Source organism: Zophobas morio, unplaced genomic scaffold, assembly GCF_036711695.1.
Source record: "Zophobas morio isolate AGI-343-1 ecotype UQ-CSIRO unplaced genomic scaffold, CSIRO_AGI_Zmor_V1 ptg000014l, whole genome shotgun sequence".
NCBI lineage: Eukaryota > Metazoa > Arthropoda > Insecta > Coleoptera > Tenebrionidae > Zophobas > Zophobas morio.
In genome coordinates, this window is record NW_026972119.1 from 20,510,382 (window position 1) to 20,579,890 (window position 69,509).

Below are 69,509 nucleotides of genomic sequence, written 5' to 3' on the forward strand. Positions count from 1 at the left end.
GCAGTACGATCAGACAAATCTAATTTTTGAAATAAATTCTAAAATTTGATTTTGCGAATTTTATTTTATTTTTTTGCGATAAGTCCCGTAAGTTAATACATAAAAGGATATTTGTAGATTGTTAAATTAGAGCAAAAAAGAGCAAAAAAATTAAGTGAAGAAACTCGACAAAAAAAGTCCACAAAAAAACGGCATCATTAAAGCTACCAAAAAAAAGAGAAGAAAAAGCAAAAAAAGAAAGGTTACAAAGAAAGGCGTCAAAAAGAAGACAATAAAAAAAGGCAGCAAAAAAGACGACGAAAAAGGAGTAATGAAAAAGTTATAAAAACGGAACAAAAATAGGAACAAAAAAACGCGAAAACAGAAAGAGAAAAAAGTGAAAAAAGGCGTTACAAAAATACAAAAATAAACACAAAAAAGTCCTCAAGAAAAAAGGCGAAAATAAAAAAAAAAGCGAAAAAACGAGGTAAATAGACAACAAAGAAAATACCAAGACAAGCGCGGCCAAAGAAGCCGACAAAAAAGATGAAGAAAGACGACAAGAAACGTGAAAAAAAGGCAACAAAAAAGAGGAACTAAAAAAGGCCATAATAAAAGCGACAAAGTAAGACACAGAAAAAGCTATAAAAACAGAAAAGAGGCAACAGAAAATATAAAAATCTGGATAAAAAACGCGAAAATAAAAATAAACAAAAAATGTGACAAAAAAGAGACAACAAAAAATACAGGAGAAAAAAACGGCACAAAAAGAGACAAAAAAACTCAAAAAAAAAAGACAAGTAGAGAGGCGACCAAAAAAAGCACAAAAACAATGTAAACGAGCGACAAAAATAGATGAAAAAAAAATTGACAAAAAGAGGTCCAAAACAAAGTGACTGAAGAAAGAAGACAAAAAATGGAGCAAAGAAAACGCGATAAAAAAAAACAAAAAAACGCAATAAATAAAAACGAAGAAAGGCGACAAAGAAAACTGAAAAAAGACGACAAAAAATGTGAACAAAAAACTATTCAAAAAAGGTGGGGAAAAAGGGAGCAAAGAAAAGCGATAAAAATGGAACATAAAAAGGCGAACAAATAAACAAAAAAACGACAAAAAAAGGCAACAAAGAAGACGAAGATGGGCGACAAAGAGACATGAAAAAAATGCGACTTAAAACGGGGATAAAAAAGGGCGACAAAAAAACGGAACAAAAAAAGACAAGCAAAAAAAAGAAACAAAAAAAGCGCCACAAAAAGACGATAAAAAAGTGAAAACAAGGCGAAAAGAAGGTTTACAAAAAAAACGGCAAAAAAGAGTCCTCAAAAAATGTGAAAAGATGTAAAAAAACGAATAAAAAAAGCGACAAAGAAAATGCGAACGAAACGATCAAAAAAAAGAAAAAAATGTGATGAAAAGAAAGGCTGCAAAAAAGTATATGACAACAAAAAGTAAAAAAAAAGATGACAAAAAATGCAGGGAAAGAGACGGCAAACAAGTATACCAAAAAGTGACAAAAAAGGCGATAAAGAACGACAAAAAAAGAAAAAGTCCCCAAAAAAAGGTGTCAGAAAAATTACAAAAAAAGGCGAGAGAAAAAAAGATAAAAATTAGAAAAAAATCGTAAAAAGAAAGGTTACAAAAAAGCGAACAACAAAAAAGTACGGGAATAACGGCAACAAAAAAAAACTCAAAAAAGTAATAAAAAACGTGGAAAAATACAACAAAAAAGGCAGCCAAAAAATTGACAAAAAAGGTCACAAAAAAGCCGACAAAAAAAAACGTTACTTGAAAAAAGGGTACCAAAAAAAGGCAAAATGATACCAAATTCACAGTATCCAATTTCAACTAAAACCCAAGATTGCCAACTGATGCAGTCAGAAAATAAAGAAACTCGACAAAAAGCAACAAAAAATTTTTATAAAAAAGTGTACAAAAAAGCGACATGAGTAAAGCTACCAAAAAATGCAAAAAAGGAAGAAAAAACAGAAAAAAAGGGAAAAACCGTCACTAAAAGACAAAAAGCACCAAAAAATCAATAAAAAGAGAAACAAAAAATACGAAAAAAAATAGTTGAAAAATATCACCAAAAAGACTAAAAAACCAGAAAAAAGGCAACAAAAAATATAAAAATGAGGACAAAAAAAACTCGAAAATAAAAATAGGAAAAACTTTTACAAAAAAAAGGCAAAAAAAATGCAGGAAAAAAGGCGGCAAAAAAGTAGACAAAAACACAAGGAAAAAAATAAAAAAGACAACAAGTAGAGAGGCGACCAAAAAAGCACAAAAAGATGAAGAACAGCGACAAAGATAAGTGAAAAAAAAAGGATAAGAAAAAGAGGTTCAAAACAGTTACAAAAAGTGGAGCAAAGAAAACGAGATAAAAAAAACAAAAAAACAACTCAATAAATAAAAACGCAGAAAGGTAAAAAAAGCGATCAATCAATCAATAATAAATGTGGCCAAAAAAAGTATTCAAAAAAAGGGAGCAAAGAAAAGCGACAGAAACAGAACAAAAAAGGGCTAAAAAACAAACAAAAAGCTGAAGAAAAGAGCACAAAAAAAATGCAAAAAAAAAGACAAAGAGTAGAGGCGACCAAAAAAAAACAAAAAAAAAAACAAGGGACAAAGATAGATGAAAAAAAGATTGACAAAAAGAGGTCCAAAACAAAATGACTGAAAAAAGAGGACAAAAAATGGAGCGAAAAAACGCGATAAAAAAAAACAAAAAAACGCAATAAATAAAAACAAAGAAAGGCGACAAAGAAAGCTGAAAAAAGACCACAAAAAATGTGAACAAAAAATCATTCAAAAAAAAGGTGGGAAAAAAAGGGAGGAAAGAAAAGCGATAAAAATGGAACATAAAAAGACGAACAAATAAACAAAAAAAAACGACAAAAAAAAGACGACCAAAAAAAGGCAACAAAGAAGACGAAGAAGGGCGACAAAGAGACGTGAAAAAAAATGCGACTTAAAACAGGGACAAAAAAGGGCGACAAAAAAACGGAACAAAAATAGACAAGCAAAAAAGAGTCCTCAAAAAAAAAGGCAACAATAAAAAAATAGCTTTTAAAAAATGTGGAAAGAGGCAAAAAAAAAGCGACAAAGAAAATGCGAACGAAACGATCAAAAAAGAGAAAAAAATGTGAGGAATGACGCCAAGAAAACGATAAAAACGAAAAAAAAGTACATCAACAAAGGCGACAACAAAAAGTCAAAAAAAAGATGACAAAAAAATGCAGGGAAAAATACGGCAAAAAAGTACACCAAAAAGCTACAAAAAAGGCGATTAAAAAACGACAAAAAAAGAAAAAGTCCCCAAAAAAAATATCACAAAAATCTACAAAAAAAAGCGAGAGAAACAAAGTTAAAAAATTAGAAAAAAATCGTAAGCGAACAACAAAAAAGTACGGCGATAACGGCAACCACAAAAATCCACAAAAAAGTGATAAAAAACGTTGAAAAAATACGACAAAAAAGGCAGCCAAAAATTGACAAAACAGGTCACAAAAAAAAGAGCAAACAAAGCCGACAAAAAAAACCGTTACTTGAAAAAAGGATACCAAAAAAGGCAAAATGATACCAAATTCACAGTATCCAATTTAAACTAAAAACCCAGGATTGCCAACTGACTCGGTCAGAAAATAAAGAAACTCGACAAAAAAGTAACAAAAAAAATATACAAAAAGTGCACAAAAAAGCGACGTCAGTAAAGCTACCAAAAAAGGCAAAAAAGTAAGAAAACGCAGAAAAAAAGTGAAAAACCCGTCACTAAAACACAAAAAACACAAAAAATCAATTAAAAAAGGGTACAAAAAAATGCGAAAAAAAAGAGTTAAAAAATATTACCAAAAAGACTAAAAAACAGGAAAAAAGGGCCTTAATAAAAGGCGACAATAAAAAAGCGGAAAAAAGAGGCAAATAGACGACAAAGAAAACACCAACAAGATCGCGAGCAAAGAATGCGACAAAAAAGGGTAACGCAAAAGGCCACCAAAAAACGACACAAACACATGAAGAAACGTGAAAAAAAGGGCGTGAAAAAGGAGAGCACAGAAAAAGCGGTAAAAACAGAAAAATAGAAAAAATTTTTACAAAAAAAAGGTAACAAAAAATGCAGGAAAAAAACGGCAAAAAAGTAGACAAAAACACGAGGAAAAAAAAGAAAAAAGACAACAAATAGAGAGGCGACCAAAAAGAGCACAAAAAGATGAAGACCAGCGACAAAGATAAGTGAAAAAGGGGATAAGAAAAAAAGGTTCAAAACAGTTACAAAAAGTGGAGCAAAGAAAACGCGATAAAAAAAAAACAAAAAAAAACACAATAAATAAAAACGCAGAAAGATGAAAAAAGGCGATCAGTTATTCAATCAATAATAAATGGCCAAAAAAAAATTATTCAAAAAAGGAATCAAAGAAAAACGATAAAAACAGAACAAAAAAAGGATTAAAAAAACACCAAAAAGCTGAAGAAAAGAGCACAAAAAAAATCGCAAAAAACAACCAAAAAATACACCAGAGAAGACGAAAAAGGGCGACAAAGAAACATGAAGAACAGGCGACTTAAAACGAGAACAAAAAAGGCGACAAAAAGGGAAAGAAAAAAGCGACAAAAAAAACGAGCAAAAAAAAAAGCAAACAAAAAAGCGAAACAAAATTTCTACCAAAAAAGACGAAAAAAAAAGTGAAAAAAAAACAAAGAGAGTAACAATAAAACAATATACAATTTACAATCACAAAAATGTAAAAGACGACAACAAAAAAAGTAAAAAAAGTGACAAAAATACAGAGAAAAAAAGGCGACTAAAAAACCAGAAAAAAAAATAAAAAAGTTTCCTAAAAAGGTGTCACAAAATCTACCAAAAAAATTGGTCGAAAGCTGTTTCGACAGAAGTTCCCTCGCACCTAAAATACAGTGAAACATATCCAGAATTTTTTAGTTGAGTTTTTACTTTACAGAATTTTGTGATGACGTCAACAACATTTTTGCAAGGACACGTAGATCAACTTGGATTGATTGATACACAGGAATACTAAAAATAACAGTTTGGTATTTCCCAAATTTTCTGGGAAAATGGAGTGAGCCGTTCCTGATTAAATCAATAAAATAAACTGATAAACTGATACATTCATCTTTTTTTTTTGAATCACCTGTATAAGCAAATGTAAAAAATATGAATGCAATGATAAGTCACAAGTAAAAACTCAAGATATTTTGTACATTTTAGTCTTGTCTTACCAATTACTAGCCCCGCCCACCCGCCCCCTATTTCCTCAGAGGATGTCATTTGCCAAAATAAGACTTATGTTAGCAAGCACTACTTGCTAAGATAAGTCTTATTTTGGCAGATGACATATCCTCTGAGAAAATAGGGGGCGGGTGGGCGGGGCTAGCACTTGCTAAGATAAAACTGATTTTGCCCCTATTAAACTTGTAAATTAAACTTGTTAAATTTAAAAAGTGTGAAATTGCAAATTTCCCTAGTAACGAGTTAAATTCGTAAATCTGATTGAATGTATTTTTTTAACAGCTTATTATTCAGTCATTAATTTTTTTGAGTCATCCTGTTTAAACAAATCTAAAAAATATGAACGCAGTGATCACAAGTGTAGACTTATCATATATATTTTGTATATTTTAGATAGTATTTATCCGGCAAAATTTTGAGATGACGTCATCAATTTTTTGGAGGGGATAATTGAATATATTTTGATTGAAAAATTATTATGCTTATCATAAATTTAAAACATCTCCAAGATTTTAAAGCATTCAGTTTGGCAGATTGTCAAAATGTTGTAAAAATTCAACACAGAGTCATTAACTACATGTGTAGGACTATGTTATTTTATACAATTTAAAACCCAAAAAAAAATGCGAACAAAGGGCAATAAAAAAATACACTCATAAAAAGAACGTTACAAAAAAAGAGGCTACCAAAAAAATGGTAACACAAAAAGACGAAAAAAGGTGAATAAAAAGACTGCAAAAGGGAATACAGAAAAGGCAATAAGAAATGCCAAAAAACCGCAACAAGTAAAGGCAAAATAGGAACAAAAGAGCAAAACCACAAAAACCGACAGAAAATACGGCAAAACGCAACACCGAAAGACCAAAAAAGATGAATAAAAGGGGAACAAACAAAAAGAAGACGACAAAAAACGGATTAAAAAAATATGAAGGAAAGATGACAAAACAGAAGTAAAAAAAAAACTATATAAAAAAAGGACGACAAACTACGTCACAAAAAATTTTACAAAATGTGCAAACAAAAAAGCGACAAAAAAAAATAAAAAAGGCAACAAAAATAATTATATTAAACAAATTTTGAGATAATGTCATCCAGTTTTAAGGGAAATAAATGGGTCTCCGCGGGTTAGCAGTTTCTAAGTTAAATTGTAAAATGTTCTTTTATAACTTTTTCCCAGAAATTTAAACCTTAAAGGTACAAAAATATGTGCGGAGTAAAAAGTAAAAAACCACATGTGCACGATCATCCTAAAACATATTTAATTTTTTTTTTAATAATCATAGAGACCAGAAAACCCATGCAAACGCGACACCTACTTTTTCATACTCTAGGGAGGGGTTAAACGTCGAGAAAACCTGAAATAACCCATGTCGCGCAAAAACAATCTGGCAGCACCCAGCACGTGCAACTCCCCCTTAAGCCAGATTTCCAAACAAATCACAACACACATGCAATCCACAAAACCCACCAATCACATCACATAGCATGCGCACCACCAATCAAATCCGTCGTGCGAGGTCGCACAAGCGTTGTTTATCAGCTGTTTTTGACAGTTTGACACAATGCTCTAAGCCCCCATTTCTTCAAATTGTGCACAAAAGTAGAATGAACAAACCAACAATCATCAGTGGAGAGGCTTCCGAAACCGACAGCGAAGATGACACCCCCAGAAAGGAGGTAAAACACCCATAACCTCCAAACACCCTGACAACATGTTTTGCAGCCCCTGAAAATAACCGCCCCGATTCAGGGGGCGGCCATCACTGGAGAGGACTCGGAATCGGAAAACGGTAACTGTGATCACGTTTAGGTAAAAGTTGTGACGAGTTTTGTCGTAGAGAACGACGCAAGCATTTGCAGTGCTGTTTCGGCGCTCCATGAAGCCAGTTCAAGGAAGGAAAACTGCGACAAAAGTGACTCGCTTCTCCACCAGAAATTACGTAAGGGTTCGATTGTTTGATGATTTGTTCTAATAGTGTGTTGTAGGAGAGTGTAACGGAAAGTTGCACCAAGATGTGGAAGGTTTTTGCCAGAACGTAATAGGAGAGGCTGGGAAGAACCTAACCTCCATTGACCAACAACTCATAAAGTCGCAACTGACGCTGCAAAACGCTGTCACATCGTTGAAGTCGCTCGGTGCCAACTCCCTCGCCATTAAAAATAAGCTCCAGTCCCTACTGTCGTCACAATTTATTCCCAACATTAAAATAAACAAGTAACTGTCCCCACGATTCTAGACACTACAAGTTTTGTTGCCAACTGACCAACTTTGTATTTGTTTTCATAAACACTTCTTCCAAATCACTTGTGTGTTTGATTTTTTTTTAAAGTTGAAAATTCGAAAAATTGATACACTGAAACATTGAGAAATTGAAACATCAAAAGATAAGAAGTCAAAAAATCGGAAAATTGAGAAATCGAAATGGTCCAAAATCGAAAAAAATTTAAATTAAACAAAATTGAAATATTTAAAATCACAACAAAAATTGATAAAACGAGAAATCGAAAAACTGAAAAATTGAAATACAGAAAAATCTAAAATTTGAAATTCGAAGAATTAAAAAATTAAAATATCGAAAAATTGAAGAACCAAAAAATTGAAAAACTGAAAAATCAAAAAATCAAAAATCGAGAAGTCCAAAAGCCGAAAAACCGAAAAATTGAAGAACCCTTCAACTGATATATCGAAAAATTAAAAAATTCCAAATTTGACACATCGAAAAATTGACAAATCAAAAAACTGAAGAATCGAGAAATCGAAAAACCGAAAAATCAAAAAATCAAAAATCGAGAAGTCCAAAAGTCGAAAGACCGAAGAATTGAAGAACCCTTTAACTGAAATATCGAAAAATTGAAAAATTCCAAATTTGACACATCGAAAAATTGACAAATCAAAAAACTGAAGAATCGAGAAATCGAAAAACCGAAGAACTGAAAAATTGTGGTACTGAAAAATCGAAAAAACGAAACAGTGAAAATCGTAAAATGGGAAAATCAGAAAATCAAAAAGTGGTAACGTCGAAAAATTGAGCAATCGAAAAGTCGAAAATTGAATTGAATTGAAATTGAAAAATTGAAAAAATCAGAAAGTGGGAAAATCAAAAATTTTAAAATTCAAAGAAGTAAAAAATAGAGAAATATCGAAGAACTGAAAAATCGATAAAGCGAGAAATCTATAAAAAACTAAAAAATTTGAATAGTGAAAAACTGAAGAATAGAAAAATCGAAAAATTGAGAAACCGAAACATCAAAAAATCGAATAGCCGAAAAATCGAATAATGGAGAAATCGAATAATTCAACATTTAAAAAGTCGAAAAATTGAAAAATCGGAAAACTGAACAATCGAAAGACTGAAAAATCAAGAAATTCAAAAATTCCAAAACAGAAATTTCGAAAAATTGAAAAACTGAAACATCGAGAAATTGAAATGTCAAGAAGTCGAAACATCGAAAAATTGAGATATATACATAAAAAATTTAAAATTAAATAAGACTGGAAAAAATTAAATTCACAAAAAATTGATAAAACGAAAATCGAAAAACTGAAAAATCGGAAAATCTAAAATCGAGAAATCGAAACATCAAAAAAAATTTAAAATTTAAAAATAAGAAAAATTCAAAAATTAAAATATTGAAAAATTGGAGGCGAAAAATTGAGCCATCGAAAATCTGAAAAACCTAAAATTTAGAATTCGAAAAATAAAAAATCGAGAAGTCCAAAAGTCGAAAAACTGCAAAATTGAAAAATCCTTCTCCTGGAATTTCGAAAAATTGAAAAATTAAAGAATCCATAAATTGAAAAATTTCGATGTTTCAGGTTTGACATTTTTCATTTTATGGATTTCATTTCATTTCTCAATTTTGAGAAATCAAACAGTGGACAAATCGTAAAATTGAAAAATTGAGATAACGAAAAATCGAGAATACGAAACACTGAAAATCGGGAAATGGGAAAGTCAGAAAGTCAAAAAATCGTAACGTTGAAAAATCGAGAAATCGAAAAGTCAAAAAATCAAAAAATCGATTAAACGAGAAATTGAGAAATCAAAAAATCGTAAAATCGAAAATTCGAAGAACGTGAAGTTTAAAAACTCCAAAAATTGAAAAATCGGAAAGCAGGAAAATCGAAAATTCTCAACTTCAAAAAAAGTACAAAATAGGTACATATCGAAGAACTGAAAAATCGAATAATTAGAAACAGAAACATCAAAAAATTGAAAAGCCGAAAAGTGGAAAAACTGAAAAATCAAGAAATTGAAGAATTCCAAAACAGAAATGACGAAAAATTGATACACTGACACATTGAAAAATTGAAAAATCAAAATATCAAGAAGTCAAAAAATCGGAAAATTGAGAATCGAAATAGCCCAAAACCGAAAAAAATTAAAATTAAATAAAATTGAAATATTTAAAATCACAAAAAAAATTGATAAAACGAGATATCGAAAAACTGAAAAATCTAAAATTTGAAAATTCGAAGAGTAAAAAAATTAAAATATCGAAAAACTGAAGAACGGAGAAATTGAAAAACTGAAAAATCTAAAAATCAAAAATCGAAAAAGTAAAGAATCGAGAAGTCCAAAAGTTGAAAAATCGAAGAATTGAAAAATCCTTAAACCGAAATATCGAAAAATTGAGAGATCGAAAATTTTGAGAAAACGAACCACTGAAAATGAAGAAATTGGAAAGTCAAAAAATCAAAAAGTCGTAACGAAAAATCAAGAAATCGAAAAGTCGAAAAATCAAGAAATCGATTAAACGAGAAATTGAGAAACTGAAAAATCGAGAAAACCAAACACTGAAAATGGAGAAATGGGAAAGTCAAAAAATCAAAAAATCGCAACGTCGAAAACTTTGTATTTGTTTTCATAAACACTTCTTCCAAATCACTGAAATTGAAAAACTGAAAAATCTAAAAATCAAAAATCGAAAAAGTAAAGAATCGAGAAGAAGATCAAAAGTTGAAAAATCGAAGAATTGAAAAATGAAATGAAAATGTAGGAATTGGAAAGTCAAAAAATCAAAAAGTTGTAACGAAAAATCAAGAAATCGAAAAGTCGAAAAATCAAGAAATCGATTAAACGAGAAATTGAGAAATCAAAAAATCGTAAAATTGAAAAATCAGAAAGCAGGAAAATCGAAAACTTTGAACTTCAAAAAAGTAAAAAATAGAGATATCCAAGCACTGAAAAATCGAGAAAACGAAAAACCTGTAATAAATTAAAATAGTGAAAAAGTGAAGAATAGAAAAATCGAAAAATTAAGAAACCGAAATATCAACAAATCGAACAGCCGGAAATTGAAAAATCAGAAAATGAAGAATCGAAAAACTGAAAAATTAAAAAATGAAAAAATTCCAATATATAAATGAAGAAAAATCGAGAAATTGAAAAATTGATAAACTGAAATATCGAGAAATCAAAACATCAAAAAATCGTAAAATGGGAAAATCAGAAAATCAAAAAGTCGTAACGTCGAAAAATTGAGCAATCGAAAAGTCGAAAAATGAAAAAATTGACTATGTAATCGAGAAATTGGGAAATCAAAAAAATCGTAAAATCGAAAAATTGAAAAAATCAGAAAGTCGGAAAATCAAAAATTTTAAAATTCCAAAACATAAATTTCGAAAAATTGAAAAACTGAAACATCGAGAAACGAAACATCAAAAGATCAAGAAATTGAAAAGTCACGAAGTCGAAAAATTGAGATACATAGGTATAGATAAAAAATTTAAAATTAAATAAAACTGGAAAAAATTACATTCACAAAAAATTGATAAAACGAAAATCGAAAAACTGAAAATTTGGAAAATCTAAAGCCGAGAAATCGAAACATCAAAAAAAAATCTAAAATTTAAAAACAAGAAAAATTCAAAAATTAAAATATTGAAAAATTATAGGCGAAAAATTGAACCCTCGAAAATTTGAAAAAGCTAAAATTTAATTTCGAAAAATTGAGAAATCGAAAAGTCGACAAATCGTAAAATTGAAAAATTGAGATAAAGAAAAATCGAGAATACGAAAGACTGAAAATCGGGAAATGGGAAAGTCAGAAAGTCAAAAAGTCGTAACGTCGAAAAATCGAGAAATCGAAAAGTCAAAAAATCGAAGAACGTGAAGTTTAAAAAAAAACAAAAATTGAAAAATCGGAAAGCAGGAAAATCGAAAATTTTCAACTTCAAAAAAGTACAAAATAGGGATTTATCGAAGAACTGAAAAATCGAATAATGAGGAACCGAAACATCAAAAAATCGAAAAGCCGAGAAGTTGAAAATTCGGAAAATGAAAAGTGGAAAAACTGAAAAATCAAGAAACTGAAGAATTCCAAAACAGAATTGACGAAAAATTGAAAAATCGAAAAATTGATACACTGAAACATTGAGAAATTGAAACATTAAAAGATAAGAAGTCAAAAAATCGGAAAATTAAAATATTTTAAATCACAACAAAAATTGATAAAACGAGAAATCGAAAAACTGAAAAATTGAAATACTGAAAAATCTAAAATTTGAAAATTCGAAGAATCAAAAAATTAAAATATCGAAAAATTGAAGAACCGAGAAATTGAAAAACTGAAAAATCAAAAAATCAAAAATCGAGAAGTCCAAAAGTCGAAAAACCGAAGGATTGAAGAACTCTTTAACTGAAATATCGAAAAATTGAAAAATTCCAAATTTGACACATCGAAAAATTGACAAATCAAAAAACTGAAGAATCGAGAAATCGAAAAACCGAAGAACTGAAAAATTGTGGAACTGAAAAATCGAAAAAACGAAACAGTGAAAATCGTAAAATGGGAAAATCAGAAAATCAAAAAGTGGTAACGTCGAAAAATTGAGCAATCGAAAAGTCCAAAAATGAAAAAATTGACTATGCAATCGAGAAATTGGGAAATCAAAAAATCGTAAAATTGAAAAATTGAAAAAATCAGAAAGTGGGAAAATCAAAAATTTTAAAATTCCAAAACAGAAATTTCGAAAAATTGAAAAACTGAAACATCGAGAAACGAAACATCAAAAGATCGAGAAATTGAAAAGTCAAGAAGTCGAAAAATTGAGCTACATAGGTATAGATAAAAAATTTAAAATTAAATAAAACTGGAAAAAATTACATTCACAAAAAATTGATAAAACGAAAATCGAAAAACTGAAAAATTGGAAAATCTAAAGCCGAGAAATCGAAACATCAAAAAAAATCTAAAATTTAAAAACAAGAGAAATTCAAAAATTAAAATATTGAAAAATTATAGGCGAAAAATTGAACCCTCGAAAATTTGAAAAAGCTAGAATTTAGATTTCGAAAAATTGAGAAATCGGAAAGTCGACAAATCGTAAAATTGAAAAATTGAGATAACGAAAAATCGAGAATACGAAAGACTGAAAATCGGGAAATGGGAAAGTCAGAAAGTCAAAAAGTCGTAACGTCGAAAAATCGAGAAATCGAAAAGTCAAAAAGTTTAAAATCGAAGAACGTGAAGTTTAAAAAAAAATAAAAATTGAAAAATCGGAAAGCAGGAAAATCGAAAATTTTCAACTTCAAAAAAGTACAAAATAGGGATTTATCGAAGAACTGAAAAATCGAATAATGAGGAACCGAAACATCATAAAATCGAAAAGCCGAAAAGTTGAAAATTCGGAAAATGAAAAGTGGAAAAACTGAAAAATCAAGAAACTGAAGAATTCCAAAACAGAAATGACGAAAAATTGAAAAATCGAAAAATTGATACACTGAAACATTGAGAAATTGAAACATCAAAAGATAAGAAGTCAAAAAATCGGAAAATTGAAATATTTAAAATCACAACAAAAATTGATAAAACGAGAAATCGAAAAACTGAAAAATTGAAATACTGAAAAATCTAAAATTTGGAAATTCGAAGAATTAAAAAATTAAAATATCGAAAAATTGAAGAACCGAGAAATCGAAAAACTGAAAAATCAAAAAATCAAAAATCGAGAAGTCCAAAAGTCGAAAAACCGAAGAATTGAAGAACCCTTTAACTGAAATATCGAAAAATTGAAAAATTCCAAATTTGACACATCGAAAAATTGACAAATCAAAAAACTGAAGAATCGAGAAATCGAAAAACCGAAAAACTGAAAAATTGTGGAACTGAAAAATCGAAAAAACGAAACAGGGAATATCGTAAAATGGGAAAATCAGAAAATCAAAAAGTGGTAACGTCGAAAAATTGAGCAATCGAAAAGCCGAAAATTGAATTGAATTGAAATTGAAAAATTGAAAAAATCAGAAAGTGGGAAAATCAAAAATTTTAAAATTCAAAGAAGTAAAAAATAGAGAAATATCGAAGAACTGAAAAACCGATAAAGCGAGAAATCTATAAAAAAACTAAAAAATCTGAATAGTGAAAAACTGAAGAATAGAAAAATCGAAAAATTGAGAAACCGAAACATCAAAAAATCGAATAGCCGAAAAATCGAATAATGGAGAAATCGAATAATTCAACATTTAAAAAGTCGAAAAATTGAAAAATCGGAAAACTGAACAATCGAAAGACTGAAAAATCAACAAATTCAAAAATTCCAAAAGAGAAATTTCGAAAAATTGAAAAACTTAAACATCGAGAAATCGAAACATCAAAAGATCGAGAAATTGAAATGTCAAGAAGTCGAAACATCGAAAAATTGAGATATATATGTACATAAAAAATTTAAAATTAAACAAGACTGGAAAAAATTAAATTCACAAAAAATTGATAAAACGAAAATCGAAAAACTGAAAAATCGGAAAATCTAAAATCGAGAAATCGAAACATCAAAAAAAAATTTAAATTTAAAAATAAGAAAAATTCAAAAATTAAAATATTGAAAAATTGGAGGCGAAAAATTGAACCATCGCAAATCTGAAAAACCTAAAATTTAGAATTCGAAAAATAAAAAATCGAGAAGTCCAAAAGTCGAAAAACTGCAAAATTGAAAAATCCTTCTCCTGAAATTTCGAAAAATTGAAAAATCAAAGAATCCATAAATTGAAAAATTTCGATGTTTCAGGTTTGACATTTTTCATTTTATGGATTTCATTCCATTTCTCAATTTTGAGAAATCAAAAAGTGGATAAATCGTAAAATTGAAAAATTGAGATAACGAAAAATCGAGAATACGAAACACTGAAAATCGGGAAATGGGAACGTCAGAAAGTCAAAAAATCGTAACGTCGAAAAATCGAGAAATCGAAAAGTCAAAAAATCAAAAAATCGATTAAACGAGAAATTGAGAAATCAAAAAATCGTAAAATCGAAAATTCGAAGAACGTGAAGTTTAAAAACTCCAAAAATTGAAAAATCGGAAAGCAGGAAAATCGAAAATTCTCAACTTCAAAAAGTACAAAATAGGGACATATCGAAGAACTGAAAAATCGAATAATGAGAAACAGAAACATCAAAAAATTGAAAAGCCGAAAAGTGGAAAAACTGAAAAATCAAGAAATTGAAGAATTCCAAAACAGAAATGACGAAAAATTGAAAAATCGAAAAATTCATACACTGACACATTGAAAAATTGAAACATCAAAATATCAAGAAGTCAAAAAATCGGAAAATTGAGAAATCGAAATAGCCCAAAACCGAAAAAAATTAAAATTAAATTAAATTGATAAAACGAGAAATCGAAAAACTGAAAAATCTAAAATTTGAAAATTCGATGTAATTTATTAAAATAGTGAAAAACTAAAGAATAGAAAAATCGAAAAATTAAGAAACCGAAATATCAACAAATCGAACAACCGGAAATTGAAAAATCAGAAAATGAAGAATCGAAAAACTGAAAATTTAAAAAATTAAAAAATTCCAATATATAAATGAAGAAAAATTGAGAAATTGAAAAATTGATAAAATAAAATATCGAGAAATCGAAACATCAAAAAATCGTGAAGTCGAAAAATCAAAAAAAATTTAAAATTAAATAAAATTGAAGAATTTAAAATTACAAAAAAAAAAAATGATAAAACGAGATCTCGAAAAACCGAAAAATTAAAATATCGAAAAATTATCAAAAAACTGAAGAAAATTGAAAAATCCTTAAGCTGAAATATCGAAAAATCCCAAACCTGAAACATCAAAAAAATTGAGAAATCGAAAAGTTAAAAAATCCAAGTCGAAAAATTGAAAAATTGAGAAACTGAAAAATCGAGAAAACCAAACACTGAAAATGGAGAAATGGGAAAGTCAAAAAAACAAAAAATCGTAACGTCGAAAACTTTGTATTTGTTTTCATAAACACTTCTTCCAAATCAATTGTGTGTTTGATTTTTAAAACTTGGGTTAGTGAGTTGAAACGCGCTCGCGCATGTCTTCAATTTTGTTCTCGATGCTTGTAATAATATCTAGCTGTTCGTGCAAGTAACGCACGTACGTTTGCAAATTTAAAATGAGCGACTCTTTTTCACATAGCTGTTTCGAGTCCACGGGAATGAGACATTCGCCCAGGCCGCAGGACCTCGTGACTCCAGTGTTGTCAGTTTTATCAGCGCTCCGTAAGTTGTGGGGCTGCCTGGGTTCGCTTTGACTTTGTTTAACGTAGCCTTCACTCTCCCCACATGCGCAGAAAAGGCAGGTGTAGAGCTCCTCTTCTGAGTTACCTTCACCAGGACAAGCACATAACGAGCTAGTTTTAGTTTTTGTACATAGACAAGACGACATAGATTGGGCGAATTGTTGGCAAGGTGGAAATGTACGTCGCACTGCGTTGTAAATGTCCTCGATTTCGAACAATTTAAAATCACAAAAAAAATTGATAAAACGAGAAATCGAAAAACCGAAAAATTAAAATATCGAAAAATTGAACAACCGAAAAATTTTAAAATCGAAAAATTAAAAAATCGGGACGTCCAAAAGACAAAAAACTGAAGAAAATTGAAAAATCCTTAACTTGAAACATCAAAAATTTGAAAAACCTAAAATTTAGAAATCAAAACGAAAAATCAAAATCGAGAAGTCCAAAAATCGAAAAACTGAAGAATTGCAAAATCCTTAAACTGAAATATCGAAAAATTGAAAAATCCCAAATTTGACACATCGAAAAATTGACAAATCAAAAAACTGAAGAATCGAGAAATCGAAAAACCGAAAAATTGAAAAATTGTGGAACTGAAAAATCGAAAAAACGAAACAGTGAAAATCGTAAAATGGGAAAATCAGAAAATCAAAAAGTCGTAACGTCGAAAAATTGAGCAATCGAAAAATCGAAAAACGAAAAAATTGACTATGTAATCGAGAAATTGGGAAATCAAAAAATCGTAAAATTGAAAAATTGAAAAAATCAGAAAGTGGGAAAATCAAAAAATTTAAAATTCCAAAACAGAAATTTCGAAAAATTGAAAAACTGAAAAATCGAGAAACGAAACATCAAAAGATCGAGAAATTGAAAAGTCAAGAAGTCGAAAAATTGAGATACATAGGTATAGATAAAAAATTTAAAATTAAATAAAACTGGAAAAAATTACATACACAAAAAATTGATAAAACGAAAATCGAAAAACTGAAAAATTGGAAAATCTAAAGCCGAGAAATCGAAACATCAAAAAAAAAATCTAAAATTTAAAAACAAGAAAATTTAAAAAATTAAAACACTGAAAAATGATAGGCGAAAAATTGAACCCTCGAAAATTTGAAAAAGCTAAAATTTAGATTTCGAAAAATTGAGAAATCGAAAAGTCGACCAATCGTAAAATTGAAAAATTGAGATAACGAAAAATCGAGAATACAAAAGACTGAAAATTGGGAAATGGGAAAGTCAGAAAGTCAAAAAGTCGTAACGTCGAAAAATCGAGAAATCGAAAAGTCAAAAATTCAAAAAATCGAAGAACGTGAAGTTTAAAAAAAACAAAAATTGAAAAATCGGAAAGCAGGAAAATCGAAAATTTTCAACTTCAAAAAAGTACAAAATAGGGATTTATCGAAGAACTGAAAAATCGAATAATGAGGAACCGAAACATCAAAAAATCGAAAAGCCGAAAAGTTGAAAATTCGGAAAATGAAAAGTGGAAAAACTGAAAAATCAACAAACTGAAGAATTCCAAAACAGAAATGACGAAAAATTGAAAAATCGAAAAATTGATACACTGAAACATTGAGAAATTGAAACATCAAAAGATAAGAAGTCAAAAAATCGGAAAATTGAAATATTTAAAATCACAACAAAAATTGATAAAACGAGAAATCGAAAAACTGAAAAATTGAAATACTGAAAAATCTAAAATTTGAAATTCGAAGAATTAAAAAATTAAAATATCGAAAAATTGAAGAACCGAGAAATTGAAAAACTGAAAAATCAAAAAATCAAAAATCGAGAAGTCCAAAAGTCGAAAAACCGAAGAATTGAAGAACCCTTTAACTGAAATATCGAAAAATTGAAAAATTCCAAATTTGACACATCGAAAAATTGACAAATTAAAAAACTGAAGAATCGAGAAATCGAAAAACCGAAAAACTGAAAAATTGTGGAACTGAAAAATCGAAAAAACGAAACAGTGAAAATCGTAAAATGGGAAAATCAGAAAATCAAAAAGTGGTAACGTCGAAAAATTGAGCAATTGAAAAGTCGAAAATTGAATTGAATTGAAATTGAAAAATTGAAAAAATCAGAAAGTGGGAAAATCAAAAATTTTAAAATTCAAAGAAGTAAAAAATAGAGAAATATCGAAGAACTGAAAAATCGATAAAGCGAGAAATCTATAAAAAACTAAAAAATTTGAATAGTGAAAAACTGAAGAATAGAAAAATCTAAAAATTGAGAAACCGAAATATCAAAAAATCGAATAGCCGAAAAATCGAATAATGGAGAAATCGAATGATTCAACATTTAAAAAGTCGAAAAATTGAAAAATCGGAAAACTGAACAATCGAAAGACTGAAAAATCAAGAAATTCAAAAATTCCAAAACAGAAATTTCGAAAAATTGAAAAACTGAAACATCGAGAAATTGAAATGTCAAGAAGTCGAAACATCGAAAAATTGAGATATATACATAAAAAATTTAAAATTAAATAAGACTGGAAAAAATTAAATTCACAAAAAATTGATAAAACGAAAATCGAAAAACTGAAAAATCGGAAAATCTAAAATCGAGAAATCGAAACATCAAAAAAAATTTAAAATTTAAAAATAAGAAAAATTCAAAAATTAAAATATTGAAAAATTGGAGGCGAAAAATTGAGCCATCGAAAATCTGAAAAACCTAAAATTTAGAATTCGAAAAATAAAAAATCGAGAAGTCCAAAAGTCGAAAAACTGCAAAATTGAAAAATCCTTCTCCTGGAATTTCGAAAAATTGAAAAATCAAAGAATCCATAAATTGAAAAATGTCAAACCTGAAACATCGAAATTTTTCGATGTTTCAGGTTTGACATTTTTCATTTTATGGATTTCATTTCATTTCTCAATTTTGAGAAATCAAAAAGTGGACAAATCGTAAAATTGAAAAATTGAGATAACGAAAAATCGAGAATACGAAACACTGAAAATCGGGAAATAGGAAAGTCAGAAAGTAAAAAAATCGTAACGTCGAAAAATCGAGAAATCGAAAAGTCAAAAAATCAAAAAATCGATTAAACGAGAAATTGAGAAATCAAAAAATCGTAAAATCGAATATTCGAAGAACGTGAAGTTTAAAAACTCCAAAAATTGAAAAATCGGAAAGCAGGAAAATCGAAAATTCTCAACTTCAAAAAAGTACAAAATAGGGACATATCGAAGAACTGAAAAATCGAATAATGAGAAACAGAAACATCAAAAAATTGAAAAGCCGAAAAGTGGAAAAACTGAAAAATCAAGAAATTGAAGAATTCCAAAACAGAAATGACGAAAAATTGATACACTGACACATTGAAAAATTGAAAAATCAAAATATCAAGAAGTCAAAAAATCGGAAAATTGAGAAATCGAAATAGCCCAAAACCGAAAAAAATTAAAATTAAATAAAATTGAAATATTTAAAATCACAAAAAAAATTGATAAAACGAGAAATCGAAAAACTGAAAAATCTAAAATTTGAAAATTCGAAGAGTTAAAAAATTAAAATCTCGAAAAACTGAAGAACGGAGAAATTGAAAAACTGGAAAATCTAAAAATCAAAAATCGAAAAAGTAAAGAATCGAGAAGTCCAAAAGCTGAAAAATCGAAGAATTTAAAAATCCTCAAACCGAAATATCGAAAAATTGAGAGATCGAAAATTTTGAGAAAACGAAACACTGAAAATGAAGAAATTGGAAAGTCAAAAAATCAAAAAGTCGTAACGAAAAATCAAGAAATCGAAAAGTCGAAAAATCAAGAAATCGATTAAACGAGAAATTGAGAAATCAAAAAATCGTAAAATTGAAAAATCAGAAAGCAGGAAAATCGAAAACTTTGAACTTCAAAAAAGTAAAAAATAGAGATATCCAAGCACTGAAAAATCGAGAAAACGAAAAACCTGTAATAAATTAAAATAGTGAAAAACTGAAGAATAGATAAATCGAAAAATTAAGACACGAAATATCAACAAATCGAACAGCCGGAAATTGAAAAATCAGAAAATGAAGAATCGAAAAACTGAAAAATTAAAAAAATAAAAAATTCCAATATATAAATGAAGAAAAATTGAGAAATTGAAAAATTGATAAACTGAAATATCGAGAAATCGAAACATCAAAAAATTGTGAAGTCGAAAAATCAAAAAAAATTTAAAATTAAATAAAATTGAAGAATTTAAAATTACAAAAAAAAATGATAAAACGAGATCTCGAAAAACCGAAAAATTAAAATATCGAAAAATTATCAAAAAACTGAAGAAAACTGAAAAATCCTTCAGCTAAAATATCGAAAAATCCCAAACCTGAAACATCAAAAAATTGAGAAATCGAAAAGTTAAAAAATCCAAGTCGAAAAATCGAAAAATTGAGAAACTGAAAAATCGAGAAAACCAAACACTGAAAATAGAGAAATGGGAAAGTCAAAAAATCAAAAAATCGTAACGTCGAAAACTTTGTATTTATTTTCATAAACACTTCTTCCAAATCACTGAAATTGAAAAACTGAAAAATCTAAAAATCAAAAATCGAAAAAGGAAAGAATCGAGAAGATCAAAAGTTGAAAAATCGAAGAATTGAAAAATCCTTAAACCGAAATATCGAAAAATTGAGAGATCGAAAATTTTGAGAAAACGAAACACTGAAACTGAAAAATTGAAAAATTGAAATACTGAAAAATCTAAAATTTGAAAATTCGAAGAATTAAAAAATTAAAACATCGAAAAATTGAAGAACTGAGAAATTGAAAAACTGAAAAATCAAAAAATCAAAAATCGAGAAGTCCAAAAGTCGAAAAACCGAAGAATTGAAAAACCCTTTAACTGAAATATCGAAAAATTGAAAAATTCCAAATTTGACACATCAAAAAATTGACAAATCAAAAAACTGAAGAATCGAGAAATCGAAAAACCGAAAAATTGAAAAATTGTGGAACTGAAAAATCGAAAGAACGAAACAGTGAAAATCGTAAAATGGGAAAATCAGAAAATCAAAAAGTGGTAACGTCGAAAAACTGAGCAATCGAAAAGTCGAAAATTGAATTGAATTGAAATTGAAAAATTGAAAAAATCAGAAAAAAAAATTATAAAACGAGATCTCGAAAAACCGAAAAATTAAAATATCGAAAAATTATCAAAAAACAGAAGAAAATTGAAAAATCCTTAAGCTAAAATATCGAAAAATCCCAAACCTGAAACATCAAAAAATTGAGAAATCGAAAAGTTAAAAAATCCAAGTCGAAAATTCGAAAAATTGAGAAACTGAAAAATCGAGAAAACCAAACACTGAAAATGGAGAAATGGGAAAGTCAAAAAATCAAAAAATCGTAACGTCGAAAACTTTTGTATTTGTTTTCATAAACACTTCTTCCAAATCACTGAAATTGAAAAACTGAGAAATCTAAAAATCAAAAATCGAAAAATTAAAGAATCGAGAAGAAGATCAAAAGTTGAAAAATCGAAGAATTGAAAAATCCTTAAACCGAAATATCGAAAAATTGAGAGATCGAAAATTTTGAGAAAACGAAACACTGAAAATGAAGAAATTGGAAAGTCAAAAAATCAAAAAGTCGTAACGAAAAATCAAGAAATCGAAAAGTCGAAAAATCAAGAAATCGATTAAACGAGAAATTGAGAAATCAAAAAATCGTAAAATTGAAAAATCAGAAAGCAGGAAAATCGAAAAATTTGAACTTCAAAAAAGTAAAAAATAGGGATATCCAAGCACTGAAAAATCGAGAAAACGAGAAACCTGTAATAAATTAAAATAGTGAAAAACTGAAGAATAGAAAAATCGAAAAATTAAGAAACCGAAATATCAACAAATCGAACAGCCGGAAATTGAAAATGCAGAATCGAAAAACTGAAAAATTAAAAAATTAAAAAATTGCAATATACAAATGAAGAAAAATTGATAAACTGAAATATCGAGAAATCGAAACATCAAAAAATCGTGAAGTCAAAAAATCAAAAAAAAAATTAAAATTAAATAGAATTGAAGAATTTAAAATCACAAAAAAAATGATAAAACCAGATCTCGAAAAACCGAAAAATTAAAATATCGAAAAATTATCAAAAAACTGAAGAAAATTGAAAAATCCTTAAGCTAAAATATCGAAAAATCCCAAACCTGAAACATCAAAAAATTGGGAAATCGAAAAGTTAAAAAATCCAAGTCGAAAAATCGAAAAATTGAGAAACTGAAAAATCGAGAAAACCAAACACTGAAAATGGAGAAATGGGAAAGTCAAAAATCAAAAAATCGTAACGTCGAAAACTTTGTATTTGTTTTCATAAACACTTCTTCCAAATCACTTGTGTGTTTGATTTTTAAAACTTGCGTTAGTGAGTTGAAACGCGCTCGCGCATGTCTTCAATTTTGCTCTCGATGCTTGTAATAATATCTAGCTGTTCGTGCAAGTAACGCACGTACGTTTGTAAATTCAAAATGAGCGACTCTTTTTCACATAGCTGTTTCGAGTCCACGGGAACGAGACATTCGCCCAGGCCGCAGGACCTCGTGACTCCAGTGTTGTCAGTTTTATCAGCGCTCCGTAAGTTGTGGGGCTGCCTGGGTTCGCTTTGACTTTGCTTAACGTAGCCTTCGCTCTCCCCACATGCACAGAAAAGGCAGGTGTAGAGCTCCTCTTCTGAGTTACCTTCACCAGGACAAGCACATAACGAGCTAGTTTTAGTTCTGGTACATAGACAAGACGACATAGATTGGGCGAATTGTTGGCAAGGTGGAAATGTGCGTCGTACTGCGTTGTAAATGTCCTCGATTTCGACGTCTGATTGAACACCCTCTTCGTCACACATATTACTGTCACAAGTACACACGTCCAACTCACACTGACTGTCACTTTGCTGCTTGACTACGGTGTGCGAGCACACAGGATTCTCCTGTTTTTGGGCATCTTTAAGATCGCCCAGTCTTCCTTCTAAATTATCAAGAACTGAGCTAATAGTGTCTTTGACTTTCACGTTCTCCTCTTTTACCTTGTCTATGTAACCTTGCACCTCACTAGACTGTTGTTTCGTACATTCACCCACGTCACAATTCATTTTCGCTATACTTTCCTGCACCTTTTTGTAATACGAAAGTAACGCATTAACACACTGCAATCTCTGGTCTTTTGTTTTACACTTTATCGGACACTCAGACTTCTCTTGTACCTCTTGTGTCTCCGGTTCTGGTTTAGTCCCACTTTCTACCGGCTCCGGTTTAGTCCCACTTTCTACCGGCTGCGGCTTCTCAAGCGTCACTGCCTCCTCACTCACCGTATGCACACCCATGCTTTTCATCGTCTCTGTTGCCGGTGGTACATTATCACCCAAAGCCAGTTGAAACCGATCTATCGTTATCACCTCGTCGCTATTTTTATTGTTGTACGGGGTCTTCGTCTCCGAAGGCTTCTTATTCAGTTCTTCTATATTCCGAAACAACGTCTCAATCTTCTCCTTCAAGTCACCCAACTCCTGCTGGATCTCCTCGTTCGCGTGAATCAAATTATCAGTCACCACTTTATGTTCCTGGAATTTGTCCAAGAAGGTTTCTTTTTGTTCGTCGATGGTCTCGGTGAGTTTGCAGATGTTCTCGGTACAAGCTCGAGTGGAATCGCGGGTCACCGTCAGCTCGGTCTTCAAAGACTCGATTTCTTTGCACGTGTCGTCCTGCTTTTCCAACAATTCAGCCACTCTGTCCCCGATGTCGTTCAACTTGAGGATCATTTCGTTCATGTCGGTGTTGGCAGGCGGTGCGTTCTCTGAGAAATCAATAGACGGCTCAGTTTGTTCCTCGCCTTGTTCTACTGCTTGCATTTTGCTCAAGTCGGTTTTCAGTTCGTCAATGTCCACCCGAACGGTCATACTCGGAGAGTGTAGATTTTTATCGCTTTGCTCTTTGTGCATTTGTTGGAAAAACTCGTCTGTTTTGTCCAGCGCATCGTCACTGTCGTCCCCAGAAGGTTTTTTGTCTTCTGGAGACTGTTTCGGGTCACTGCCAACTGCGCACGCTTCGAACCCGACAGACCGGGTGCTTTCCAGTTCTACGTCTGGAGGTTGGATAGTCACGTCCTGCGGCAATTCTGTTTCAGCTATGGAGTCCTGCGGCAATTCTGTTTCAACTATGGAGTCCTCCACCGGACTTTCAAGAACGAAACTCGGTTTTATATCGTCGTCGGTTGCCTTTATTTCAACCACCTGATTTTCTTCTGGCTCCTCGGGTATTTGTTGTTCGGTCTTAATCGCACTGTCAGTCACTTGTACCTCCGCATCTCTGCACCTACAGTCACACGCTTTATCGACTTTTTCAACACTAGCAGTGACGTAGTCTGTCAAGTAAACCCTGGACACTCTCACGGAACTTTTCTTATGCGCCTCTTCACGACTCTTGACTATCTCCTCAACAGATGAACTTTCTAAAATTCTTGACAGTTTATCCTTCGAAAAACTAACTCTTCTGAGCGAACCTGTACTGTTATAAGGCAACGCTTCTTCTTCGTTTTCGTCCTCGTCCTCTTCACCCTGAAGAATCTCCTCCGCCAGAGAGCCAGTTTTTTCGATGATTTTGCTCATTTTCTTTTGTAGTTCTTGGGTGGTTCTTTTATACGCTCCGAGGAGGCTGTCTCTGGCTGATGGAAACGCACTTGGGGAGTCTCTTACTGATAGCGATGCCTCGTCTTCCCTTGGAGGAGTCACTTGAACGACTAACTGAAGCTGCAGCCTGAGGTTCTCTTCCTTCAGCGAATTTATTTCTTCCTGTAACTTCGATATCTGGTCGTTGTGTTCGTTTTTTAGTTTTTCTAGAGTAGCGGGGTCCATTTCGGTTGCGCCAGCTTTTTCTACAAGTTTTTCGCTGAGTAGTTGCAACAACTCGTAGTGGGCTTTCATGATTCTTGCTATGTTCTTAAACTGTTGGAAGGTTTTGTTACATTTCGCTGGACACTCTTTCGAGATTAGTTGGTCGCATCTGAAATAACTGGTGTTTAGTCAGTGGTGTGACCGACTCAAGTATTACTCATTTTTCCAAACGACTATATCGCTTTTGATGTCTTTGTCAGGTTTGTCCGACTTTTCCGGCTTTTCCGACGATTCGTTCGCCTGTGGGGACATGCGCAGTCTTGTCACTTGCTCTGACGCTAGATAGAATCTGTACCGGAAAGTTTCCGTTTCTTTCAAATTTTGTTTGTAGCACTGTTCTAACTTCTTTACTTGTTCCTGCAACATCTGTATTATCACGTCCTTGTTGGCTATCGTTTTTTCGGCTTCTTTTAATTTCATGTCACGCCGATCGGACACAATGTCGGCGGTCTCGGACTATAAAACGCAAAAACAATCTTAGAACAATCTTAATTAAACTCTAGTCACCACTGGATCGGGTCCAGGAGGGCTATTTGTTGCTTCCATTATTCACAAACAAACACGACCTAATTTAACTCCAACACAGACACAAACCTAAGATACGACACATCTAATTTTTCATACATTAATTTACTGAGTTAATTATTGTGACCAAGTCATTTTTGACATTTTCCAGAATATTTAGTCAACGTCAAAATTTCATTCGCCATGAAGAAAAAGAGCAAGAAGTTTAGGCCTTGCAAAATTCCGAGGTACCTAATCGGGTCGGCCAGTCCCCAACTAATCGCGACGGATTTAGCCGAATTCAACGCTCATCGGTACAAAGTAAGTGCAAAAAACTTTAATTTACATTTTACTTGTATTTAACTGTTTCAGGTGTTTACCGCTAAACCCAGAACTGACACAAACCCGCCTAAAATGAATCCCTTTAAATATGTTGACATCAGAAAACTCCGTAGCGATGAGGAACGTTTGAAACTCATCGACAAAGAAAATAAAGAAATTCTTAAAGCGATTAACACAGTTAATAGGACAATAGTAAGACCCCAACCCTTGTCTACACTCACTTATACGTTAAAGTTCAGGGAAGAATAGATTCCTACAACCCCCATGCCTACGCCAACAAGTCCAAGTGGCTAGGACATGTAATCACGATGAAAAAAATCGAAAACAAGAATAAAACAATTTACCACAAAATCGTGTCAGCTGTAAGTGTAATAAGAAAGTCGATCGTTTATTTTTCGAAAAAGTTCTACAAAAATCTGTTAAGAGTTCCAGTTACCAGCGCGAAGCTATGAACCGCTTCTGGACTGGGGTGATCAAAAAATTGCAGTTAACGTCGAAATTCCCTCTTGTCATTCTTCAAAAACCACCCTTGGACCACGAGCTTTCAAAAGAACCGTCCATCAGTTGCGGGTTAGAGAAACTGTCGGAACGTCCCTTGTAATCCACCAACCACTCCCATACTAAAAGTAACTTAAAGTCGCTTCAGATGTTTTCTCGAATTTCAAGTTGTGGATGGACCGTTCCTAGGCCGCATGGAGATCGAACTTTACCACGACCACGTCCCCGTAACCGTCCAAAATTTCCTGGAAATTTGCTCGGGCCAAAACAAGAAGAAGCTGTCGTATAAAAACTGTCCCGTCCATAGAATCGTGCCAGGTAAGTTTTTGGCAACGGGGGACATCACGCTGGGGACGGGCAGAGGCGGGACGTCCATCTATGGCAAGGACTTTTCAGAGGAAGGCCACAAGCTCAAACACACGAGGACCGGTAAAAAATCACTACATTTCATAATAGTCCGGGATCTGAAACTATTTTTTTCAAGTCTATAGTGAATTTGTCTATTTTTGATACCTCTGTAGTGACAATCAACTGTCATTCCGTGCATCCACTACCAACATAAATCGCAATAAAAAAAATTCTCCGATCCCGGACTAAAACGTCCCCCAAGACTCACACTGTCCCTTCAGGTGTCCTTTCGATGTGTCGCGTGCACAAACACGACAACAACTCCCTTTTCTGCATAACTTTCACCGCGATGGAGTCCCTCGACAACCAGAACGTGGTATTTGGAAAAGTGATAAAAGGAGCCCACCATTTATTAAAAATAGAGGGTTACGGGAGACGTGTGGGCAAGCCCTTATTACCGATAATAATTTCCAACTGCGGCAAACTGAACCCCGCGCTTGAGTGTTAGTGATTTTCGCCCGGGTTGGCACGCCTGGCCAAACCCGACCGACATTGCAAATGGCCGTTTGCCTTGTGAATTCAGTGTGAAAATATACTCAAATTTAGGAATCAAATTCGTCAATAAAGGTAGATTTGACCGATTTTTGTGCTCTTGTTTTCAATTCAGTGAGGTACCGATTCAACAAAATGCTGTACTTGGAAGATTACCTCGAGAGTAAGTAGACGATTTCTTTGGCGTGGTCGGTCAAGGCTAGAAGTGTCATTGCGAGGGGCGCTAAATTCAAATTGTTTTCAGTGATCGAACACCTGCCCCAAGAGTTGAGGGATAGGTTCACGGAGATGAGGGAGCTGGACTTGACAGTACAAAGTAAGGGTTGGGGGTTAGTGGTGGTGAAAGTAATGCGTGGGTTTTAGATAACATGGATGAATTGGAGAAACGAGTCAAGGTTTTTTTTAATGATTGTAAACGGTGTCCTGGGGAGCTGCCACCCACAATAAAGGCGGAATTTGATTCAATAGGGAAAGAATACAAGAAGACGTTAGAAGATGCAGATGAAAAGGTAATTCTAGAGTTAGATGAGTCAGAGGTCTGAGGCTTGATATTTATTCGTAACGTTTGAAATGGAATTTTTTTAAGTGTAATGTTTGAAGAGTTTGCAGTTTTTGTTTCTTTTTTGTAAAGTTCAAGTCTTAACTAGCCACTTTCAAAGGAATAATCTGTCAAAGTAAAATCTGTTAAGAAGTTCTGTAGAGGTTGGTGCAAAATGACTAAATTTATATTTGTAACATAGATATAAATCTACCAGTTTCTTTTAAGATTTTTATTTAAACAAAACTGGCGGTATTCATACAATTTACAAAGGAGAACATAATTTAAACAAATTTAACTTTGTAGAGAATTTGAAGTTTAAAAATAATTATTTATTTTTGCAAAAAAGTAGATTCTTTTGTCTTCCAATTATTGTAAACTTTGTCGTACGTTGAACAGGATATTTAGATAACCCTATTTTGGTAAGAATGAATGGTATTGGATATTTTTCCAATTTTCTATTTTTCAGTTTTTAACGCATTTTTAATCGTATGGAAAGTTTTTGTTTATTGTTGCCACATAATTTTACCAGAAAAAATCTGTAAGATTTGTGGAAATTTATCTCTCAAATGACAACTCCAAACACCAATTTTTAAGTTTTTTTTTGTCTTTTTAAGTCGATAAAAGCCGTTCGTTGCATTAAAAAGATTGAAATATCGAAATGGGTATGCAACCAACAATACAATATCGCGAGCTTTATTATAACAGAAGTTTATTATTAATTTGATTTATTTTATTTAATTTGGCTGCGTAGAACATTAATTTTCATATATATTTTTATTTCCCGAGCGTCAGCTAAGGAAGTACTGTAATCGAGTCCATCGGTCGACTGGATACTTTCATGTTTTTCGACATTTCATGACCGCTACAGTCGGAAAAATAGCTCCCCGTCTCTAGTTTCACTAGTCTGGCTGTCAGTTTGCCATCTTCTGGATTTTTATTAGACCGGTATTCTTCGAAACTACCGGAGCGATTGTTGTCAATTTTTGTATGTATGTAAGGAATGTCATATAGATGGTAAAACGCTAAGTAAAATTGATCTGCTCGACCCCTCCAGCAACGGAATGACGTCATCTCCACATTTTACAATTGTAAATGTTATTTGAATTTTATAAAATAACGTATTTCTCTGTTTGTGGTTTATATAATTATAGACATCAAGATTTTTGAAAAAAAAAAAAAAAAATTGCAAACATGTATATTGTCAATTTTTCGAATTTTCGGTTTCACGATTTTCAATTTTTCGATGTTTCAGTTTCACGATTTTTTGATTTCTCAATTTCTCGATCAATCGATTTTTCGACGTTACGACTTTTTGATTTTTTGACTTTCCCATTTCTTGATTTTCAGTGTTTCGTTTTCTTGATTTATCGATTTTTCACTTGCTCAATTTTTTTGATTTTTCGACTTTTCGCTTTCTCGATTTTTCAATTTTTCGATTTCCAAATTCTTCTATATTTCAGGTTTGGGATTTTTCAATTTATGGATTTTTTGATTTTTCAATTTTTCGATATTTCAGGTTAAGGATTTTCCAATTCTTCAGTTTTTCGACTTTTGGAGTTCTCGATTTTTGATTTTTTGGATTTTTCAATTTTTCGATGTTTTAATTTTTCAGTTTCCTTGTTCAATTTTTCGATATTTTAATTTTTCAATTCTTTGAATTTTTAAATTTTAGATTTTTCAGTTTTTCGATTTCTTTGATTTTATCAATTTTTGGTGGTTTTAAATTTTTCAATTTTATTTAATTTCAAATTTTTTCAATTTTTCAGCTTCCCAACTTTTCAATATCTCGATCTTTTGATGTTTCGATCTCTGGATGTTTTTCAGTTTTTCAATTTTTCGAATTTTCGATATTTACGTTTTGAGATTTTTGAGTTTTTTATTCTTCAATTTTTTTGATTTCTTAATTTATCGATTTTTAATTTTTCGATATTTCAGTGTTCCAATTTTCCGATATTTCAATGTTGCAATTTTCCGATTATTTAAATTCCCAATTCTTCAAATTTCCTTATTTCTTCATTTGTCGATTTCTCAATTTTCCGATGTTTCAGTTTTACGATTTTTTGATTTCTTAGTTTCTCGATTAATCGATTTTTTGATTTTTCGACGTTTAGATTTCTCGATTTTTCGACGGTAGGACTTTTTGATTTTTTGACTTTCTCATTTCCCGATTTTCAATGTTTCGTTTTCTCAATTGTTCAGTTTTTCGATTTATAAATTTTTAATGTTTCAGGTTTGGAATTTTTCAATTTTGGATTCTTTGATTTTTCGACATTTCAATTTTTTAATTTCTCGGTTGTTCAATTTTTCAATTCTTCGAATTTTTAGATTTTAGAGTTTTCGGTTTTTCGAATTCTCGTTTTATCAATTTTTTCCTTTTTTGAATTTCAAAATTTTTTATTTTCCCGTTTTCTGATTTTTCAATTTTTCGATTTTTGTCTTTTTTATTTTTCGATTTCTCGATTTTTCGACGTTACGACTTTTTGATTTTTTGACTTTCCCATTTTCCGATTTTCAATGTTTCGTTTTCTAGATTTTTCATTTTTTCAATTTTTCGATTTCCAAATTTTTCGATGTTTCAAGTTTGGAATTCTTTGATTTTCCAATTTTTTGATATTTCAGCTGAAGGATTTTTCAATTCTTCAGTTTTTCGACTTTTGGACTTCGATTTTTTACTTTTTCGATTTTTGAATTTTTCAGTTTATCGGTTGTTCCATTTTTCGATATTTTAATTTTTCAATTCTTCGAATTCTTAAATTTTAGATTTTTTAGTTTTTCGATTTCTCGTTTTATCAATTTTTTTGTGATTTTAAATTTTTAAATTTAATTTATTTTCATTTTTTCGATTTTGAGCTGTGTATTTCAAATTCTCGATTTTTTCGATTTCCCGAATTTTCAATTTCTCGTTCTTTTGATGTTTCGATTTCTCGATGTTTCGTTTTTCAATTTTTACGACTTTTTGTTTTTCTAACCTTCCCGTTTCTGGATTTTCAGTGTTTCCTTTTTTCGATATTTCAGTTTCTCAATTTTTCAGTTTTTTGATTTCTCCATTTTTCTGTTTCAGGTTGGGAATTTTTCAATTTATGGATTCTTAAATGTTTCAATTTTTCGATATTTTAGTTGAAGGATTTTTGAATTCTACAGTTTTTCAACTTTTGGACCTCTCGATTTTTAAGTTTTAGACTTTTGATGTTTCGATTTCTCGGCTTTAGATTTTTCGATTTTTCAATTTTTCGATTTCTCCTTTTATCAATTCGTTTGTGATTTTAATCTTCAGTTTTACTTCATTTTAAATTTTTTCGATTTTTCGACTTATCCGACTTTTCAATTTTTGAGTTTCTCAATTTTTCGTCATTTCTGTTTTGGAACTTTTCAATTTCTTGATTTTTCAGTTTTTCGATTCTTCAGTTTTAATTTTTCTATTTTTCAGTTTTTCATTATTTTAATTTGTTAATTTTTTTACAGATTTTTCGATTTCTCGATTTTTCAGTTCTTCGATACTTCTCTATTTTTAAAATTTTTGGATTTCAAAATTTTTGATTTTCCCGCTTTCTGATTTTCAATTTTTCGGTTCTACAATTTTTTGGTTTCTCATTTTCTCGATTAATCGATTTTTTGATTTTTCGTCTTTTTGATTTCTCGATTTTTCGACGTTACGAGTTTTTGATTTTCGGACTCCATTTCCCAATTTCTGTGTTTCGTTTTGTCGATTTCTCGATTTTGAAATTTTTTGATTTTTCAATTTTTCGATGTCAGGTTAGCGATTTTTCAATTCTGTGTTTTTCGACTTTTGGACTTCTCGATTTTTTATTTTTCGATTTCTAAATTTTACATTTTTCAAATTTTCGATTTTTCATTTCTCGGTTCTTCAATTTTTCGATATTTTAATTTTTGAATTCTTCGAATTTTTAAATTTTAGATTTTTAAATTTTTTGAGCTTTCAATTTTATGTCTCAATCGTCGGCTTCTCGGCTTTGGATTTTTCGATTTTTCTACTTCTCGACTTCGATTTCTCGATCTTTTGATGTTTCGATTTCTCGATGTTTCAGTTTTTAAATTTTTCGATTTCTCAACTTTTCGTCATTTCTGTTTTGGAATTTTTCAATTTCTTGATTTTTAAATTTTTTCGATTCTTCAGTTTTAATTTTTCTATTCTTCAGTTTTTCATTATTTTAATTTAATTTTTTTACAGATTTTTCGATTTCTCGATTTTTCAATGTTTCGATTGTACAATTTTTTGGTTTCTCATTTTCTCGATTAACGACTTTTTGATTTTTCGTCTTTTTGATTTCTCGATTTTTCGACTGTACGACTTTTTGATTTTCGGACTCCCATTTCCCGATTTTCAGCGTTTCGTTTTGTCGATTTCTCGATTTTTAAATTTTTTGATTTTTCAAATTTTCGATGTCAGGTTAGCGATTTGTCAATTCTGTAGTTTTTCGACTTTTGGACTTCTCGATTTTTTATTTTTCGATTTCTAAATTTACATTTTTCAAATTTTCGATTTTTCAATTTCTCGGTTCTTCAATTTTTTGAGGTTTCAATTTTATGTCTCAATCGTCGGCTTTTCGGCTTTGGATTTTGCGATTTTTCGGCTTCTCGACTTTTCGATTTCTCGATCTTATGATGTTTTGATTTCTCGATGTTTCAGTTTTTAAATTTTTCGATTTCTCAACTTTTCGTCATTTCTGTTTTGGAATTTTTCAATTTCTTGATTTTTCAATTTTTTCGATGCTTCAGTTTTAATTTTTCTATTCTTCAGTTTTTCATTATTTTAATTTGTTAATTTTTTTACAGATTTTTTTTCAATTTTTCGATTGTACAATTTTTTGGTTTCTCATTTTCTCGATTAATCGATTTTTTGATTTTTCGTCTTTTTGATTTCTCGATTTTTCGACTGTACGACTTTTTGATTTTCGGACTCCCATTTCCCGATTTTCAGCGTTTCGTTTTGTCGATTTCTCGATTTTTAAATTTTTTAATTTTTCAATTGTTCGATGTCAGGTTAGCGATTTGTCAATTCTGTAGTTTTTCGACTTTTTGACTTCTAGATTTTTTATTTTTCGATTTCGAAATTTTACATTTTTCAATTTTTCGATTTTTCATTTCTCGGTTCTTCAATTTTTCGATATTTTAATTTTTGAGTTCTTCGAATTTTTAAATTTTAGTTTTTTCAATTTTTTGAGCTTTCAATTTTACGTCTCATTCGTGGGCTTCTCGGCTTTGGATTTTTCGATTTCTCGATCTTTTGATGTTTCGATTTCTCGATGTTTCAGTTTTTAAATTTTTCGGTTTCTCAACTTTTCGTCATTTCTGTTTTGGAATTTTTCAATTTCTTGATTTTTCAATTGTTTCGATTCTTCAGTTTTAATTTTTCTATTCTTCAGTTTTTCATTATTTTAATTTGTTATTTTTTTTACAGATTTTTCGATTTCTCGATTTTTCAATTTTTCGATTGTACAATTTTTTGGTTTCTCATTTTCTCGATTAACGATTTTTTGATTTTTCGATTTTTCGACGGTACGAGTTTTTGATTTTCGGACTCCATTTCCCAATTTTCAGTGTTTCGATTTCTCGATTTTTAAATTTTTTGATTTTTCAATTTTTCGATATGTCATGTTAGCGATTTGTCAATTCTGTAGTTTTTCGACCTTTGGACTTCTCGATTTTTTATTTTTCGATTTCTAAATTACATTTTTCAAATTTTCGATTTTTCAACTTCTCGGTTCTTCAATTTTTTGAGGTTTCAATTTTATGTCTCAATCGTCGGCTTTTCGGCTTTGGATTTTTCGATTTTTCGACTTCTCGACTTTTCGATTTCTCGATTTTTTGATGTTTCGATTTCTCGATGTTTCAGTTTTTAAATTTTTCGATTTCATAACTTTTCGTCATTCCTGTTTTGGAAATTTTCAATTTTTTCAAATCATCAGTTTTCCGATTTTTCAATTTTTCGGCTTTTTAAATGTTGTATTATTTGATTTCTCGGTTGTTCGATTTTTCGACTTTTCGGCTTTTCGATTTTTTGATGTTCGGTTTCTCAGTTTTTCAATTTTTCTATTCTTTAGTTTTTCACTATTTTAATTTTTTTATTTTTTACAGATTTTTCGTTTTCTCGAATTCTCGGCTCTTCCATATTCCTCTATTTATGAACTTTAAAACTTTTGATTTTCCCTCATTTTTCAGTTTTTCAATTTGTAGACTACGTTTTTCGATTTTTGAATTTTTCGATTTTACGATTTTTTGATGTTTCGATTTCTTGATATGGGTTTTTCGATTTTTAAAATTCTTCAACATTTCAGTTTCGGGAATTTTTCAATATTTTATTTTTTCTAATTTTTGAATTTTATATTTTTCGACTTTTCGATTTCTCGATCTTTTGATATTTGGATTTGTCGATGTTTCCGTTTTTCAATTATTCGATGTTGTTGTGTTTATTTTTCAATTTCTTGATTTATTATTTTTTCGATTGTTCAATTTTCTGATTTTTCCTTTTTTTTCAAATTTCGAATTTTCATTTTTTCGATTTTTTGATGTTTCGATTGCTCTTGATATTTCTCTACTTTTCAGTTTTTCGAATTTTTCAATTTTTGATGTTCCCGTTTTTTGATTTTTCAATTTTTCGATTTCTCGACGTTTCGATTTTTCGATTTAAAAAAAACTCGTTATATATTTTTTATTAAAAAAGAAAATTATTCAGACTTCAACGATTTTTTTATTAGATGATATATAATAAGCACTGCAAGACAGTAAGATAGTGGAAATTCTTTAAACACTAGTAAAACGTCTCCGTTGACTTAAATCTCGGAATTTAATTATGTAGTTGTTCGGTTGGCAATAAATCCGGCCGTCTAAGATGCTCATGTAAACATCCTCTAGAAATGTGGCTGCGCACTATCTTGTTGAAACATACAAACAACCACGTTTAACTGTCAAACTAAACCTCGCGTAAATTTTGCGACTAAATCCCGAGCCTCAGATCCCGAACTACAAACCAACAAAAATTACGTGGAAATATCTAAAGGTTCACTTAGCGAATCAGATGTACGAATTGGTTGATAAGTATTTACGTCGCCTGGACACTGAACTGCACAAATTTAAATGCGAACTAGAGGCCGACAATAAAGGTATAACGGAAGTTTTAGAAAAACGGTCACTGGAGTTAGATACTCCCGTTAATTCAACCAATATGACGTCACAGCAACAGAAAGAAAATAGATATGAAAGGTACTTCCACACGGACCTATTTTTGTTGCTTACACTACTCTTCCTACAGTTCCAGTAGTTTTCGATACAGACAAAGAAGCGAGAAGCGTCGCGACAGCAGCAACTCGCTGCAGCCGGCGTTCTCCGAAAAACGACAAGCGGTGGCTCCGATTCCGCTGGTCGAAACACGCCACAGCGCCATAGGACAGTCCACGCCGCCAGCCCAATCCAACGTCACGTACAATCTAGGACACATCGGCGCGGGGCCGGCGATCGCCGCCGCCGCCTCGCAAGCCATCGCGGCCACGCAACAAGTAAACGGTCCGCTAGTTTCGACTGTGTTCTAACGGTTGCTTGCAGATGCAGCAGGGTAGAAGGACGGCTAGTCTTAAAGCTTCGTATGAGGCGATAAACACGGGTAGTCACGGGCACGAGTTCAGTATCGGGAGAGAGTTGGCCGGGGCGGCGCAAACTGCCATCCAGGCGATCCAACAGGACCACACCAACAACAAGAAAAAACAAAAGTAGGTGTTCACTTTTTTATTAGTATGCGAGGTAACGATGTTTTGAAGGAAATGGGCTAGCAGTAACTCGAATACCACGTCGGCTTCGACGATGCAGGCGATGTTGAACGCCCCCTTGTCGGCCGCCGCCCCCGAGTCGCCGTCCATTGACGTGTCGTCTCAGAGTGCGGAAGTGACCGACGGCGAGTGGACGTATGACCCGAACGAACCGAGATACTGTCTGTGTAATCAAGTGTCCTATGGCGACATGGTGGCTTGTGATAACGAAGATGTAAGAACTTGGTTATGGTGAGGTAGTCGTTAATTTTTTTGTTTTAGTGTCCGACGGAGTGGTTTCATTATCCTTGTGTTGGTATCACTGCGCCGCCGAAAGGAAAGTGGTATTGTCCTCAGTGTTTAGCGTCTATGAAACGTAGAGGGGGAAGGAAAAATTGAGTCAGATGAGGATAAGTTAGCTTAAGTACTACTATGAGACAAATGTATGAAAACATGAAATTTGATGTTGAAGAACGAGGAGACTAAATAACTAAATGTAATTGCCAGAATATAGTGGAGAAAAAGAGTCATTTTTCATGGATCATATTTTTTATACTGCATGAATCAATTTTGGTCTGTTATGTCGCTGCGACGCGTTGTAGTTTCAGTCAGGACTTGATAACACGAATTGGAATTTAATGCAGGCTAGGTTATAAAGCAGGATGGACAAAGCAAACGGAAACAACTAGTTTGAAGTGATTTATATAAATGAATTTACTTGTATGTTCTGAACTGTCATAAGAACAAAAATCTGTATAAATATACCAAAATATATCTCCCAAAAAGGTGTTTCTTTTTTAAAGTCTACTGATGAAATTTTAGAAGCTTACTATAATAGACAAAAATACATGTTAGTGGACAATTCTCGTAGTATTGTTGGTTGCATAAGTATTACTTAATTTAAGAAAAACTAGCTGTTTACCTATATTTTAAAAAAGAAATTTCTTGAGACGAAGAAACTTAAAATTGTAATCTTTTAGAATTCATTGTTTAATTTACTGCATGGTTTAATCAAGAAGCAAAGAGTATATTTTTTGTAGTTTAAATATTGATTCAAAAAAGATAGGCAACCAGTAATTATCTATAATGTAGAAATAGAAATTTTCTAAGAACAAAAACAAAAAATAATTTGTGGAGGTCAAAATCTATGAAAAAAATTAAAAAAGTAGAAAATATTTTAATTGAATTTTTTCGAAATCTTGTCTAAAAAATTACCAAAAATCTTGGGATATAGATTTCGACGTGCTGATTCGAAAAATATAACGTGTTTATGATCTCGGAGCAAGATTTTAAGAGTGTTGAGTTTGAAAATCAAATTTTTATTAATTCTAAAAAAGTAGTAGTAGAAATGGTTCCGAAAATAACTTCTGGAAGTAAAACTCTATAAAAAAAATTCTTTAGGTAATTTTAGGTGGTGAACGAGAAAATGTGGAAAATTGAGAAATTGAATTTTAGATAGAAAATTTCGATTAATGCAGACGGATTTCAATTTTAGAATTTTTTTGAAATTATTTAGAATAACTCCTGAAAAAATTTAAGTGTTAAAAATTATGAAAAATAATCTAATTTCAATGTTTGGAAAATATATATATTAGAAATTTTTGAAGAACAAAAATTAAGAATAATTTGTGCAGGTTGAAATCAATGAAAAATTTTTTTCAGATAATTTTCGAAAGTCTAAAAAAGTTCGAAAATTTGAAAATCATGTGTTTAAAAATTCTAAAATCTGCTAAATTTTATATTAGAGATTTTGGGAAAGTGTTAAGAGTATTCGAAGAAAGGAATCTGAAAATAACTCTTGGAGGTCAAAATCTACAAAAAAAGTTCTTTGGGTGGTTTCAGGAGGTGAACGAAAAAACGTCGAATTTTGTGAAATTGAGTTTTTGTAAAGAAATTACCTAAATACAAAAATAAATCAGATAGAAGATTTCGGCGAACTGCAGTCGAATCTCGAAAAGCCTGTAGCAATCTTAGAAATTTTCGAAAACCAAAAACTAAAAATAATTTTTGAACGTCGAAGTCTAAGAAAAAACCTCTTCAGATAATTTTCGAAAGTTGAAAAAACGTCAAAAATTGAAAAATTAACCAAAAATTCAGAAAAAATTCTGGGATAACTTCGAAGTGCTCATTCGAAAAATATAGTTCGTTTATGATGTCGGAGCAAGTTTTAAGAACATTTGGTTTGAAAGCCAAATTTTTAAAATTCTAAAATCTGCCAAATTTTATGTTGGAGATTTATTAGAAAGTATGCTAGGAATATTCGAAGAAATCAAGCCGAAAATGTCTTCTGGAGGTCAAAATCTACAAAAAAATCTGTTTAGGTAATTTAAAAAGTGATCGAAAAAACGTGGAAAACTGAGAAATTGCATTTTGGTCAAAATTACCTCAATATAAAAAAAATCCAGATGGAAAATTTCGACGACTGCAAATGAATTTCGAAACCCCTGGAGCAATCTTTGCTTTTTCTTTTGGAAATTATTGAGCAAAACTCTACAAAATCTAAGTGGTAAAAATTAAGAAAAAAATGTCAGAAAAGTTATTTTTCAATATTTCGAAAATTTGTTACAACAAAAACTAAAAATAATTTGTGGAGGTCGAAATCTATGAAAAAATTTCTTCAGGTAATTTTCAAAATTTTAAAAAAGTCGAAAGTTTAAAAATAGAACTTTTTGAAATTTTGTCTAAAAAATCACAAAAAATTCTGGGATATAGATTTTGACGTACTCATTCGAAAAATATAGCGTCTTGATGATCCCAGAGCAGGATTTTAAGAATGTTCGGTTTGAAAGTCTAATGTTTAAAAATTCCAAAGACTGCTGACTTTTGTATTGGAGATTTTGGAGAAAAGTTAGGAGTATTCGTAGAAATGAATCCTAAAATAATCTCCGGAGGTCAAAATTTACAAAAAAAAATATTTTAGGAAGTGGTCCAAAAACATCAAAAATTGAGAAATTGAGTTTATGTCAAAATTGCCCAAATACTTACATAAAAAAATATGTAGAAGATTACAACGACCTGACCTCCAGATGTGTTTAGCACAACTCCAAAAAATCTAAGTGGTAGAAAATTATGAAAAAAATCGTGTTTATGGAAAGTGGTTTTAGAAATCTACGGGTTTGAATTTAATTTTTTTGCGCATTTCAAAAAATCGGCGATTTTGAAAAAAATTTTAGAAATCTTCGAAGAACAAAAACTGAAAATAATTTCTGAACATCAAAATCTAAGAAAGAAATCTTTTCAGGTAATTTTCTATAAGTCGAAAAAAGGTCGAAAATTGAAAAGTTGACCAAAAATTCGCAAACATTTTAAGAATGTTCGCTTTAAAAACCAAATTATTTCGAGATTTTGGAAAAAAACTAGGACTACTCGTAGAATGAATCTGAAAATAACCTCTACAGGTCAAAATTTACAAAAAAAAAAACTCTTCATTTAACTTTAAGAAGTGATCGAACAATGTCGAAAACTGAGAAATTGAGTTGATGTCAAAATTACATAAATACATAAAAAAATATGTAAAACTGAGCAACAAAACTGCAGCCGAATATCGAAAGTCCTGGAGGAATCATAGGATATTTTTTTGGAAATTATGTAACAATATCTACTCCAGAAAATCTAAGTTCATCTAATATTACGAAAAAAATCGTGTTTATGAAGTGGTTTTAGAAATATTCGGGTTTGAATTCTATTTTTTGGGAAAAATATTAGAAATTTTCGAAGAACAAAATCTAATAATAATTTCTGAACGTCGAAATCTAAGAAAAAAATCTCTTCAGGTAATTTTAGAAGCCGATCGAGAAAACGTCACAAATTGAGAAATTGAGTTTTCGTCAAAATTATCTAAATACAAAATTTAAAAAAACCGCAAAAATGTCGAAAATTTACAAAAAAAAAAGTCTAGGATATAGACTTCGACGTGCTGATTCAAACAATACAACTCGTTTATGATCTAGAAGCAGGATTTTAAGAATATCTGGTTGAAAGTCAAATTTTTAAAATGTACAAAAAAAATTTTCAAGAGGTAAAAAATAATGAAAAAAATCATTAAAAATTTTAATTTTAGGTGAACGAAATTTAAGAAATTGAATTTTTGTAAAAAATTACCTATATATAAAAAAATCCAGATAAAAGATTTGAACGAATTGAGCCCCAAAATTGCAGACGTATATCGAAAACCCTGGAACAATGCTAGAATTTTTTTTTTTGGAAACTATTTCGTACTATTCCAAAAAATCTAAGTGGTAAAAAAATCACGAAAAAATTGGTATGTATGTTGTGCCTCTTAAGAAAAATAGTCTAAAGTCAATACGGAAATGGTTTTAGAAATATTTGGGATTCAAATCAATTAAAATGCCATTTTTCAGTATTTCATATCGGCGATTTTGGAAAGAATGTTAGAAATTTTCAAAGAATAAAAATTACGAATAATTTCTGAACGTCTAAATTTACGAAAAATCTCTTCACGTAATTTTCGAAAGTCGAAAATTGAAAAATTGAGCTTTTTGGAAAAGTTGTCAAAGTATATTTCATCATTGATAAAAGTTATCAACGTCACGTACAATTTAGGACACATCGGCGCGGGGCCGGCGATCGCGGCCGCCGCCTCGCAAGCCATCGCGACCACGCAACAAGTAAACGGTCCGCTAGTTTCGACTGTGTTCTAACGGTTGCTTGCAGATGCAGCAGGGTAGAAGAACGGCTAGTCTTAAAGCTTCGTATGAGGCGATAAACACGGGTAGTCACGGGCACGAGTTCAGTATCGGGAGAGAGTTGGCCGGGGCGGCGCAAACTGCCATCCAGGCGATCCAGCAGGACCACACCAACAACAAGAAAAAACAAAAGTAGGTGTTCACTTTTTTATTAGTATGCGAGGTAACGATGTTTTGAAGGAAATGGGCTAGCAGTAACTCGAATACCACGTCGGCTTCGACGATGCAGGCGATGTTGAACGCCCCCTTGTCGGCCGCTGCCCCCGAGTCCCCGTCCATAGACGTGTCGTCTCAGAGTGCGGAAGTGACCGACGGCGAGTGGACGTATGACCCGAACGAACCGAGATACTGTCTATGTAATCAAGTGTCCTATGGCGACATGGTGGCTTGTGATAACGAAGATGTAAGAACTTGTTTATGACGAGGTAGTCGTTAATTGTTTTGTTTTAGTGTCCGACGGAGTGGTTTCATTATCCTTGTGTTGGTATCACTGCGCCGCCGAAAGGAAAGTGGTATTGTCCTCAGTGTTTAGCGTCTATGAAACGTAGAGGGGGAAGGAAAAATTGAGTCAGATGAGGATAAGTTAGCTTAAGTACTACTATGAGACAAATGTATGAAAACATGAAATTTGATGTTGAAGAACGAGGAGACTAAATAAATAAATGTAATTACCAGAATATAGTGGAGAAAAAGAGTCATTTTTCATGGATCATATTTTTTATACTGCATAAATCAATTTTGGTCTGTTATGTCGCTGCGACGCGTTGTAGTTTCAGTCAGGACTTGATAACACGAATTGGAATTTAATGCAGGCTAGGTTATAAAGCAGGATGGACAAAGCAAACGGAAACAACTAGTTTGAAGTGATTTATATAAATGAATTTACTTGTATGTTCTGAACTGTCATAAGAACAAAAATCTGTATAAATATACCAAAATATATCTCTCAAAAAGGTGTTTCTTTTTTCGGTAAAAGACAAAAGTTTAATAAGTATACTGATGAAATTTTAGAAGCTTACTATAAAAGACAAAAATACACGTTAGTTGCTAGTCTCGTATTGTTGGTTGCATAAGTAGTATTTAATATAAGAAAACGTAGGTGTTTATCTGTATTTTTAAAAAGAAATTTCTTGAGAAGAAGAAATTTAAAATTGAAATCGTTTAGAATTCATTGTTTAATTTACTGCATGGTTTAGAAGCAAATAATATATTCTTTGGGATTTTAATATTGATAAAAAAAAAGATAGGCAACCAGTAATTAGGTGCAGTATCTTTAAAGTGTAGAAAATACTATAAATAAAATATAAATCAACAAAAAATTGCTCATGAATCATATAAAAGTTACTGCTGATAGTGTAATACACAACTAAAAAGAAAATATGACCCATTTTGTGCTTGGTTAAGTGGTTTATAAGCAATGCTGCTTAGGCGACCAACAATACACTATTTAAAAAAAAATTAAATCAAAATTTAATTAGTTACCTTTGACAAACTCAAAATTTCTCTCATGTACATATAAGTAAGCTCGTAATGTTTCCAAATATGCTAAGAAAAAAATGATTTTGGCAAATGACATACCCTCTAAGAAAATAGAGTGTGGGTGGGCGAGGCTAGTACTTTGTTTGTTTGTTGTGAGTGAAACCACGCGGTGAGTAAGCTAGGTTAAGTTTAGTTGGTTTGGTAGTTAATGAAAAGGAGAAACCCTTTGTTTAATGAAAATTAATCGTAACGACGACGACGTCACAATTTCCCCAACACGCGTAGCTAATTTTTGTGTTTTTTTCTAAGCGGAAATAGGCGAATTTCCGACCGACGCTAACATGTGGTGTAAATTTTGGTGTTTTATTTTTCGTAAATTCACAGTTCATGTTAGGATTTTAATCGTTAACTGGTTCTAACACAATTTAACAGTCATAAGTTTGTTCAGATAAAAGTATTTGCCAGGAGATTTCATGAAATCCACTTAGTCAGGGGCCATCCATTCTTTTTAATTCCTCACCAAGATTGCTAATAATTCATTAACGGCAATTAAATCAACCTAGCGTTGCCCCACCCTAGGAAAAGATCGTAAAAGCGCGGTAGAATTCATAATATCGTGGACTGAGGTACGGGGGATTAAAAACAAATTAAACAAATTTCTCCCCTTAGGCAGTTACTATCACATCACCGAGATATTTTCTCGCAACGTGGAAAATACATCACCGCAAGAAAACCCCAGGGGCTCCTAGGATTTTTTCAAATTCTTTCAAACAAGAACACTGGAGAACGTGACATTTTTTGACATTTTTGAAAAAAAATTGTCAAAATTATTTAGGCAACTCTTTAAAAAAAAACATTTTTTCAATCTCTTCAGATATATAACACCAGAAACCCCAACGAAAGACAAAATTCTTCCAGTTTTTAGAAAATGGGGTACTAGAGACACACAAGATTTTTCAAACTCGTTCGAAAAAAGGAAAAAAGACACTAAGATGATTTTTCAATTTTTCTATTTCTCCATATTTCAGTTGTTCATTTTCGATTTCTCGAATTTTCCGTTTTAAATTTTTAGGTGTTCCAATTTTTTAAATGTCTGATTTTTCGATTTTTCAGTTTCTCGATTCTTCCAATATTTCGACTTTTTAATTTTTCGACTTTTCATTCTTGATGTTTAAATTTTTTGATTATTTGATTTTTTCCCAATTCTCGATTTTTTAGTGTTTCGTTTTCCCGACTTCTTAATTTCTCGATTTTTCAACTCTTCAATTTTTAGATTTTTTAAATTTTCGATTTTTCTCACTTTTTCGATTAATCGACTTTGTGATTTTTCGATTTCTCGACTTTTGGATTTCTAGAATTTTCAATTTTTCAATTTTTCTACTTTTCAATTTTTCATCGGTTTTTCAAAAATTTCGATTTCTCGAGTTTCTACTTTTTCCATTTTTCGTTTACGATTTTTCCGTTATTTAAATTTTCGATTTTTCTCACTTTTTCGATTAATCGACTTTTTGATTTTTCGACTTTTGGATTTCTCGAATTTCGATTTCTCATTTTTCTATTTCTCATTTTTTTTCAGTTTTTCAGAATTTCGATTTCTCGAATTTTTGCTTTTTTCATTTTTCACATTTTTAAATTTCAGATATTTCATTTGATCGATTTTTGATGCCTGGATTTCACAATTTTTCAATTTTTCGAATTTTTTTATTTAAAATTTTCGTTTCGAAATCTCGATTTTACGATTTTTCGGCTTTTTAAATTTTCGATTTTTCTCACTTTTTCGATTAATCGACTTTTTGATTTTAGAAAATATTTTGATTGAATTTTTTCGAAATCTTGTCTAAAAAATTACCAAAAATCTTGGGATATAGATTTCGACGTGCTGATTCGAAAAATATAACGTGTTTATGATCTCGGAGCAAGATTTTAAGAGTGTTGAGTTTGAAAATCAAATTTTTAAAAATTCTAAAAAAGTATTAGTAGAAATGGTTCCGAAAATAACTTCTGGAAGGAAAAATCTACAAAAAAAATTCTTTAGGTAACTTTAGGTGGTGAACGAGAAAATGTGGAAAATTGAGAAATTGAATTTTAGATAGAAAATTTCGATGAATGCAGACGGATTTCGAAAACCCTGAAGCAATTTTAGAATTTTTTTTAAATTATTTAGAATAACCCCTGAAAAAATTTAAGTGTTAAAAATTATGAAAAATAATCTAATTTCAATATTTGGAAAATATATATATTAGAAATTTTTGAAGAACAAAAATTAAGAATAATTTGTGCAGGTTGAAATCAATGAAAACATTTTTTCAGATAATTTTCGAAAGTCTAAAAAAGTTCGAAAATTTGAAAATCATGTGTTTAAAAATTCTAAAATCTGCTAAATTTTATATTAGAAATTTTGGGAAAGTGTTAAGAGTATTCGAAGAAAGGAATCTGAAAATAACTCTTGGAGGTCAAAATCTACAAAAAAAGTTCTTTGGGTGGTTTTAGGAGGTGAACGAAAAAACGTCGAAATTTGGGAAATTAAGTTTTTGTAAAGAAATTACCTAAATACAAAAAAAAAATCAGATAGAAGATTTCGGCGAACTGCAGTCGAATCTCGAAAAGCCTGTAGCAATCTTAGAAATTTTCGAAAACCAAAAACTAAAAATAATTTTTGAACGTCGAAGTCTAAGAAAAAACCTCTTCAGATAATTTTCGAAAGTCGAAAAAACGTCAAAAATTGAAAAATTAACCAAAAATTCAGAAAAAATTCTGGGATAACTTCGAAGTGCTCATTCGAAAAATATAGTTCGTTTATGATGTCGGAGCAACATTTAAGAACATTTGGTTTGAAAGCCAAATTTTTAAAATTCTAAAATCTGCCAAATTTTATGTTGGAGATTTAGAAAGTATGCTAGGAATATTGGAAGAAATCAAGCCGAAAATATCTTCTGGAGGTCAAAATCAACAAAAAAATCTGTTTAGGTAATTTAGAAAGTGATTGAAAAAACGTGGAAAAATAAAAAATTTGAATTTTGTCAAAATTACCTAAATATAAAAAAAAATCCAGATGGAAAATTTCGACGACTGCAAATGAATTTCGAAAACCCTGGAGCGATCTTTGCTTTTTCTTTTAGAAATTATTGAGCAAAACTCTACAAAATCTAAGTGGTAAAAATTAAGAAAAAATGTCAGAAAAGTTATTTTTCAATATTTCGAAAATTTGTTACAACAAAAACTAAAAATAATTTGTGGAGGTCGAAATCTATGAAAAAATGTCTTCAGGTAATTTTTAAATTTTAAAAAAGTCGAAAGTTTAAAAATAGAACTTTTTGAAATTTTGTATAAAAAATCACAAAAAATTCTGGGATATAGATTTTGACGTACTCATTCGAAAAATATAGCGTCTTGATGATCCCAGAGCAGGATTTTAAGAATGTTCGGTTTGAAAATCTAATGTTTAAAAATTCCAAAGACTGCTGACTTTTGTATTGGAGATTTTGGAGAAAAGTTAGGAGTATTCGTAGAAATGAATCCTAAAAGAACCTCCGGAGGTCAAAATTTACAAAACAAAATATTTTAGGAAGTGGTCCAAAAACATCAAAAATTGAGAAATTGAGTTTATGTCAAAATTGCCCAAATACTTACATAAAAAAATATGTAGAAGATTACAATGACCTGAGTTCCAGATGTGTTTAGCACAACTCCAAAAAATCTAAGTGGTAGAAAATTATGAAAAAAATCGTGTTTATGGAAAGTGGTTTTAGAAATCTACGGGTTTGAATTTAATTTTTTTGCGCATTTCAAAAAATCGGCGATTTTGAAAAAAATTTTAGAAATCTTCGAAGAACAAAAACTAAAAATAATTTCTGAACATCAAAATCTAAGAAAGAAATCTTTTCAGGTAATTTTCTATAAGTCGAAAAAAGGTCGAAAATTGAAAAGTTGACCAAAAATTCACAAAAATTTTAAGAATGTTCGGTTTAAAAACCAAATTATTTCGAGATTTTGGAAAAAAATTAGGACTACTCGTAGAATGAATCTGAAAATAACCTCAACAGGTAAAAATTTACAAAAAAAAAAACTCTTCATTTAATTTTAAGAAGTGATCGAAAAATGTCGAAAACTGAGAAATTGAGTTGATGTCAAAATTACCTAAATACATAAAAAAATATGTAAAACTGAGCAACAAAACTGCAGCCGAATATCGAAAGTCCTGGAGGAATCATAGGATATTTTTTTGGAAATTATTTAACAATATCTACTCCAGAAAATCTAAGTTAATCTAATATTACGAAAAAAATCGTGTTTATGAAGTGGTTTTAGAAATATTCGGGTTTGAATTCTATTTTTTGGGAAAAATATTAGAAATTTTCGAAGAACAAAATCTAATAATAATTTCTGAACGTCGAAATCTAAGAAAAAAATCTCTTCAGGTAATTTTAGAAGCCGATCGAGAAAACGTCACAAATTGAGAAATTGAGTTTGCGTCAAAATTATCTAAATGCAAAATTTTAAAAAACCGCAAAAATGTCGAAAATTTACAAAAAAAAAGTCTAGGATATAGACTTCGACGTGCTGATTCAAACAATACAACTCGTTTATGATCTAGAAGCAGGATTTTAAGAATATCTGGTTGAAAGTCAAATTTTTAAAATGTACAAAAAAAATTTTCAAGAGGTAAAAAATAATGAAAAAAATCATTAAAAATTTTAATTTTAGGTGAACGAAATTTAAGAAATTGAATTTTTGCAAAAAATTACCTATATATAAAAAAATCCAGATAAAAGATTTGAACGAATTGAGCCCCAAAATTGCAGACGTATATCGAAAACCCTGGAACAATGCTAGAATTTTTTTTTTTGGAAACTATTTCGTACTATTCCAAAAAATCTAAGTGGTGAAAAAATCACGAAAAAATTGGTATGTATGTTGTGCCTCTTAAGAAAAATAGTCTAAAGTCAATACGGAAATGGTTTTAGAAATATTTGGGATTCAAATCAATTAAAATGCCATTTTTCAGTATTTCATATCGGCGATTTTGGAAAGAATGTTAGAAATTTTCAAAGAATAAAAATTACGAATAATTTCTGAACGTCTAAATCTACGAAAAATCTCTTCACGTAATTTTCGAAAGTCGAAAATTGAAAAATTGAGCTTTTTGGAAAAGTTGTCAAAGTATATTTCATCATTGATAAAAGTTATCAACGTCACGTACAATTTAGGACACATCGGCGCGGGGCCGGCGATCGCGGCCGCCGCCTCGCAAGCCATCGCGGCCACGCAACGAGTAAACGGTCCGCTAGTTTCGACTGTGTTCTAACGGTTGCTTGCAGATGCAGCAGGGTAGAAGGACGGCTAGTCTTAAAGCTTCGTATGAGGCGATAAACACGGGTAGTCACGGGCACGAGTTCAGTATCGGGAGAGAGTTGGCCGGGGCGGCGCAAACTGCCATCCAGGCGATCCAACAGGACCACACCAACAACAAGAAAAAACAAAAGTAGGTGTTCACTTTTTTATTAGTATGCGAGGTAACGATGTTTTGAAGGAAATGGGCTAGCAGTAACTCGAATACCACGTCGGCTTCGACGATGCAGGCGATGTTGAACGCCCCCTTGTCGGCCGCCGCCCCCGAGTCGCCGTCCATAGACGTGTCGTCTCAGAGTGCGGAAGTGACCGACGGCGAGTGGACGTATGACCCGAACGAACCGAGATACTGTCTGTGTAATCAAGTGTCCTATGGCGACATGGTGGCTTGTGATAACGAAGATGTAAGAACTTGGTTATGACGAGGTAGTCGGTAATTGTTTTGTTTTAGTGTCCGACGGAGTGGTTTCATTATCCTTGTGTTGGTATCACTGCGCCTCCAAAAGGAAAGTGGTATTGTCCTCAGTGTTTAGCGTCTATGAAACGTAGAGGGGGAAGGAAAAATTGAGTCAGATGAGGATAAGTTAGCTTAAGTACTACTATGAGACAAATGTATGAAAACATGAAATTTGATGTTGAAGAACGAGGAGACTAAATAACTAAATGTAATTACCAGAATATAGTGGAGAAAAAGAGTCATTTTTCATGGATCATATTTTTTATACTGCATAAATCAATTTTGGTCTGTTATGTCGCTGCGACGCGTTGTAGTTTCAGTCAGGACTTGATAACACGAATTGGAATTTAATGCAGGCTAGGTTATAAAGCAGGATGGACAAAGCAAACGGAAACAACTAGTTTGAAGTGATTTATATAAATGAATTTACTTGTATGTTCTGAACTGTCATAAGAACAAAAATCTGTATAAATATACCAAAATATATCTCCCAAAAAGGTGTTTCTTTTTTCGGTAAAAGACAAAAGTTTAATAAGTATACTGATGAAATTTTAGAAGCTTACTATAAAAGACAAAAATACACGTTAGTTGACTAGTCTCGTATTGTTGGTTGCATAAGTAGTATGTAATTTAAGAAAACAGCTGTTTACCTATAAAAAAGAAATTTCTTGAGATGAAGAAATTTAAAATTGAGATCTTTTAGAATTCATTGTTTAATTTACTGCATGGTTTAGAAGTAAATAATATATTTTTTGTGGTTTTAACAGAGAACATAGAGAAGCGTCATAGTTTGAATTAAATGACGGTGGAGGGCTCCTCGACTTATGTTGGCAACAGTGGTTGTTTCTAACTAGGAATAAAATTAACTACAATAGAAAAAAGGTCACACGAATAACAGTTCGTCGTCTGAGAACTTGTTTGATCTACAGACCAGAGCGCACTCAGGCCAATGTTGACTCTAAGCGTTCGGAAACGATTTGATTTATAAGCCATGATCCGTGATCTGATACACATCCTAACCGGTTTCGACCATAATTTCTTGCTGTTTCAACTTTCGAATTGTTAATTTTTCGAAATATTAGTTTGGGGACTTTTCAGTTTACTCCTATTTATTATTCAATTTTTGATTTTTCAATTTTTCAATTTCTCGGTTTTCAGTTTTTCTCTTCACTTTTACGATTTTTAAATATTTCGATTTTCAGTTTTTGACTTTTATAAACTATTTGTCGATTTTTCAATTAATTGATTTTTTAGGTTTTTTGGTTTTTCAATTTTTCTATTTTTTCAGGTTTCGATTTTTCAACGTCACTTTTTTGATTTTTCGATTTATTAATTTTTCAATTTTTTAATTTCTCAGTTTTTGGACATTTCAGTTTTGAGACTTTTAAGTTTTTCGATTCGTTAGTTTTTCTTGCATTTTTCAGTTTTTCGATATTTCAGTTTTGGGATTTTTCAATATTTCTGTTCTTCAACTTTTCCATTTTTGACTTCTGGATTTTTCGATGTGGCGATTTTTTACTTTTTTGATTTTTAAATTTTAGATTTTTCATTTTTTTGGAATTTTGATTTTTCAATATTTAAAATTATCGATTTTTCGATTTTTCATTTCAGCTCTTCCATATTTCAATTTTTCAAATGTTTCGATTTCTTAATCTTTAGATTTTTCTACTTTCCGGTTTTAGATTTTCTGTTTTCAATTGTGGTTTTTTCAATTTTTCGATTTTTAAATTTTAGATTTTTCGATTTCTCGATTTTTCATTTCAGTTCTTCGATATTTCCGTTTCTCATGTTTTCGAATTTTTCAAGTGTTTCGATTTCTTAATGTTTTGATTTTTCGACTTCCCGGTTTTAGATTCTTGTATTTTTCAATTGTCGTTTTTTCAAAATTTCGATTTTTCAATTTTTTAAATTTGACGTTTATAATCTGTCAATTTTTCGTTTTTTCAATTAATCGATGTTTTGATTTTCCCATTTCTTGACTTTCGAGGGTTTCGATATTCCTGTTCTTCAATTCTTTAATTTTTCGATTTTTCATTTATTAGTTTTCTTAAGGTTTCGATTTTTCGATTTCCCTTTTTGGATTTTTCGATTGCTCAATTTTTCGACTTTTTAAGTTCTCAGTTTTTGGATATTTCAGTTTTCGAATTTTTCAGGTTTTCCATTTTTCAGTTTGTAGATATCTCAGTTCTGACTCCTGGATTGTTAGATGTGTCGACTTTTTACTTTTTCGATTTTTAAATGTTAGATTTTTCATTTTTTAGAATTTTAATTTTTCAATATTTAAAATTTTGATTTTTCGATTTCTCCATTTTTCATTTCAGCTCTTCCATATTTTAATTTTTCGAATGTTTCGATTTCTTAATCTTTCGATTTTTCTACTTTTCGGTTTTAGATTTTCTGTTTTTCGATTGTCGTTTTGTCAAATTTTCGATTTTTCAATTTTTCAAATTTGACATTTATAAACTGTCAATTTTTCGTTTTTTCAATTAATCGATGTTTTGATTTTCCCATTTCTTGACTTTCGAGGGTTTCGATTTTCCTGTTCTTCAATTCTTTAATTTTTCGATTTTTCATTTTTTAGTTTTCTTAAGGTTTCGATTTTTCGACTTCACTTTTTGGATTTTTCGATTGCTCAATTTTTCGACTTTTTAAGTTCTCAGTTTTTGGATATTTCAGTTTTCGAATTTTTCAGGTTTTCCATTTTTCAGTTTTTCTTTAATTTTTCAGTTTTTCGATATCTCAGTTTTGGGATTTTTCAATATTTCTGTTCTTCGACTTTTCCATTTTAGACTTCTGGGTTTTTAGATGTGTCGACTTTTTACTTTTTCGATTTTTAAATTTTAGATTTTTAATTTTTTTTGGAATTTCAATTTTTCAATATTTAAAATTTTCGATTTTTCGATTTCTCGATTTTTCATTTCAGCTCAGTAGTAAGGTAGGGCAATTAGTGCATTTTTAATTGCTTTTTAATTACCAGCGCGGCAAATTAGCGATGTCTTAATCACCAGCGCTTTAGCCCTTAATGACCAGCGCTGCAAATTAGCGATGTCTTAATTACCAGAGCTGCAAATTAGCTAGGTCTTAATTAGCAGCGCGGCAAATTAGTAAACTATATTAATTAATTACTAGCGCGGCAAATTAGTAAACTATATTAATTAAATACCAGCGCTGCAAATTAGCTAGGTCTTAATTACCAGCGCTGCAAATTAGTAAACTATATTAATTAATTAATTAATTACCAGCGATTTTGCTACCCTAATTACTATCGCTTTCATTGCCTCTGCTGCTACCCTTATAAAATCAATTCTTCAATTGATTCGTCATAATGTTCTTTGAAGAAGATCTCCAGATGTCCAAGTGTGTGTGTGTGTGTATGTATTTGTTCTAACCTTTCAAGTAATAAGGAATTTCAAAGTACTCAAAAAGCTATTAACGTAGACTAGACGTCTTAAGACTATAAGTTTGAAACTTAAGTTTTCTCTGAAAGTGACAATAGTGTTCACCATGACAACTGAAAATATATTCTAATTCGTAAGTCATTGGGGCGAATATCGCATAGTACCATTAGGTGGTGAAAGTTTTAGCCCTTTGCCTATATAAAGCCGTAAAAGCAGGTAGTTATTTGTTTTATTTTGAGTGCAGACTTGGTGTCGTGTTGTGTTGTTTCAATATTCGTGTTGTGCTTAAATTTTTACAAATGGATAACATGGAAATGTTTTTATCCTCTCAAACTCTCGTTCAGCTAAAGTTTTTACTTTGCAACGGTTTTTTCAAAGAACCCGAAAATTTACGTCAACTTCGAACACATGTGAATTTAAGATATATAGAAAATTTTATGTCGATGACGTCAGATGAACTAGCGTGCTGCGAATCTTTGATGCACGAAATCGAATTGCATGGTAAGAAAAACATTATTTTATCAAGTTCATCAAATAAAATAATTCATTTTATCGTTCTTATTAGCTCCAGATGTTGTTCAAATAGACTACAATGTGGTGATGGATGCTATGTTTAATAAAAATCAAAAACAAGAAACCCAAGAAGCCGACGACGACGCTTTTTCTGCATCTCCCAGCCTTCTCAACTTTACTAGAACCAAAATGGATAAGGGTGAGTACATTATTTGCCTGCGGAGATTTTCAAATTCATTTTTTCCTGAGGATATTAATGATTTATCGTTTTTAGAAACGCTGTTGACTAAGAAAATGGAAAAACGAGAACCCGTAAAAGTTGAAAGACTCAAGATGGTGAGAGGAGTAGCGTCTTCTATAATTATATCTAAGAGAGACGGACTGAGTGTCGTGGAAAATTCAAAGATTGCAGACAACCAAGCGGCAAATGCTGTAGCATGTTTGGAATGTCTAAATAATCCGCAACCATCTACATCCAAAAGGATTCCAAATTGTAAGTAATGTACTTTTTTCTGCTTTCGAGCGTGTGTGAATCCGTTTGTTTTAAAGGTCCACATCGTGATAACGCAACATTGCAACTACACCGTAGCACCAATAAAAACCCAAGAACTTCCTCTATCTTCAGCAGCAGCAGTCGAAATCAAAATGGTCAGACAATTTTTAATGAAAGAAGCCCAGCACCATCTACAACCAAAATGAGTTCAAAGTGTAAGTAATGCGCATTTGTTTTCTGTTTCCGAGCGTATGTGCAAGTAAATGCTTTTTTCTTTAAAGATCCGCGAAGTAATAATAACAGTAACAGCCCAATTCAACTAGGCCGTAGTAGAGAGCCAAGAATTTCCGGTATCAACAACCCCCGAAATCAAAATGGTGAGTTAATTTAAATAATAGAAAAAAAAACTGGCAGACAGAAAGTGAAATAGTTTATCTAATATATATAAATATTTTACGTCAGAAATTCTTCCGAACAACAACCACATTATTAACGCACGACCGACAGCGGATCTTCGTCATCTGAATATTGAACAAGAATCAGAGCGATTTGTGAAGAGGTTTGGTATTTTGTCTAGATGTCTCAACTTTACCATTAAATCGGAAGCGATCGACGCCAACGATACGCCGTTACAGTGGTTAAAGGTATGTAAATTAATACTTCAAAAAAAAAAAATCATCTGTTTCAAGCTTTAATTTATCTTTCTATTCTAGAAAGTGATTGGCGAATTGTTGAGTCACGCATGCAGAGAATTTCAGCAAAGCGATATGGTAGGAATTACAATGAAGAACGAAAACTTTCCAGAAAGACCATTGGGAATTTCGTTTAGAAAGTTCTCAGAAATTAAACCTGAAGTGGTCATGGACGTGATTGCTTTTGTTCTTCAAAGTAACGCTGCATTCTTCACCAGTGATCAATTGAGCATCCAGATAGACAGGGTGAGACCGCCTGTTGGTAACGGTAGGTCTGCGACCGATGGTAAAGCTGTTAGTTTTGATGAGTTTAGTTTGTCAAAAAATAGTATATATGTAGTGCGCAATGATGACAACGCATGTCTAGGTGCAGCTTTAATCATCTCAAAAGAATTTGTTGACAACGGCTGTGATAAAAAATTGTTGAAAAAAAAGTTTTCGGGGGTTCGCGGTCAGGTCTTATTAAAAAATTCAGTCAATAATCTATGCCGTTTGGCAAATGTCGATTTGCGTAACGGTGGACATTATGGTCATATTAATGATTTTCAACAATTTTTAACAGAGTACACAATCGTCGTCTACAATAGTAGAGATGGTAATTCTGTTTATTTTGAGGGTGACAGAGCTCCAAATAGGAAGTGTTTAAATTTAATTAAAGAAGAAGATCACTATAACGTGATATTAAGTTTAACAGGTGTATTTTCCACTTCCTATTATTGCGAGCTCTGTCGAGTACGATATTCAAGGGGCGATAGACACAAAAATTGCCCGTACATATGCCCATGCTGTCATGCTAGTCCTCCATGTCGCATAGATTCAGCAGTTGTGAAGTGTGACTCGTGTTTAAGGTATTTTCGTGGAAATGAATGTTTGAATAAACACAAAATTTCTAAATTGTGCGGTAAATTAAAAAAATGTGCCAGATGTCGTGTTCATGTTTGGCATAATAAAAAGTCTAAGCACGTTTGTGGCGTGAAGTACTGCAACATTTGTCGAACTAATATGCCTATTCGACATTTTTGCTATATGCTACCCAATCAGCTAGCTCCTGACAAGGCTTTAGAAAATGCTCATGCATTTTTATTCATATTTTACGACTTGGAAACAACGCAGGACAAGCAGCTTAGTGAAAACACGTATTTGCACGAGCCAAATCTGTGTGTGTTGCAAAAAGCTTGCCGTCTCTGTATAACGAGCGACGATGTCTACGGCGAATGCGTTAATTGTGGTCAGAGGCAGATAATTTATAGCGAATCGCCTGTAGACAATTTGCTAGAGCATATAGCTGAAATGTCGAAAAGGTTTAAAGTAACCGCTATTGCTCATAACAACAAAGGTTTCGACGGGTGCTTTGTGCTCCAAAAAATTTTTGGAAATGTGAGCAGGTGGCGACCTGAGGTAATACGCACTGGCACAAAATTAATAACAATTGGGTGTGGTTCGGCTATAAGGTTTATAGACAGCCTTAATTTTATCCAACTGCCTTTGTCGCGTTTTCCATCGGCATTTAAATTAGAGGGCTGCAAGGGGTATTTTCCGCATTTTTTTAATACTTCTGGTAATAAAAACTACATCGGCCCTATACCTGAAAAGAATTTCTACGGTCACAATTCTATGTTACCAGCTGAGCGGGAAAAATTTATCAGATGGCACAATCAACAGGTGCAAAATAACGTACAATTTAGAATGTCGGAAGAAATCCAAAAATATTGCATCGCCGATGTCGATTTGTTACGTAGAGGATGTTTAAAATTTCGCGAATGTTTCCTTTCAGCCAACGGAGTCGATCCATTTTTGGAATCATTAACAATAGCCTCAGCTTGTAATCTTGTTTTTAGGCGAAATTTCTTGAAACAAAAGAGCATAGGGATATTGCCTAGAAACGGTTACCGTCGTGCAGATAATCAATCCAATGTGGCTATCGACTGGTTGTCGTGGATGGCGCATGCTGGAAACATTTTTATTCAGCATGCTGGCAATGGACGCGAAGTTAGGTTGCCTGAGAATTTACTCGTAGATGGCTTCTGTGAAACCACAAACACAGTCTACGAATTCTATGGCTGTTGGTTTCACGGGTGCGAAAAGTGTTTTTTTAATCAGACGTGTAAACTGTCCGACAAAGATGATGCACTTTTTTTGGCTCGGGAAAACACGTTAGAGAAAGAAGAACGGATAAAGGCAGCTGGGTATAATTTGATATCAATATGGCAGTGTGAATACACCAAAATATTGAAAACAAACGCCGATATGCGAGAATTTGTGCAGTCGCTGGATGGACGTAAATCTTCGCCTCTCAATCCTCGAGATGCTTTTTACGGCGGCCGCACAAATGCTTGCAAACTATACCATAAATGTGACCCCGACGAAAAAATTTTGTATTATGATGTGTGCTCGTTATATCCATACATAAATAAATACGGAAAATACCCTGTGGGTCATCCTGTAAATATTTATGTTGGAAATAACGAGTGCCGTGTGGTAAATTTAGATACTGTAGAAGGTTTGATCAAATGTTGCATTCTCCCGCCTCGCAATCTCTATCACCCTGTATTGCCATACCGATGTAACAACAAACTGACGTTCCCTTTGTGTAGAACATGCGCTGAAACAATGCAGCAGACTGAATGTCAGCATGCTGAAACGGAACGCCAGTTTGTTGGGACGTATGTGGCCGATGAGTTGCGCAAAGCACTCGAATTAAGGTACAAGGTGATAGAGATTTTGGAAATCTGGGAATACGATGTGGTGCAATATAATAAGAGTGCTGAGACGGACGGGTTGTTTTCAGCCTATATTAACAGTGGCTTGAAAGGGAAGCAAGAAAACAGCGGCTACCCGGCATGGTGCGATTCGGAAGAAAAAAAGGATTTGTACATCAATTCATATTTTGAAAGGGAGGGTATTTTATTAGATAAGGGCAAAATTGGGCACAACAGCGGGATGCGTTTTTTGTACAAAATAATGCTCAATAGTTTTTGGGGAAAGTTCGGTCAAAAGGAAAACGCACAACAAACCCAAATTATTAACAAGCCAATAGACTTGTTTAAATTACTTACAAATCCGGCGGCGACCGTACATAACTTGACAATTATAAATCCCGAGGTGGTATTGACAACATGGGACAGGGTAGAAGAAGACGTAAGCCCTTTGAAAACGGCGAATGTGGTAATAGCTGCGTATACTACTGCAGGAGCTCGTTTAGAACTCTACAAGTATCTAGAACAGTTAGATCGCAGAGTGTTATATTTTGATACAGACAGTATCATTTTTTCTCAGCGTGAAGGTGAATGGTGTCCACCAACTGGTGATTACCTCGGCGATCTAACTGACGAACTTGTTGAGTATGGAGAAGGGAGTTATATCTCTGAATTTGTTAGCGGTGGCCCGAAAAATTACTCGTATAAATTTTGGTCTGTTAAAGATCAAACATACAAAACTGTCTGTAAGGTCAAGAATTCTTAGAGCTAAATGATAGAATCATAATAAGAAATGTAAGATATGATGTCATTACTAAAGATTCGAACAAAAAGTATCGAATTAATGTGACGAAGCGACGCCGCCTTGAAAATTCGTATGACACTGTACCTTACGGGTTTCTAAGTTAAGCAATATTTTCTCGTTATTATTATGATCTAGTTTGTACTTTCTTATTATCTATTTACATGTAATATGCAATGATTGTGAATAAACTTATATATACATATAACTGACATTTTTTTTAATATTAAAAAAAAATGTATTAATAAGAAAAAAAAGGGGTCATGAGGATTTTTTTCTTTGCCGTCACCATCGGCCGTCCGCGCCGTTCGCCCACCACCCGCGCCGCTGTCCGCGCCGAACGTCCGCCGCCACCCGTTCTCCGCCGCCCGCCGTCCGTCCGCCGCCCGCCCGCCGCCGCAGCCCGCCCACCGCCGCCGCCCGCCCGCCGCCCGTCCACCGCTGCCGATTTTGCGCGCTGCATCGAATCACTATTCGATCTTTTGACGCCGCAGAGGGTAAATTATAAAACATTGTTTAGTATTACTTATTTATTTATCTCTCGGAAATAATATTGAAACATTTTTTTACAAATTAAGTCGTTGCTTTTACAGTCATCATCAAATAAATTTATGAAACAGTCTACAGAATTATGTAAAGTGTAGTTTAAAAGAAATAACATGCAGTAGTTTCCGCAAAGATTTGAAGAAGCGCTTTGAATTTGTCGACAGTTGTAGCTCCAAATTTCAGCATTTCGTTTGATAAAATTTAAAATGTTCTTTTGAGGCATCCTTCCGAAGCTGTCGAAAAAATATGCGAAACCATATTCATCGATGTAGACACTCGTCCAATGACTACCAGGCATATAATCGGGGTCTTCGTTTACAATAATCAACGCGGGACGGCTCATGTGCAGTGGTAAAGTGTTGATAGCAAAGACAGCAAAGTGATAATTGCCCTGTTTTGCAATTTTCGCTAAGCAAGTTTCCAGTTCTACAGTGTTCATTGTACTAGTTGAAAAGATTGTGCACGTTGCCCAAAGAACATTCGACTTTTGATTGATGATTTTTATTCGTTATATCTTATTTTAACTGCTATAATCTACAACCACGTTCCGCTTTTTATCAATTTCGATGACGCTGTCAAATTCACCGTACACTAAACAGTTTGTCGTTTCCGTTAAACCTTCATTAAACGACACTTCCAATCTAACACTTCCGTTTTTTACAAGATTCCAGTGACTTAACGAACCAGCTGAAAGATCCGGCGTCAAATCAAAAACGGCTATACAGTACCCGTCCGGGTATGCCTCGCGGCCTATATCGTTCCCTTCATTGAGAAAATGTATCCCAGTTCCGGAAAACAAAGTATGGTACATTGCGATATAATTTTTGCTAGTACCCGCGAAGGCAGGTTGAAACGGTTTGCACGGCACTTGCTGACCGTCAACATAAAGAACCATGAAATTTAAACCAAAATGTTGAAAGTTGAATGGGTTTAATGTAAAATCTCCATTAAAAGCTCTGTTTGATACAAAACATATAGCGACCCGTTTTGGTAACTGTCCCAAGAAAATATTATCTAACGATTTTGAGAGTACACCTTGTGGTAACGTCAAAATTTTTATTTCCGTTCTTGTGATTGGATACTTGGCTGTGGTCAGTTCTAAAGCTTTTGCATGTGCAAGCATCACGGTCGGATTTATTTTCACACGTCTGACGAGCAGTGTTGCGTTATTAATTTGTATTTTTCCCTTGGTACCTGCAGACATTAATGCGAAATTATTTCTTGAACGAACCAGTTTTATTCGCAATTCTACTCCGTTGATTAAAAATTTATTTTGATTAAACAGATCGCAATTGAGATGTCCGATTAGATCGACTTCTTTGCTTTCTTTAGTAAACACGCTGCGATTCTTGCTCCCAGCATTAGCATCTTCTACGCTATCCATAGAACCGGCTGTATCTGGGTACCACAGGCCGCATGTTAAGTGAGAATTTTTAGCAGCAGGGCCGTAATTTAGCAACGTTTCAATGTAGGACTTATAGGCGTATGTATTGTTTGGGGGTGAAATTAATTTTTGGTTTAAATAAACATCCACCTGACTAAATAACGAGTGTAAAATATTGTTAACGGGCACAATTTTATCAGTAGCAATAAAATTTGCGCCATCTTCTTTAACAAGCTTCACATTTAAAGTGAGCAATGTATGTGATAGATCAATATACTCATCAGCAGTGTTTATCACAAATTCCAAAAGTCCATCGTCACTGATGCTGTTGAGTGTGTTGTAATGTATCCATTGCCCATTTTCGACGCTGGTTTGGGTAGTTGGTAATGCAAATAAATCTAGTTCTGATTTTACACATTCACAACTATGAGGGTGTAAAAAAGCCATGACTTGTGACAATCGAAAAAAATGTAGATATAATTAAGTAAATATGTCTCTGCACTTGGTGTTGTTGTTGACTTTGCGACGGACAGACCGCTTCTGATTTTTGGACGATTTATGCTTCCGTTTTATCTTCCCAGAGCCCACCAATTTTCCAATTTTATTTTGTGCTTTGCGTCTTAAATTTTCAGCTGATTCGACAACGCGCGATTTAAACGCATCGGCTACAGGTCTCTCGTTCGCTATATCGCTGAGAATGTGTGATCCAGAACGAAGCGATTCTAGCCCAATTGTTTTTAACCCGCTTTTGATCAAAGGCATCACGGAACGAAATAAACCTTTAAAAAAGCTTCCAAAACCGCTACCTTTTTGGTAGACGCTTCCTCGATAAATAGAACCCACTCCACTTCCTGCTTGATTTACATAATACTCGTTGTAATACGCGCTCATTGCAATAATCTTTTGAAATGAAGCTTAACGGCCACAGTTCCAAACTGAAATGGTATTTTCTCGCCAGTGTTATTCCTTATATCTATTTCAATATTTTCAAATTCGCGTTTTAGTACTGGTACGTAATGCGGTTGGGAAAAGAAATGTACACGTTGCGCACCGTACGTGTAGTGTGTATTGTCCAAAACTACTATTCTCAAAACCTTGGCCAACACATCGCCGACCAGTTGTGGTTCTATTATGTCGCTGTATATAAAGAATTGCGACGGCAGCCCTAATAAGATATTTGCTGGATGATTGGATGTTTTGTTTAAAATATTTGTCTCAGGCACAAAACCTAACTGCAAACTTAGCCGCGGTGATAGGACTAAAGAAATCATATCTCCGCTAGAACAACTTGCGTGAATTTTTTTCGTTCCGCCATCAATCGTAAATTTTATGCGATTTTTATTCAAAACAACATTTTGATTTAACGTAGTCAGTACTGACTCTATTGATTCGTAATTTCCGGCGTCAATTTGAGTGACATGTTTCAAGTAATCCACGGGAATAAATTCGCTATTTACATTATTTAAAATTTCATCGACTGATTCGTAATTGTGATGTTTCATTTGCTGACGAAACCAATTCGATGTATGCTCGTCTTCGAGATAAGCAGTCAACACATCGCGAGTTAAATCGTTTTTAAAATTAACATTGTAAGTTAAGTAGATGATGTTCTCTCCTTCTTGTATTGTTAAAAAAGAACAAGGGTACTGAATTTCGGTCAAACCTACACACCATTCGCCATCCAAATGTAACGATCTAGGCAACTGCGTACAAAAGTGTGTGGTGGTATTATTCGGAAAATAGTTTTTTGAACTGTCAGAAGGTAAAGTAAGATAAAAATTGTCGCGATTTGTCATATTTGATGCAAAGAATCTTCGGTAATCCACGTGTTAAACTTTGAAGGATAATTTTTCCACTGAACTAAAACTTCGCAACGGCCGTTTTTATATCTTTTTTTCAAAATTTTCTCCACATGAAAGGCCCTCTGAGGGTCATACACTACACGTTGAATTTCGGGCTGATAAAATACACCGTCTACTGGCTCGTCCAGCAAATCTTTTATTTTATATACCACAGGGTCTCGCTCTATGACGTCAGTAATTTGAAATATCTCCCCACTCCAATTATTCACGTACCCTTTTTCGAACACATGCTTAAAGCGAGTAATTCGCATATAGTCTCCGACTTTATATAAAACTTTTGATTTCTTTTTCGCCGATACTTTTTTAGAATTATAAGTATTGCAGTAAACTTTATAAATATTGTCAACGTTCACTTCGCTAGGTGTCATTTTAATAGTTCGGTGGTAAGAATTATTATATGATAGGACAAGATCTTTTAAAATATCGATGTAGCGATGGGTATTTGCGTAAGTAAAATACTTAAACATTTTTGTTTTTAAAGTTTTATTAAAACGCTCGACAACAGCTGCTTTTACATCAGAATTTTTCGCTACATAAAAATTTATACCGTATTTCTTAAACAATTTTTGAACACTACTAGCTAAGAATTCCTTTCCCTTATCAGTTTGAATGTTTAGAGGTACACGCTCGTTGAAAATTGTTTGAAATGCTGAAGCGACCTCTTTCCCGGTTTTAAACTGCAACGGCTTCACCCAGGCGTATTTAGAAAACACATCAATCACGCTCAACAAATATCCTACATCATCGTTGTGTTTTTTCAAATTTTTGATATCTATTAAATCAGCTTGAAAAAGTTCGTTCATATTTGTCACTAGATATTTATTTCTGGGAAACTTTTTTTGCACTTGCTTATGTAACGTGTACGAGTCCTCCCCTTCTAGCCATTTCTTAACACGACGCACCGGTACTTTAGATCTTCTTGCCAATTTATTGAAACTGGAAAAACTTGCAGGGTCCGACGGCGTGTAATAATGATGACGCAAATTTTCCATAATTTTATTTAAGTGAAAATTTCGCCCACTTTAACCGTTGTCTTTTCGTCTGACTACTTGGTTGCGGTGTAAACTGTTCAGGATCTTCATATAAACTGACAGGTGATGTGGGTGACGATGAACCTATAGGTTTTAGCCCTAACCCTGCATCCGTCGACGAAGTTTCGGAACGGGTACGACTTTGATTAATATAAGCCAGCCGTTTTTGGTTGACTATCAGAATTCTAGGAATGTTGAGATCCCGTAAAACATCGGCAAACTCTGGCCAACCAATTGGCTCCGTTTTAGTATTCCTAACAATGTCGTTTATCAGATCAATGATATTAGAACCTGATATATGTTTTGAGCCGGTATTCACTACCCCTCGACTATCCCACGTAACACCAGCGTCTTTTAATTTTTGCAACAATGTTGAAGCTTTAGTTTTGGACTGTTTAGGTATCGTCGACAGAATGTCTGTAAATTCAACACTTTCTCCATCGGCGTTCGCTGCTACTGGTAACTGTGATGGTACATTTTTGGTTTGTGATTCCATAATAGGTACTTCCAAAGGTTTGCGATTGTGATTCAATATATTCAAATATCTTTGCAAAATCTGATTATACATTGTCCATTTTTCAGCATCATTCATATTTTTTAAATTTAAAACAGAATGCATTTCTTGATCCATCCGTGATAAGGTGTCTGGTTGCGCACTCTGTATTTGTTGCACCCTTTCAAGGACATTTGGGTCTACCAAAACCATTTTTTTGGCATGCTCCATTTTATTTATTTATTAACGAACTCAAAACACCTGATATGATAGGGGCTAGTAATAAAGGGAGAAAAGCACCACCGTTTTGCACAATAATTTTTTTCTTTTTGGCAAAGGACTCGCGACGTTTTACTAGAGATCTTAAAATTTTCTTATACTTGACGAGTTGAAGTTTTTGACTTTTGCTTAACGGCACTCTTCCTAGTAAAGTGTTATGAACACATTCACATATACAATGTACAAGATTTTTGTCTGCAGAATTTAAAAGAGCTTTTCGATATCTAGGTTTAGCTTTTCGCAAAAACTTTAGCACGTCTTCGTTTTCACGCACTAAACGCGACATCACAGTTAGTAATGAGAATTGTGAATCGCACTGTGATATTTATATCTTTTTTTTGCCAGGTACACAAACATCGGATGTTCATCTGGCAACACATTGGTTCGAAATCTAAATTTTTCCGGAGTTTCTTGTTTCAAATCTAACAATAAATAACCGTGGGGTCTTGACGTTGCGTCAGTATATGATTCTTGAATAAACTTTGCATTTTCCGGAAATATTTGTCTAGCTAAATGACTAATCTGAGCTCTATCTCTCGGATTTTTGAAATATATAATGTAATTTGCATTCAGAGAAATGTCTCTTTGACCCCGACCTTGATGGAATAAGTTTTGCGTAATATAAATCACACTAACATTCCTATGGTGACTACCTTTAGTGAATATATCGACCACGTTACCATTTGTTTCCCTCATTAAATCATCGATAATAATTAAAGTAGGCTCTAATCCATCAAAACAGCTCAAATCAGGGATACCTTGGCGAAATTCCACCTTCAAATATTGTATTTCTTTAGATTCGTACAAAGGCTGCCACTCGTCAAAGCACCAAACAATTTTTCCAAAATCAGTATCACACAACGTCTTTAAATTTTTCAAGAATCTTGTGACAAAATATGATTTACCACAACCTGTCGGTCCAGCAATTATAGCCGTAAAAGGAGTCTTGAAACATAACATTATTATTATTATTATTGTTACTGCTTCCGAAACGTTCTCACTCTTTTAAAGCAACTAACATTTAACTAAGCTCACTAAACATTTTATAATAATAATAATATCTCCCTCTCTTTCTACCCCCTAAAATGTAAATGAAATACTTTTTTATTTATTTATTTATTTATTTATATCTCTTCACATACAAGTAATTATATATCATTACACAAAGGGTAATTGTAATCATTGTATTCCCTGTAATAGGCAATCCTGTTTTGCGTATGATGTCTTAACGTTTGAGGCATTTTTAAAAATATCTCATATAAAACAGGATTACATTCACAGCGTTCTGTAATGAGGCTCAGCACTGTTTCATCAAAGTGCTGATCGTCTCCACCACCGTTACTCATGATTTCAGTTGCCAGTGAATCAATGAATATATCGTAGCTTGGAAAAACTCGCAGCTGAATGCAACATTGTTCCAACAGATTTTTAAAAAATGGGCTAACACTTAACAGCGTTTGAACGGTTTCAACACTCAAATGCAGCGGTTCGTAAACATCTTCGATGGGTGGCTTGAACTGCAAAACTTTATTTTTACACATGTAGACACTGTATTTAGTTAACTCGCACAATAAAACTTCGTTCTCCACGTTGCGAACAAGAGGTAAATAGTCTTGCAGTTTCCTGATAAGCTCAGCAAATTCTGCTTTGGTGAAGGCTGCGGCTCTTGTCAGCTGGGGGTTAAATATTTTCACCACCACTTCGTAGTCTCGAAGACCTCGCACTCCAACACTTATAAACTTGTTCCCTGATTTCGTTAAAGGAAATGTCCTTTCATTCAGCAGTCTGAATTTTTCATTTTTGATTTTCCGTACTTCGCTAGCTTGCAAAATTGTTTCCAACTGTGCTGCAGCCTCACACATCTGCACTTCTAACTCATCGGCGCCATCACCCCAATTTTCACATTGTTGTTGTTGTTGTTGTTGTTGTTGCGAAGGCTCTTTGGACAGCTGTGGAGTTGGTTGAGAAAAGTCGAAGCTGACATCGGAGCTTGGTTCAATCGGCAGCAGAAGGGACGACGACGACGGTGATGACGGGGGCGATAGGGTCGATCTCTGTGCTAACCCTGACGATGACGAAGATGCATGCTGAGAGTCCTCATTCACTTCAAAGTCCATCGAATCTTGGACACGTCGCCTCTTTCGCCGAGGCCCCGATGATGACGATATCGACGACGACTGTGATGACGAGGGCGATAGGATTGATCTCGGTGCTAACCCAGATGTTGATGATGATGATGACTGCACAGAGTCCTCAAACACATCAATGTCCAACGATTCTGGAACACGCCGCCTCTTTTGCCGGGCCCCAGATGATGACGATATCGACGACGACGACGACGATGTGCAACGCTCCAAAGGTTCAGAGGTTTTTCTCGCAGCAAGATTTACACACTTCATTTTCTAAATAAAATCATAATTAGATCAAACAAATAAAAAAATGTTTACTTACAGTGTTTTTTGAGGTTATATATCAATATGGCGGAAACTAACTAACACAAACACACTTTGGGACCTGGAGAACTTCTTCAGAGAGGGTTGTGACGATTCAACTGAAGATGTACAAGTTCGACCGCATTTTATAAGGACCGGTGTGATGGTGAAAGCGCTAGTAATTAAGCGCAGGTAATTAAGATATTAAATAGCGCTGGTAATTAAGACATCATTAATTTGCAGCGCTGGTCATTATGGGTGAAAGCGCTGGTAATTAAGACATCGCTAATTTACCGCGCTGGTCATTAAGGGCTAAAGCGCTGGTGATTAAGACATCGCTAATTTGCCGCGCTGGTAATTAAAAAGCAATTAAAAATGCACTAATTGCCCTACCTTACTACTCAGCTCTTCCATATTTCAATTTTTCAAATGTCTCGATTTCTTAATCTTTCGATTTTTCTACTTTCCGGTTTTAATTTTCTGTTTTCCAATTGTCGTTTTTTCAATTTTTCGATTTTTAAATTTTAGGTTTTTCAAATTTTTGATTTTCGTATTTCACTTTCCTAATTTTTAAATTTTCATTTTCTTGAATTTTTTACATCACAATTTTTTAATGTTTCGGTTTCATAATTATTTGATTTTTCAATTTTCGATTTCCTGAGTTTTTCAAGTTCTTGATTTTTATTTTTAGTATTAATTTTCTTAATTTTTTATCACAGTTTTCCGTTTTTTCATTTTCTTTATCTTTTCAATGTTTTTTCGATTTTATAATTTTTCATTTACTTAATTTTTAAAATTTTAGATTTTTCGATTTCTCGATTTTTCATTTCAGTTCTTCGATATTTCCGTTTCTCATGTTTTCGAATTTTTCAATGTTTTGATTTCTTAATCCATCGATTTTTCGACTTCCCAGTTTTAGATTTTTGTGTTTTTCAATTGTCGTTTATTCAAATTTTCGATTTTTCAATTTTTTAAATTTGACATTTATAAACTGTCAATTTTTCGTTTTTTTTATCTCAGTTTTGGGATTTTTCAATATTTCGATTCTTCGACTTTTCGATTTTTGACTCCTGGATTTTTCGATGTGTCGATTATTTTACTTTTTCGATTTTTAAATTTTAGATTTTTTAATTTTTAAAATTTTAGATTTTTCGATTTCTCGATTTTTCAGTTCAGTTCTTCGGTATTTGAATTTTTCACGTTTTCGAATTTTGCAAATGTTTCGATTTCTTCATCTTTTCTTTTTATCAAATTTTCGATTTTTTAATTTTTCAAATTTGACTTTCATAAACTCTCAATTTTTCGATTTTTCAATTAATCAATGTTTTGATTTTCCCATTATCTTGACCTTCGAGTGTTTCGATTTGCCTGTTCTTCAATTCTTTCAGGTTTTTGATTTTTCAATTTTTCGATTTTTCAGTTTTTACATATTTCAGTTTTAGGATTTTTCAATATTTCAATTCTTCGGCTTTTCTATTTTTGACTTCTGGATTTTTCGATGTGTCTACCTTATTACTCTTACGTTTTTTCAATCTTTGGATTTTTAAATTTTAGATTTTTCAATCTTTTGATATTTTAATTTTTCAGTATTTCTTAATCTTTCGATTTTTCGACTTCCTGGTTTTAGATGTCTTCTTAATTCTTCACACAAAATTGCAAATAGTTAATTTACGGCAGTTAAATTACCAAAAGTCATTATACCGTGAACTGGGGGGGGGGGGGTGAAATAATTTCTTCCCTTAGGCAGTTATCATCGTTAGTAGCATCGTTATCATCATTACATCACCGAGGTATCTCCTCGCAACATTAAAAATTACATCACCGAGGCATTTCCTCGCAACGTTAAAAATTGCAACACCGAGGCATTTCCTCACAACGCTAAAATTTACATCACCGAGACGCTTTTACCTCGCAACGATGACTGGATATTTTTGTGTTTGTTTATTATGTGTTTTGTTGGGGTAACCAGTTCACGATAAACTCTCAAAGTTAATATTTTAAGTAACCAATCATTTGGAACAAGACATAATTTAACAAAAGGTAAATTCCTTGTTTGGATCGTTGATGCAGTGTGGCAAATATTAATCTGTTAGCTTTGCAATTTTTCACTTCATACAATATTTCTCTATCTCACAATTTTAATCTCAGTAATTTTCTTTGTCGTATAATTTTAATTGAACGTACATTTTCTTGCTTTACAGTTTTAACCTCACGTAAAATTTTTATTTACACAAGTTTATTTCACACCAGATATTTTGTTTTTATAAATCTTTGCTAAGTTTTGTTGTGTAAATATTTTGTGGATGGATGTTTCCATCATATAAATTATTATCGGATGCCCAATTTTAATCTGAAATAAGAATTATTTGTTGTTTTAAATTTGACAAGAGTGTTTTTTATATAATTTAAATGTTGTTTATTGCCCTTTTTGAAACTTTAATACTTGTTCAGTTGTCGTTAATATCAGAGTAATAGAAATTGAACATTTAAAACGGAATTGGGGTTAAATAACACCGAAAAACGTAGCAGAAGCGGAGAGCGCGGTTCCTAGTCGAGCTAGTGGGATTTATCGCGCCATCTGCACAAGGGCTGTAGGCTTTGTATAGAAGTCAGGGGAACGGTCTGGACGACGTGACGCTGTCAGCTTATCTATAACCAAATGCATGCCGACTCTGATGTTTGTTATCTGAACGTGCTAATTGTCGAATTCTTTGGAAGTGTAAATATAAACGTGTTACGTGAGAACTGTATTATTATTAGTTATTAATAAATCACCGTTATGTATTACGTATATCGTCAGAAATTAAACATTTGATGTATTCATTCACTCCAAAATAAAACTCCGTTAAAATCGTTGAGATTATCCACTGAAAATCTATAAAGCAGACCTGATTGATCTATGGAGCCACTTAAAATTAAAAATTAATTAAACCTGAAATGACAGCTCTCAGAACAAAGATCAATAGCTATTAATGGTTACAGGCGACGGTATTTCATTAAAATTTGAAATATAATCAATGAAGTACAGTTTACCTATTAATGGCTAATGTGTTTGCAATAACACTAGCCAACGAATGAGAATATCCAACAGTTCAATAACAATGTTTAAGTATATTGTATATACTACAACTTTCTTAAACTTTTACATTTTAATTAAGTTAGATTTAACATCCTATACAGAAACCGAAAAAATTACCGGATCAAGGTTTGACCTCAGCGGTATTTATGTCGTATCCATAAAAATGACAACAAAAACACAAAATGTATTGAAACATACTGTACAAGCGTACAAGTTCAAGCATTCCTCGACGGTAAGCAACACCTAACTCAATCAAACAATGGCGATTGCATGCACAGAGACTATTGTCTTTTTAAAAACTCTCCACCTTCACTCACGCGTTCGATTTTCCAAGTCACCGAAAGCAATGCAATTAATCAGGAAAGTTAAGGGTCAATAAATCGCAAATTGTGAAATGAAGGTTAAGATATTTCATTTCTTAATAGGCGGCTTGCGACTAGAAATGATTCGTGACACACTAGTACAAAAAAATTGTTTTAAAGTTGATTTAAAATAAACCAAGGCAAAGGGAAAATAATTAAATTAAATAAATGTTGAGTTCATTAAATTCGTTTTTAATATTTCAGAGAATAGGTAATGTAGTTAGTGTGTACTGTATTGGATTTTGCAATCCGGAAGTATGAGTAAAAAATGCGCACGTGTGAAATAAATCCTGGCTTTCACAGATGATGTACAATATTGAGTTAAAATAATTGTAGATTTTTCATGAAACTATAGTGATCCTTTCATTCCATAAGAAAGTATCGATTTAATGTTTCTTGTTGTATAATAGCTACTTAAGCTACTGAAAGTTTTATTGAAAAGTAATTAATTATCATTTGTTACTTATTCAGTACATAATGCATGTGTTGTAGAACAAGTGTAACAATATAACGTTCACTTTTACTAGAAAAGGGCACATGTACTATATAATAATATTATGTATTCTATAATAAATATGAAAGTAGGGAACGGAGGAGAAAAAGAGTCTTCAAACATTTCCATTTTTACTTCCCGACCGTAAGCTAAGGAAGTACCGTAATCGAGTCCATCGGCCGACTCCCTACTTTTATGTTTTCTCGACCTTTCATGGCCCCTAGAATACGAAGAAATAGGTCTTCCATTTCCGTCCGTCTGTCTGTCAGCCGTTTGCCCGGATTTTTATTAGACAGACAATTGTCAAATTCTACTTTTATCGATTTCTCATTTCTCTATTTCTATTTCTCAATTTCTACAATTTTTGGTTCTGCATTTTGCGATTTTTCGAATTCTCAATTTCCCGATTCCCCGACTTCTCGACTTCCCAATTTTTGATTCTGCATTTTTCGATTTCTGGATTTTTAGAATTTTCATGTTTGATTTTCCGAATTCTCGATATTTCGCTTTTTCGATTTCTCGTTTTCTCGATTTTCAGTTTCTCAATTTTTTGATTTTTGAATTTTCATTTTGATTTTTCGAATTATCAATTTTTTTCAATTTTGATTTTGTCGATTTTTTGATTTTTGTATTTTTCAAATTTTTGCTTTATTGATTTTTCGAATTTTAAATTTCTCGGTTTTTCGATTGTTCGATTTTTCGGTTTCTAGATGTTTCAATTTTTCGAAATCTCGAATTCTAGTTTTCTCGATTTCTCAATTTCTCCATTTGCATTTCCCAATTTCTCAATTTCTTAAATTTTTGGTTCAGCATATTTAGATTTCTCGAATTCTCAAATTCCCGATTCGAATTCAAGTTCTGGACTTTCCAAATTTTCCATTTTTTGATTCTGAATTTTTCGATTTCTCGATTTTACAAATTATCATTTTGATTTTTCGGTTTTTGAAACATCCAATTTTAATTTTTTTCCATTTTTTCAATTTTGATTTTGCCGATTTTCGAATTTTTTGATTTCTCAATTTTTCTAATTTTCAATTTTTTGCTTTTTTCAGTTTTCCGAGTTTTAAATTTCTTGATTTCTTAATTTTCCATTTTTAGGTTTTTAAAATTTTGGCTTTATTGATTTTTCGAATTCTCAATTTCTCGATTCTCCGAGTTCTCGACTTCTCAATTTTTCCATTTTTAAATTCTGCGTTTTTCAATTTCTCGATTTTCCGATTTTTTTAATTTTCATTGTGATCTTACGGTTTTTCAAAATCTCAATTTTTCTTTTTTACAGCTGTTCGAACTTTCGATTTGATTATTTGATTTTCCGGTTTCTCAATTTTTCGTTTCTTTCATTTTGATTTCCGATTTTATATTTTTTCCAGTTTTCGATTCTTCGATTTTTCAATTTTCGATACATATCTCGATTTTTCGATTTCTCGATTTTCAGTTTGTTGATTTTTCGATTTTCGAATTTTTATTTCGATTTATCGATTTTTCCAATTCTCAATTTTTCGTTTTTTCGATTTCTCGATTTTTTGAATTTTCAATCTTTTGACTTTTCACCTTTGCGAATTTTAAATTTCTTGATTTTTCGATTTTGCATTTTTAAATTTTTAGCATTTTTGCTTTTTTGATTTTTCGAACTCTAAATTTCTCGTTTTATCGATTGTTCGATTTTTCGGTTTTTCGATGTTTCAATTTTTCGAGATCTCGAATTTTAGTTTTATCGATTTCTCAGTTTCTCTATTTCTATTTCCCAATTTCCCAATTCCTCAAATTTTTGGTTTTGGATTTTTCGATTTCTCGAATTCATAATTTCTCGAT

At 32.3% G+C, this 69,509-nt stretch overlaps 8 protein-coding genes across 10 annotated transcripts; 6 read left to right on the forward strand and 2 right to left on the reverse strand.

Moving 5' to 3' along the window:
* The first annotated feature begins 6,703 nt into the window (after positions 1-6,703).
* LOC135129020 (biogenesis of lysosome-related organelles complex 1 subunit 3) lies at positions 6,704-7,529 on the forward strand. Its single transcript, XM_064056106.1, has 4 exons — positions 6,704-6,902; positions 6,949-7,015; positions 7,064-7,165; positions 7,212-7,529. Exons 1-4 carry the CDS (start codon positions 6,711-6,713, stop codon positions 7,442-7,444), a joined length of 594 nt encoding a protein of 197 aa, XP_063912176.1. The 5' UTR covers positions 6,704-6,710; the 3' UTR covers positions 7,445-7,529.
* A 14,538-nt stretch (positions 7,530-22,067) lies between these two features.
* On the reverse strand, positions 22,068-25,274 carry LOC135128616 (thyroid receptor-interacting protein 11-like). Of its 3 annotated transcripts, XM_064055544.1 has the most exons (4): positions 25,114-25,274; positions 24,764-25,062; positions 24,216-24,724; positions 22,068-24,164 (listed from the first exon to the last, which is right to left on the reverse strand). In XM_064055544.1, the coding sequence occupies exons 1-4, from the start codon at positions 25,150-25,152 to the stop codon at positions 22,087-22,089; spliced, it is 2,925 nt and encodes a 974-aa protein (XP_063911614.1). In that variant the 5' UTR covers positions 25,153-25,274; the 3' UTR covers positions 22,068-22,086. The 3 variants fall into 3 exon arrangements, with proteins under 3 accessions (XP_063911614.1, XP_063911613.1, XP_063911612.1); XM_064055543.1 differs by having other exon boundaries at positions 22,068-24,715; XM_064055542.1 differs by having other exon boundaries at positions 22,068-24,724.
* On the forward strand, positions 25,268-26,806 carry LOC135128619 (peptidyl-prolyl cis-trans isomerase B-like). Its single transcript, XM_064055547.1, has 6 exons — positions 25,268-25,431; positions 25,483-25,644; positions 25,692-25,814; positions 25,877-26,049; positions 26,099-26,379; positions 26,580-26,806. Exons 1-6 carry the CDS (start codon positions 25,315-25,317, stop codon positions 26,804-26,806), a joined length of 1,083 nt encoding a protein of 360 aa, XP_063911617.1. The 5' UTR covers positions 25,268-25,314.
* A 34-nt stretch (positions 26,807-26,840) lies between these two features.
* On the forward strand, positions 26,841-35,936 carry LOC135128617 (inhibitor of growth protein 3-like). The gene is made up of 8 exons (XM_064055546.1): positions 26,841-27,013; positions 27,095-27,166; positions 27,214-27,359; positions 34,410-34,612; positions 34,662-34,905; positions 34,952-35,115; positions 35,164-35,386; positions 35,434-35,936. Exons 1-8 carry the CDS (start codon positions 26,986-26,988, stop codon positions 35,548-35,550), a joined length of 1,197 nt encoding a protein of 398 aa, XP_063911616.1. The 5' UTR covers positions 26,841-26,985; the 3' UTR covers positions 35,551-35,936.
* A 1,367-nt stretch (positions 35,937-37,303) lies between these two features.
* LOC135128885 (inhibitor of growth protein 3-like) lies at positions 37,304-40,797 on the forward strand. The gene is made up of 5 exons (XM_064055961.1): positions 37,304-37,331; positions 39,691-39,779; positions 39,826-39,989; positions 40,038-40,260; positions 40,308-40,797. The coding sequence occupies exons 1-5, from the start codon at positions 37,304-37,306 to the stop codon at positions 40,422-40,424; spliced, it is 621 nt and encodes a 206-aa protein (XP_063912031.1). The 3' UTR covers positions 40,425-40,797.
* Positions 40,798-45,354: 4,557 nt separating this feature from the next.
* On the forward strand, positions 45,355-47,639 carry LOC135128886 (inhibitor of growth protein 3-like). Its single transcript, XM_064055963.1, has 5 exons — positions 45,355-45,379; positions 46,520-46,608; positions 46,655-46,818; positions 46,867-47,089; positions 47,137-47,639. Exons 1-5 carry the CDS (start codon positions 45,355-45,357, stop codon positions 47,251-47,253), a joined length of 618 nt encoding a protein of 205 aa, XP_063912033.1. The 3' UTR covers positions 47,254-47,639.
* Positions 47,640-51,748: 4,109 nt separating this feature from the next.
* LOC135128887 (uncharacterized) lies at positions 51,749-55,700 on the forward strand. The gene is made up of 6 exons (XM_064055964.1): positions 51,749-51,761; positions 51,828-51,923; positions 52,009-52,190; positions 52,260-52,506; positions 52,801-53,086; positions 53,162-55,700. The coding sequence occupies exons 1-6, from the start codon at positions 51,749-51,751 to the stop codon at positions 55,698-55,700; spliced, it is 3,363 nt and encodes a 1,120-aa protein (XP_063912034.1).
* A 1,102-nt stretch (positions 55,701-56,802) lies between these two features.
* LOC135128888 (uncharacterized protein F54H12.2-like) lies at positions 56,803-58,113 on the reverse strand. The gene has a single exon (XM_064055965.1). It carries the CDS (start codon positions 58,111-58,113, stop codon positions 56,803-56,805), a length of 1,311 nt encoding a protein of 436 aa, XP_063912035.1.
* Between the last annotated feature and the right edge of the window lie 11,396 nt (positions 58,114-69,509).

Bases quoted from the DNA above. Each gene is read 5' to 3' on its own strand.
- LOC135129020 (XM_064056106.1), top strand. From the start codon at position 6,711: ATGCGCACCACCAATCAAATCCGTCGTGCGAGGTCGCACAAGCGTTGT. The intron at 7,016-7,063 runs GTAACTGTGATC...GTTTTGTCGTAG, and splicing joins GGACTCGGAATCGGAAAACG to AGAACGACGCAAGCATTTGC. The intron at 7,166-7,211 runs GTAAGGGTTCGA...AGTGTGTTGTAG, and splicing joins GCTTCTCCACCAGAAATTAC to GAGAGTGTAACGGAAAGTTG.
- LOC135128887 (XM_064055964.1), top strand. The intron at 51,924-52,008 runs GTGAGTTAATTT...ATTTTACGTCAG, and splicing joins CAACCCCCGAAATCAAAATG to AAATTCTTCCGAACAACAAC. The intron at 52,191-52,259 runs GTATGTAAATTA...TTTCTATTCTAG, and splicing joins CGCCGTTACAGTGGTTAAAG to AAAGTGATTGGCGAATTGTT.
- LOC135128885 (XM_064055961.1), top strand. From the start codon at position 37,304: ATGTCGGAGCAAGTTTTAAGAACATTTG. The intron at 39,780-39,825 runs GTAAACGGTCCG...GGTTGCTTGCAG, and splicing joins CCATCGCGACCACGCAACAA to ATGCAGCAGGGTAGAAGAAC. The intron at 39,990-40,037 runs GTAGGTGTTCAC...GATGTTTTGAAG, and splicing joins AACAACAAGAAAAAACAAAA to GAAATGGGCTAGCAGTAACT.
- LOC135128888 (XM_064055965.1), bottom strand. From the start codon at position 58,113: ATGGCTTTTTTACACCCTCATAGTTGTGAATGTGTAAAATCAGAACTA.
- LOC135128886 (XM_064055963.1), top strand. From the start codon at position 45,355: ATGAATCTGAAAATAACCTCAACAG. The intron at 45,380-46,519 runs GTAAAAATTTAC...CATTGATAAAAG, and splicing joins TCTGAAAATAACCTCAACAG to TTATCAACGTCACGTACAAT. The intron at 46,609-46,654 runs GTAAACGGTCCG...GGTTGCTTGCAG, and splicing joins CCATCGCGGCCACGCAACGA to ATGCAGCAGGGTAGAAGGAC.
- LOC135128617 (XM_064055546.1), top strand. From the start codon at position 26,986: ATGCTGTACTTGGAAGATTACCTCGAGA. The intron at 27,360-34,409 runs GTAATTCTAGAG...AAATATCTAAAG, and splicing joins TAGAAGATGCAGATGAAAAG to GTTCACTTAGCGAATCAGAT. The intron at 35,387-35,433 runs GTAAGAACTTGG...TTTTTGTTTTAG, and splicing joins TGGCTTGTGATAACGAAGAT to TGTCCGACGGAGTGGTTTCA.
- LOC135128619 (XM_064055547.1), top strand. From the start codon at position 25,315: ATGAAGAAAAAGAGCAAGAAGTTTAGGCCTTGCAAAATTCCGAGGTAC. The intron at 26,050-26,098 runs GTAATCCACCAA...AAGTCGCTTCAG, and splicing joins AAACTGTCGGAACGTCCCTT to ATGTTTTCTCGAATTTCAAG. The intron at 26,380-26,579 runs GTAAAAAATCAC...CTGTCCCTTCAG, and splicing joins GCTCAAACACACGAGGACCG to GTGTCCTTTCGATGTGTCGC.
- LOC135128616 (XM_064055542.1), bottom strand. From the start codon at position 25,152: ATGGAAGCAACAAATAGCCCTCCTGGACCCGATCCAGTG. The intron at 25,063-25,113 runs GTGACTAGAGTT...TGCGTTTTATAG, and splicing joins CTCCTGGACCCGATCCAGTG to TCCGAGACCGCCGACATTGT. The intron at 24,725-24,763 runs GTAATACTTGAG...ACTAAACACCAG, and splicing joins ATAGTCGTTTGGAAAAATGA to TTATTTCAGATGCGACCAAC.